Here is a 71,157-nt window from a genome sequence, read left to right on the forward strand (position 1 = left end):
AGGACTGTGCCGGGCAGGACTGTGCCTGCAGGAGGGCTGCTCCCAGCTGTGGGGCTGCCCAAATGCTTGGTGGAGATGCGACTGCCGGCACCACTGTGTCTGTTTCTGCAAGCCCCCATGGTGGCAGCGCTGCTCCCAGAAGAGCAGTGGGTTCCCCTGCCAGTGAGCAGCTTGCGGGGTGCAGGGCTGGGAACCCTCTGGGGTGCACCCCCATCTGAAATGTTCAATCTTTCCTCTATCCTGGTGCTGGGGCTCATCCATCCATCCCGCATCTGGGGCTGTGTCACCCTCAGTGCCTGAACCCAGTGGGGATGTGGGCACTGCTGGCACCCACAAAAATGGGATATGGGGGTGTCAGGTACCACAGTGGGTGTGCTAGAATTGGGGGACCAGGCTGGGCTAGAGAAAGGGGCCAGCATGAACCTCATCAGGTCCAACAAGTATCGACTCTGGCCCCTGGGGATGAACAAGCCCAGGCCCCGGCACAGGCGGGGGCCACCTTGCTGGAAAGCAGCTTGGCAAAGAAGGTCCTGCTGGGCTTCTCAATGAGCTGCCTGCTGGGCAGGGGATCTGTGCCCTTTGCCAAGGGGGGAACTGGTATGTATTGAGACCCCACGGTGAATCCATACACCACAAATAGAAAGGCATGTTATCCCCAGGTTGGCATATTCAAATGGCTAACAAACGGGGTATGGGCTTGGTGCCTTAAACATTTTTGTCCAATCTAGATAATAGAGTTGAAACATGGGAATAAATCCCCCACCCCATCAAAACACTCTTATCAGGAACTGTTTGTGAACCATTTGTTGTGAATCGTGGAATAGAACAATGGAGCATGGCATACCCCAGACTTGTGAACCCTTATTCCAAGCATGTGTCCTTGTTGGGGTTTTCAGGCACCAGGGTTTAAACCTGGAGATCCCACCTGTTATGAAAAAACTACCAGTCAAGGAAACACATTGCAATATGCAGTTTTGCTTACCCACAAAACAAAATGGAATTTTGTGTGGGAAGGAAAAAAAAAAAACCTATGACCCATCAACACGCTCCACTCTTCGATATCCAGCCCCTCAGGGTCCTTTCTGAGCATGTTCAGATGGGAAGATGTACTTTGTACTACCTACTTCCTCAAAATTATTTACATATGCATAAGGCACTTGGGTATGTCACTTTGATCCTGGGGGCCTTTCTTGGGGTCTTTAGAGATCGTTAGTGGTCAACAACTTGGTGAACTTCAGCTGAACTTTCCTGGGGCACCTGCACCCTACTTGTTGTTATAGAACTTCATTTCTTCTCTGTGCTATATGGTTTTGATGGCAACACACCGTTACCCCACTTCCCTCGTCTATTGGTATAGCCCAGCTGCCTCAGAAGGCTTGCCACCCCTTACTGAGCTTATTCAATAGGTTGAGTTAATCATTGCTTTAGTTGCAGCCTCTCCTAGTGATTCTTTATAACTTCATCCCATCAGCGAGGAGAAGCGTCCCGCTCTGCTGCTGAAGGCAGCAGCCTCGAGTCACCAGGCTGCTCCCTACAGGAAGCAATCCCGACTGCCTGGATCTCGCCGCTGAGAGGCTGTATTAAAAAATGGGAGTGTTTTCCAGGAAGGGAAACAAGGCTTGAGCACTCATACTCCGGCTGGTGACTCTCCCAGGCAGCTGCATGTTCCCAGTCCCTCAGCAGGGCAGGTGTAGCCAGGGCCCTGCCAGAGTCAGTAGCAAAACACGCTAGCCCTATTCCTGCAGGAACTACAAACGCCGGGGCGGCTGCGGGGGGCTCTGTGAGTCGGGGTGCCCGGTGCCTGTGCCCAGGGCACATGCCGGCGCCTCTCTCCCTCCTTAGCTCTCGGCTCACCCCCAGGACTGCCCCGGCCAGGCCTGACTCCAGCTGCCCCGGGGGCCCGGAACACCGGGGGGTTGGAGCCTCCCCACTGCACCCCCAGGCAGCCAGCAGGCAGGGGCCTCCCTTGCCCCACGGCCGGCCACAGGCCCCCCTCAGCTGGGACACAGCCCCAGCACAGGCTGTGCCTGCCCAGACCAACATGGCTGCCAGGAGGCTGAGGGTGGGCAAGAGCAGCTCCCAGCATGCCCTGGGAACAACCTGGCCATGGGGTGGTGCCAGGCCTACAGCTCCCAGCATGCCCCGGGAACAACCTGGCCATGGGGCTGCCCCGGGCCTACAGCTCCCAGCATGCCCTGGGAACAACATGGCTGTGGGATGGCCCTGGGCCTACAGCTCCCAGCAGGCCCCGGGGCACACCTTCTCCCAGCAGGCCCCGGGGTGCCCCTGCCCTGCCCTGCCGTCGGGCCCTGCGGGGACACCAACCCCCAGCCCTGGCCCTGCAGGCCCCACAGCCACTGCCCTGGGCTGCTTGAGCACAGGCCCAGGCCCTGGAGCCCCCGTGGGGCAGGGACGAGGGGGAGAGAGGCACCGAGCGACAGGGAGAGGTGGGTCAAGGCAGAGGGGTGGCTGGAGAGGGACAGGAGGCATCCAGAGGGGCAGGGGGTGCGGGAGGGGCTGGGCAGGGATGGAGAAAGGACAGGGACCGGCGAGGAGCAGGCAGAGGGTTGGAGCGGGACAGAGACAGAGAGGCAGGGGGGTGCCCGAGGGAATGCAGGGTCAGCAGCAGGAGAGAGGGACAGGGAGAGGAGCGGAGAGGCGGGAAGGAGGACAGAGGCACAGACCAGCACAGACAGGGTGGGGGACCAGGATGAGCAGGCTGTGACTTTGGCAGTGGGCGGCAAAGCTGCTTCTGTGGGTCTTTCCTTTCCCCCTCTGCCCTTTTCCCCTCCCCACCCTTCCCCTCGGTGAGGCTGTGTCTGTGGTGTGCCTGCTCTGGTGAAAGGAGCTCCTGCGCCAGCCTGAGGGCAAAAGAAGAGGGGCAAGGAGCAAGGTGTTGCAGTCCTTAGTTTGCAGGTTTCATATATCGTCCCTGTTCAGAAAACACAGCGTGAATGTGGGTCTGTGGTGCCGGCAGATTTTTATTCTTTATAGCAATTTCTTTAAATACCGGACTTCATGCAGAAGGTTCACATGGTGCTGTGCTTCTAGTAAACAGAATTGCTTTTATGCATGCTGCAGTCTGGAGGTGGCAAGTGCCAGGTTAGAGATGAAGATGGAAATGAAAGCAAGTGACGCACATGCAGTGGTGATCCTGCCACAAGCATGCTGTGTATTGACATGGGAGAATGCTGCAGGGACTCTCAGAAGTCAAGGTTTTCAGTGCTGTTTCTGTGTTTGATACCCAAGGGATGGTTTCCCTCTGTGTGCGTTTCTGTGCAGGCATGTGCATGGAACATGGGTGTGTCCCTGTGCCGTAAGTGGGACTGATGGCAGCTTTTCATTTCATTCCAACTCAAAAGTAAAGAAAGACTGTACCTGCAAAAGAATTCAAACAACCGTCTTTCTTTCCCAGAGTGAGCATAGAAGCGTGGGGGAGCAGTCTGCAGGTTCAGAACTTGAGCCTGCTCTGGGTGGTAAACCCTCAGGAGAGAAAAGAGAAGCCCCACTTTTTTAACTACAGCTCTGCTTCCCTTAATGTGTCTTCTTGTTAGATTGTGTCGGTGGTCAGTTTAAAAGGACATGATTAAACTGTGCTTGTTTATCAAGATATTTGAGGGTTATTTACGGCCTTAAATCCTCTTACGAGTGGGGCACTCTGTTGCCCTGTGGGCAGTACAATGTCGAGACTGGTAATTTTCGTTTTCTTCCCTAGTGTATGGGTGCATTTATGAAGGCAAGTGTTGGGTCTTATTGGTGCCGCACAAGAAACCAACGTGTGATACCCAGACATTCACTGTTAGAAACAGGAAGAAGCCCTCGCTTCAGATTGTGCAAAAGATGTACCAAGACTGAGGAAAATGGCAAAAAGGGAAGAAATGCCATAGCATAACTTCGGGATGGCAGGTGAGGTTTCCATCAGTGTTCCTCAAATGTAGCAGCCTCATTTTGTTTGCGGATGTGGTGTTGAACTCAAACTACGAGACTAGTTTCCTTTATTGTGGGTGATACTATAGCGCACATACCTTTCATGTCCCAAGTGAAGTTGCCAAGGCTCTAAAACCTCTGCAGAACCACCTCAAATTTTCCTTAGTGTGTGATTTCCTTCAACAGTCAAGTCCAGGTCTGTGGCATACAATAACCCCTCCCCCATTTGGGATCTGGATGTGGCTGATTTTTAATTTAGACTTATCTGCTGTTAAGAGATTTTCTTTTTTTGGTCCAAATAGGGAAATGCTGATTGTGTGCATTCTTTTGCTTTTTCATAGTGTTGTTCCATGTTCAGTCATTTGTTCCTTACAAAAATAATGTATGGGTGTCTATGAAGCTGGAGGTGTTTACGTTCTTGTGGCTGAATGTAGCAGTGGAGCTATCTTGCTGTATTTAAATCAAGAGGAGTGTAATGTAATTTCACTTAAAATCTGGTCTTGGTAGGCAGATCCTACCCTGATAAGCATTTAAAAAAAAAAAATAAAATTAAAAAAATCAAATCTGTGAAGAGGTATAGGTGGAGCACCTGAACTGGTGCAAGGCAGGAATTCTCTCGCTGGTATCCACACATTGCAGAACTGTTGCCATCATGACCGTGAAACAGTGAGCCATTAATGTTAACTACTAGCAGCTTGTGAACCTAACAGTCAAGGTAGAAAATAATGTCCCACTGCCACCTTTTTTAATTTTTTTTTATGTTTTAAAGTGTCTGATTTGATACTTTCTGATGTATTTGAAACCTGTGTCATTATCCTATGTAGTTTGTGACAAGTGTGTGGCAGATGGGACTTTACTGCTTGGAGAGGTGTTGAGATGGAGAGTGGAGAATGGTTTTATGGCACAAGTGTAAAAGTATAAAAAGGGATTAAGAGGCTTGTGTACCTTGCTGCCAGTTCAGTGGCATGAGAATTCCTGTAATGACAAATTCCTTCTGGCTGAGTTTCCACCCAGAGCAACACTAGCAACGGATGTCGTTCCCAAATGGTGAGGTGGTTGTAAACTTCATCAGTAGTAGAAGCTGTGGAGAAAGTCACGAATCGTCTGCTGTTCTGCAAGTCAAGTGCTTGGCTCTTTTGTCACTAGTGTTGATTTAAGGGTACATTGCTTATAAATAGCACTTGACCTTTGTAATTCTTCCTACTGCTAAGTTCTCGGTGCCATAAGAGAACCATTGTGCTGTGAAGGCCCTGTAAACATACGGCAATGTTTGTGTTTATCCATATTGCCTTCCCTTAGATGATGTTATTTTGTAATTTGAAACCTTAGTGGCAGGATTTGGGGCTTTATCCTGATCAGCCATCTAAGGGCCAGCTCTCGGCTGCAGCATAAGTATTCAGGTAGTTTGAGCACCAAATGAAACTTCCACTTGGCTGTCATTTTGGCTTTTCCCTTCCTCTTAATTTTTATATTTTAATAAAGAGTTTAAAGTATTTGGCTTCCTTACAGAAAAAAAACCCAAAAACCAACAGTGCTGTCCTTGTCCTGTCATGATACACCCCTGATCTGGAGGGCAGAAAGCTGAGACCACCAGGAAGATGTTGAGAGGAAGGGGAAGAATGTTAGAGCCATGAGTTGGGTGTTCTTCAGCTGGCCAGATCTGAGGAGATGGAAAAGGTGCCTCCCAGGTAGCTACAGGGAAGCGCAGGAGAGCAGCTGGGAGCCAGAAGTGTCGTGTGGGCATACGAAAGTGCTACGCTGTGGTGTGTCAGGCAAATTATTTTCAGGAAGTTTCACGTTTGTTGTCATTTCCCAAGCTCCTGAGGTGCAGGAATGCTGGAGGCAAGAAGCTGCCAGCATCAACTATGTGGAGAAAGAACACTTCTATCTCCATTTTACTTTCCTCACTTCTATGTTACGGTGGCAGGGCAGTAAAGACCCTGATCCTGACCCGGACCCTGACCCGGACCCTGACCCTGACCCTGACCCTGTGAGTACGCAGGCAGCTTGTGTGGCCAGTGCCGGTGCGGTTCTGGCACAGAGGATCAAGCGCTTCACGCTTCAGAGCTGTCAGGCTGACACTCTTCAGCACTCAATGAAGCTCTAAATTACAGCTAAAGGAAGACAGACAGTTTGCTTCAGAGCTTGATAATGTCATTCTGATCCATCCTTTTGCTTGTTCAGTGGCTACAGAAGGGAGCCACTGCCTTGGTAGGAGCATCCATTGAGTTCTTCCTGTGTGATATTAGAGAATCATTGTGTCTGTTTATGCATGAGATCATTACAGTAGGTGTTTTGAAGATGTTCACATGTGGTACATAAAAACTTTGCCAGTAAAATAGTAAATCCACGCAGTGGGGTCTAAAGCACACAGATCCAGTGCAATCCTCCAAAGGGCTTTGAAAGTGTCTCCCTGAGGGTACAGACCTGGCTGTTGGTGATTCTGTTGAACTGCCTTTTATAGCAGGTTGCTTGGAGAAGTTGCTATGTCAGAAGTCGTCTTCTGCGGGCTGGATGCTGCAAATGGTAGGATGTTTAAGGAAGCAAATGAATAACCTTCAGACTTGGTTTTATTCTTTTAACAGATTGTACACAAATGGGAGGCCTGAGCAGGCTGCTTTTAGCAGGGGAACATGACCTGACTGCACAGGAGGCAAGGAACTCTCTTCTTCTCACTGACCATGAGCCCTCAGTTTCAAGGCAGATCTGAAGAGGAATATTTGACCCATGGGAAATGCAACTTCAGATACGTAACTCAAGTGGGACCGCCGTGTGTGCCCTGTGATAGGAGCCATGTATCCCAAGCGTGAACGTAGAGATTGGGCCCGGTTTTTAGCTTGGTTCAATCTGACCTCTGCTGACTGGTTCTGTGATCAAGAGCAGGCAAGTCTGCCCCCTGAGAGGATGTTGTCATGGGTGGAAGGGTTGAAGTGCAGTGACTGCGTCAACAAACAGGTGGTTTGAAAAGTCTTTTGGGCAAGGGTCTGGTACGCTGGTGTAATGCCTTTTCCCTTTAAAAAAGTCCAGTAAACACAAGTGTTCCTGCATGTGTCCAGTAGCGCTGAGACCTCTGTACTTTCTTTGGACTGATTGTTGTATAAGATCTGGGGGGTTTTGGACAGCTCTGAAAATTGTTCAAAAGGTGTCTTGGTATGTTGGGTGAAATGGGTCATCGCTTCCATAAACCTCTAGCCTGTAAAGAAGAGCTGTGGAAGTAAGGAGATTTTATTTTTTTCTCTTTTTATTGTTACTGGGAGGAAAAGCAGTGATTAGCTATTGACCTGTGATACCCCAGATGCAGGCTGTGCAGTGCATTTGAGGTGGATCACTCCTGTACTGCCAAGACTGAGCCCAGACTCCTCAATGCTTTGCACACTGGCAGTGGAAGTCCTTGTGCAACTGTGGGTACTGGCTTTCTGTGCTGTAGCGTGAAAAATACAAAGCACTGGGGTTAAGGTTTGCAGAGAAGTGGGAAACAGTTGATTATTTTGTGCTAGGAAGAGAATGTCCTGTAGTTTTCAAACTTTGAATGTCTCCACTTGGAATTTAAAAACTGCTTTTAACTCTGTTGCTATGTTTCAGTGGGCGGGAAGGTGTCTTGTAGTTACAGGTGGTCCGTTCCCTTAAGAAGGATCTTTGCCTTCTGAGCTGAGCTTTCTTGGCTTTACATGAAAAGTGCCTCAAGCTGTACGATTTCAGATGGCAGTGAGGGAATTACATCTCCGTGGGGATTTAGAGACAAATCCAGAAGTATGTTGCCTTATTGTTTCAGTATATGAACTTTTCTAAACAGGATTTGCTGGGGTTTGAGCAAGAGACCCACTTCCCACGTGCCTACATAAACCCCGTTTTCTCAGACAGACACATGCATTATGGTTTGTGATGCAATATTTACTTGATTCGTAAGCCGTAGTGTGCTGTGCTCTTCTGGGCTTGTCATAGTCCTTTGAAACACAGCCCTGCGCATCAAAGGGGCAAGCTGTGTGATCTGCTTTCCCCCACAACATGGAGCAATGTAACTGTTGTAAGTACAGGCAGAACAAAACTAGTTGAGGGGTTTGTGGGCTGCTGTTCGAATCATGGTGGGCCAGGAATCAGCCCATGCTTACTAATACATTTAATTGTCATATGCCACCTGAGGGGCAGGACAGTGTCAGGGCATTTTCCCAGGGAATAAAACTGGACATGTCTGCTTCTCTCCGAGGGTCCCCTATGTAAAAAAACATCCTTCAGCACCATCTGGGTGCTTGGTGTTCTCAAAAGGACCCAAAGGGATGAAGTTCACTCCCGCTGCCTGCGTGACAGCAGGAATTATGTCTGCAGCTGTGCTTCTGCGCACTTCGAAACTGCCTCCGTTTCTTTGCTTGGCCAACCAGAAAAAAACAAAAAAAACTAAGCTGACTTGGCAACAGTGTCTTGCAGTCCTCTCTGAAGGAAGTAATTAACCATCATCTCGCAGCTTGTCAATTGTGCACCAAGTGTGAAGAAGAACATGACGTGCACTGTCCTAAGCTCTCAGCAGGTCAGGTTTACTGTCCTCTGGAAACTGTCTGGCTCTTCAGTTTTTCTCCACAAAGGACACATCGTTTGGAGTAGTGATGAGGTGGCCCCCCAGATGCCCCAGCTTTGTTTCTAAGTGCTATTAAAGTATTTTGCCTCCTGGAGAGACTGTGTTCCTCATGAGGAACGGTTACTTCTCAATAAAGCGACCCCCTTTCCGTCTAAAGGGATGGAGCTTGAGACTGTGGAGGTGGAGGTGCTTGGTGAGGGAGGCAGTCAGGCAGTGCCAGTCTGGGGGTGCCCAGCTGCGCAGGGCAGTGACGGCACCTGTGTGCCTGGCGAACGCTTCTCTCGCAGTGTTGCAGGGAGAAGGTGTGAGGGTGCTGGGAGAGAGCCGGCACCCCTGGGAATGACAGCAGCTAAAGGTGAGGGCTGGCTGCGTGGGCAGCAAAGGGTGAGCCAGCCATTCCCTTTGCAAATGCAGTGGAGAGGGAGTGAGCCCCTCCATCAGCACAGCAACGTCTGCTGGGGCAGGGCCAGAGGCACCAGCGCCCAGGGCGGGGCTGGCAGGGGGTCTGAGAGAGCCACTCCGCCACCGCCTTGCTTACTGAGCCTGTGGGGAAATCACTTTGGGGGCAGCGATTAAAAAGTACATGCAAAGTTTTTAGGTCCAATTGGAACACTGAGAAGGGGTTCGGGGCCTTTCTCAGAGCGCCACACGTTGCATAGTCATGTGTCATACACAGATTTGGTGGCTGGTTTCTCGCTTCTAATGCAAACGCGTACGCATCCTCAGTAGCACTGCTGAAGTGTTTTACGAAACACGCATGCTCCCCAAGTGGGATTTTGGCCTCTTTGGGGCAGAACTATTTCAGTTAGAGGTCACCATCTCCCACTACCACAATTATCTTTGTCCTATTTTAAACTCATTTTCTGTTGATGTCAGTGGATCCCAAGACCTGATCAGCTTGTGTTCTCTTGCAGCCAGAACTTTCCTCATTGGAAGTCTTCTTCCTGCACAATTTAGATAACGGTGCTCTTTTCACTACCTGCTCTTGGTTTCTCATTCTGCCAAGGCTGCCTCCCTTGATGAGAAGTCCCTTCATTTGGAAATACTTTCGAGAGTGGGTCAGCTTGGTGGAGGTGTCACCTCAACAGAGGGGAAGGTGGAGGGTCCGATCTCTGCATGTGGCAGGGGCTGCATTAACCCTCATCTCCCGCTGCGTGAATGACCGCAGGCAGAGGCACTGTGCAAGGAACATCAAGCCTTTAATGAATTAAGAAAGACAGATCTGGTAGAGGGCTGGGGCTGCAGTGGGCAGGTGCAGGTCACACGTCAGAGGGATCTGTGCTCCACACCTTCTCTATCAATATATCAACGGTGACTGGGGCAGTGTGGAGCACTTTGTCTCCTGCTGTTCCTCAGGGTTCTGGCTAGCTTGGTGGGCACATAGTTGCTATTGGATGCCCTCTGCTTGCTGCTGCCCCCCTGCTCCCCACTACAGCCCACCGCCATGGCATCCCTGTCCGGCTTCCCCTCCCAGAGGGTTTTGGAGCTTTTTGCCACCGGGCACACCACCATCTTCTTCCTCTTCTTGGGTAGCATGCTGCCCCGTGGGGACGTCTCTGGCATTCTGAGGGTGTCAGCCAAGGTGGGGCACTTGGCCTATTTGCCAGCAGCCTTGCCTGATCTTGTTATCGATTTGTTAATAAGTTAAGATTGATTGACTTTATTTGATTGATTAATTGATTTTATAAAATAATTTTATAAAATTGAAAAATAGAAGGATAAGAAATATTTTAATGAAACTTATAGTTCCACAGTAAAAGCTGCTATGAGATCTTCTGTACGTCTTGTACCAAGGCTAGAAGAAGGGGCTGGAACCATTGTTAAAACTTAGGTAATAACTTTAGGGTTTGAAAGGTTTCTTTGTATTTGACCAGTCTTCTGTATGTAGAGGTGTACTGAAATGTCAGAATATGAGATGAATGGGAACTGGGGAGAGTCGACTGGAACAGCTTGTAGATGCCTGCCAAGAAATCATGAACTTCAGTAAAAGGTAATTCCGGCAGGGGGAGATCGCGACCACCGACTCATACCACCTACCCAAATTGTACCCCAGACCCATTTCTAGACCTTTCTAAGCTTTACTGCGCAGAATCGGATATAGGAGGAGAGTATGTTAATGATTTACGGGAAATATCATGGTTATGCATGAATATTTAATGAATATGTATGAATAAGTTCTATATATGGTGTCTGATTTTGGGACCTGGTGTGCATTGATCGTGAGAGGACTCGCTCACGCACCCGGCCGTTAATAAAGAAGCGTCTGCTTATCTACATCACATTGGTGTTGATAAGTTCTTCATTCCAAGATTTCGGTAACAATCTGGGCACCACCCGGCAGGAGGAGATGCCCGGTGGTGGTGGCAAGTGGGTCAAAATGACCCGGGGCTGCCTCCGCAGCACCTGCTCCACCAGTTGGTCCATGCAGGGTGGATGATGCTGGGGTGCAGTCGGGGGGCTGGCCAGGGGACTCTTCAGCAGGATCTGCTGAGGACTCTCTGGGAGACCCTGGTGGGGACCCTCTGAGCATCCCTTCAAGGGGCTCTCTCTCTGAAGAGTCCTCCTGAGAGGGCTCCATGGGACTCTCTGGCAGCCGGGTGGGGAAGACCGCTGCCAGCCCACCCTGCCTGCCCGTGGTGTCCAGCAAGGGGGATGTTGCCACCCTCTGCCAGGAGGGGTTGGTGTCCTCCGGCATTGTAACCACCACTTGGTCCTTGGGACAGTTGCCCTCCATCATGCACTCTAAGAGGTCAGGGATCCTGTTGAGGGTGGTGGTCAAGACAGGGACATCAGGGACACCATGGTTGGTGTCCTTGCTGTCCCTCAGCCCTGCTGCCAGCGATTGCTCCTTGGAGCAGCCACCCTTTGCCACGTACTCTGAGAACTCCGGGACCTTGTTGAGGAGGGTGGTCGAGCAGGAGCCGCTGAGAACTTCAGAGAGCTCCAGGATGCTGTTGAGCCAGGCGAGCGGGTCACTGCTGTCCATGGTGGACGAATGCTCATCCTGAAACTGCAGATTGTCCTCTGCCAGCTCAGGAAAGGCCTTGTTGAAGGCATCTGGCCCCAGCTCGGGCAGGTCCAGGAGGTTCTCTGGGCTTGCCAGGGTGGTCACCACTTCTGAAAAAGCAAACGAAGCCAAGCCACCCCCAGGGTGATGCAAGCCTTCCTTGGTGCAGGTCACCCCCTATGGGCTCTGCCACCCTGCAGACCTCACCTTGGTGCTTGGTCCTGCTTCTGCCAGAAAGCATATCCAGGGCGGGCTGGCAGGGGTTGGCAGCAGGGATGCCATCCTCGCTGGCCACCACGTCATTGTTAAAGGCCTCCAACAGCTTCTGGGCACTGCCAGGATGGGTGCAGAGCACATGGGGGACATGCACGCAGTGCTAAGCCGCAGGGTGTTGGGGTGGCAGGGGCCCAGCATGTCCAGGGACCTTCAGCACAGTGCAGCCCGTAGGGTAGAGGGGCTGCCCCTGGCCCACGTCCCATGGGCCCAGCCCCACTGGCTGGTAGGGCACAAGTGTCCCCATCACCACTTGCTGTCCCCGGCCATAGGCAGGGGGACAAGGAGCAGGCAGAGGGGGCAGCTGCACACCGCTGGGGAGCTGCAGCAGGTGTGGCAGCTGCACAACCTGCCCCGAGTCCCCCAGGGGCCCCTGCACACCCTGCCAGGTTGCCTGGGCGGGCTGGTGGGTGATGGTGTGGAGCTGGGAAGGCCGAATGGTGATCAGCAGCCCCGGGACAGAGGGCAGCACACCAGCAGTGACCGGTGGTGGCATGGTCAGGGTGGTGAAGCTTGTGCCGGGCACCTCTGATGCCGTCGGCAGCTGGAGGGGGAACCTCTCTGTTGGCAGAAGCGAAGGGGGGTGATGGGGTGAGATGCTGGCTGGCAGAGCTGGTTGGGGGTTACCCGGAGGGCAGGAGCACCACAAGGAGCATGCTGCTCTATGCCGTGGCAGTTGGACAGCGTGGCGTTTGTTGGGGCAAACAGTGTTCTGGGGTTCCATCTCCATGGCGATCATTATGCCAGCACCTGGGTCAGCCAGCGTTGTGACAGTTTGACTTTTAATGACAGAACAACTTCCCATCTCAATGGTTTCCCATCCTGCTGATGCTTTCCTGCCCTCAGCGCTGATTTCCCACCCCCACCATAGTTTCCCATCACAACTGTTTTTTGTTTGGGGAGTTGAGTTTCATGTGAGAAGGGAGTTTTCACCTTAATTTCTGTTGATGTCAGTGGATCCCAAGACCTGGTCAGCTTGTATTCTCTTGCAGCCAGAACTTCCCTCATTTGAAGGCTTCTTTCTGCCTTCTTTCAGCCAGGGCAGGGCTGGGAGGGAGTTTGATGAGCCACTCCTCTACTGCCTTGCTTAGGGACCCTGTGGGGAAATTGCTTTGGGGTGGGGGCAATTCGAGAAAACTGGGACCTCAGAGAAGCGTAGTATCACAGGAAGCTTTTTAGGGTAAAAGACAGCTATCGCTTTCAGGATGGCTGGCATTCACCATCCTAAATGTGTGCTGCCACGGCTCCCTAAGCAACGCAGCCTGCAACCTCAGCACGTGCTGACAGGAGTAACGGAGGCTGGAGCGGAGTGGAGGCCCCGCGGCCAGGCTCTGTTATGCTCCTGCAGGAAGGGGAACTGGACGGTACCACAGAGCTCATGAGATGTCCACTGCCATGATTTTCCCTTTTATAACAAATTCTACTAGGGACGAGCGATGACAGAAAAGGCAGGAATGTGGTTACGCCAGTACTTCACAGTCCCTTGAACTTGTAGTTCCAGCATACTGGATGGATTGTGCCCAGATTCTTTCTTTTCCAGTGAGTCTGGTGGAAGAGAGGCAGCTCCTGCAACCCACCAGACTCCTTGGAATTTAACTTCTTGCGCTGGCCCTTGGCACTTTGACTCTGGGACTTCCAGTCCCAACTTGATTAGTGTTGCCCAAATGTTTTTCATTGCACCTGTAATGCTTTCTGGCCCTTCTGCCCCGCTGAGGATGCCATCGATGTATCGATACACTGTGAGGCCAGGTGGAATGGTGATCTGTGCTAAGGCTGTGGCCAGAGCATTGTGAGCGATAGTGGGGCAGTGTTTGTATCCTTGCAGAAACCTGTTTGAAGACATACTGAGTCCCACTCCAGGCAAAGGCAAACCGGGCTTTTTCTTGTGCATGGAGCAGAATCACGAGGAATGCATCTCTAACACGTAAAGCATCTAAAGCTAACCTAACATCTATGTTAACCCTAATGTCCCACAAAAATCACTGGGTAGCTAGGTTACTGGCAATGAAAGGAGAGGAAACAGCACTGTGAGAATGAAAATATCCCACTAAGTCAATTTTTTTGTCTACCTATACAGCAGAAGTGTTCTTTCGTGTTAAAGTCGGAGTATGTTCTGATTTGCACTGCCCCACTAAATGGTTTTATGCTGTAAAGGTTTACTAAGAAATAATTGTTAGTGTTCTTCCTGGTTATGCACCCACATCTTATAATGAAAAAAATTAGATGATAACGTCTTTGCTGTGCTACACTGTTCTATAACTGAGAGTTAGGTTGTGTTTTCATTTTAAGCATTCTCAAAAAAATACGGATAATTACAGCTTTTACTAACAGCACTGCGGCAAATGTGAATTCACTGGTGGGCTTTTAAGCCTCACCTCGGCATATTTGATGTAGGAACAAACATTACAAGTACTCTAGTATTTTTGCCAATGCTTTCCTGCACAAATTGTATTAAAAGCATAGATTCTTCTGGTCTTCCATGCAGAAAGTATGGTGAGAATAAATCTGATATTAAAATGACTTCTTCAGATGTCAGAGGTTTATTTAGAAATGTCCACTACCTGTATTTTTTCTTATTTACTTGCAGTGGGTCATAACAACCTGCAGAGAAGATATGCAAAGTACGTCATCTCTATTATTTCCATTCCTGGGTTATGATAGGATTTGGCACAGAATTTTAGATCAGTTGCAAAAAGTAATGCTGGGCCACGCATATTCAGATTGATCCATGATCCCAGGCAGCTGTATGGGATTTGGTAATTTTCTTTAATAAGTAAAGGAAAACTGCATGTATTATGGAAATGAGAATTTAGTGAGACAAAGCGCAGGTCCAGTTCCTTTTTGACTACTACACAGAGATATTCTAACATATCAAACGAGAAGAATTTCTAAAGAAGTAGACCTTTCTGAGCTGGAGAAGAGATAGATGAAATAGAAAAGATAGAACTAAATTCTGCAGCAAAATATTGCCTCTAAAGGAAGATGTAGTGTTTTTTTTTTCTTTCACGGAAGCAAACCAACAATTACTGTGCGATTCTCCAAACTGGATATTTGCAAAAAGCTGTGTAGCGTGGTTTTCAGTAGTATAAAAAGCAAAAGCTCTTCAGGGTTTCAAGTACATCTTTGCAACAGCTGTTAAAAATATGCAAACACGCAGATTGTTCCACTGTATGAAAACACCTTCATTTACTACTTATTTGTCATACAGGGAGTAAACTAGCAGTGACGACCATTGGAAAGTTTTAGATGAATAAATAAATCCTCCAAACCAGGAAAAATACTGTGCTATCAGGTAGCTGCAGCTTTTCTGTGTGAGCTTATTATTCATGTAGAGACTTTTTCTAAATGTGTCACTTAAGGCAGGGATGGCTTCTAATTCTAAAAAGCCATTTGCCTAGAGCAGTCGCTCATGTGCCACATACAGGATTTTTATGCTAACATTATTAAAAAATTTCCCTAGAAAATTTTCCACCTCCTTCGAGTAAATACAACCGATGTCCCTAACTGTCTCAGTTTCCTATTCCACCATAGGTTGCTGTATTTCAAAGACAAAGTTAACCAACGGCTGGTTACTAACCGAAGGCTCAAACCAATTTTTGCAGCAGTCAGGTAGAGAGTTGCCATTTAGTCTGGACCCACTGAAGTGCCAATGTAAATATAAACAAAATAAGGTATATCAAACTTTAGGTTCTCTAGCAAAACAATGGAAAGAATATGAAAACTACATCTTGTCTACTGTCTGTTTCCCATATGTGTGGTGATCGGCTCCCTGGAAAACAAGAGGCTGGGCTGGTCCTGGCTGTGCCCATGAATATGCCAGCTGAGTGCTAGGTGGTAGCAAGGAGAGCACTAAAGAAAAGCACAGACCCATTGACCCAGCACCACCGTTCTCATGTTCTTCATGCATGTGAGGCCTGTTAGCCATTGTACATGTATTTATTCTAACACGGGACATCAGTCAACAGTCACAACACCGGTGGATTACCAGCACTTCATCATATGCTTCACATATAGAGTTAAAGGAGAAATTTACACAGACGTGGGTACCACTAGGTTTGCTTTAATCGCCACTCAGAGCTGGGCCACCACCCCAGCAAGTGGCAGAGAGCAAAGGGATACAGCACAGCTTATATACGCTTATCAAATCATTATTTTGTCAATGCCCGAGGTTTTTAGAAGTTTCCTTTGGTCTTGTCCGTTCTGCAAATCCATCACCTGACCCTGTCCCTGTTGATTCATCTATTTGCTTCCAGTCTCTGCCTTGGTTCCAAGCTCCTCCTCGGATCTTTCTGCCTGCTTTAACTCACACACTCCTTCAAGCACACTTAGTCTTTGAACAAGCAATTCCTATTCACATATACTGATTTTTTTTCTCAAAACACCTGTGTTTCTGCGAGCACCTTTGTGCACAGTTGATCATCTGTTGTTTCTCTGTTCTCCCACTGATCAACTGGACTGGGTTTTAAACCAGGCTTGGAATAGGGCTACACTAGGGACAGGGCCTGGTTCTGCCATTTTAGCTGCTTTAGCACTTTAAATTTCTGAATTCAAAACACATTTTCTTTAACAAGCAATACCAGAACAATGGAGAACAATTAACAATGGTTTGGTCACTGCTGTGACAAAATAATGACAATTATTATTTCTGGTGTAGGTTGCTGTATGCCATATTTATGAAACTAGGATTTGCCGGAAGAAAAATGTTCTATTTCACACCCACAGATGAGCTCCCTGAGATAGGCATCCACGTTTTAACAAGCCTTTACATCAAAGGCTGTAAACGAGCTCAGTCTGCCCAACCAGCTGGGAATCTTGTGTTGTTCCAGGCACATCTTTTTGTCCCATTCAATACCTTGTCTGTGTGATTTGCCTTTTTGTCTGTCTTGTGCTCTCCTGCTAAAGACTTTATAGGCTTCAGTTTTCTGATACTGCTCCAGCTCCTGCATCTAATGCTCCTTATCTCTATCTGCTCCATCAAGGTATTGCTGAAACAAAGAAGTCCAAGAGTACCAGGGAGTTGCCTCCCCTTCAGGAGGAAGGGAAGAAAAACAACTTGCCCGATGAAGTGCTGATCCATTTAACCTATGCAAACAGGAAAGGAGCGAAGAAACAATGAGAATGTACATGAGATGCAAAGACACAGGATTTCTGGATAATATTACTGTATTCTGGTGTCTGTTGTGTCCATGTCTCCCCACCACCACCCCCCCGGGTTGTTTTTAAATTCAAATCACTGTTCTGTTAACTCTTTTTTTTTTTTTTTTAGATCAAGCTTTAACGTTCAGACCCGTAACTGCAGGGTTCCAATAAGCCCTTGTTTTTGTGCCCCACGGACAAAAATGCACTACCATTCTACAAGCACACACTTTTCCCATCTGAGAGGCAAACAAAACATCATGGCTATTGGAAAAGAGTAGCATAAATATAAAAGAGCCTAGGTGATATCAATTTAAGCTATCTATGTTTAGGTTAAAAGAAAACCTCAGGCTAGGAAGAAAAAAATATTTCACACGTGTATAATAGAATGAGCTTAACTGGAGAATTCTTTAGGGGGACCGATGAACTGAAAACCATTTAAGAAGTGATCACAACACTTGCTAAAGGGATCCTTTCCAGAAAAAAAAAAAAAAAAAAAGTTGTTGAGCAAGTTTTTCACCCAGTGAGTTTAAAATTCAATGGAAATAAGTATTCAAATCAGAGTGAACATTAGTCACTGGGTATGCCTTTTATTTTCATCGCGTCATCACAACAATACATGCAATAGTTATAAATTTCATGCATTTGCAAACCTGTTTTGATGCTGCTGAGGAAACAGTTAACATTCTAGATTGGGGTGCAGATTTAGTGGTGCTGGGTTTGCATTTCTTTTCGACCCTGTATTCTTCCAGAAGACATTAATTCTTCTCTTCTGTCTCCAGCAATGCGCTGCTGACAGAGTACAGTGACCAAGTCAAAAACAGCAGAAGTTTTTCCTCAGCTTGTGTCTTGGATGAATTGTTTTGATCAGTAAGAAGGAGTTCTACTGTACTACCTGTAAGTAGATGTCCTGGGTTTTCTAGCGCAGATCTATACAGTTCTTTTTTTCTTATAAAACTTAAACAAGAAGAATGATTTTTAGGGTGTTTGCTGTATGACTATAGGAATGGTCTTTTTCTAGGGGAGACTCACTATTTGGTCAGCTCAACCAGTCCTTATTTCAGTCATTTCCAGTCAGCTCAGTGGTCCTTATGCTCACCACACAAAAGAAGGAGCAGGACTACCAGGCTGGAACAGGGGAAGCGCGAGACTTTCCCTTCAATTGTTGTATCGGACAACTAGTTTGCTAGTTGCTGCAGCTCAGACAGACCAGGACCCCAGGGAACGGGACCCCCGCGGCCTGGGACCGCGACCAGGACCCCGGGGACCGGGACCCCCACGGCTCGCGACCGGGACCGCGACTGGGATGCCCAGGACCGAGACCAAGACCCCAGGGACCGGACCCCCATAGCTTGGGACTGAGATCCCCGCGGCTCGGACCCAGACTGGGATCAAGACCCCCGGGACTGGACACCCGTGGCTCAGACCAGGGCCCGGGTCAGAGACCCCCGGGGACTGGGACCCCAGCAGCTCGGGACTGGGACCCCCGCGGCTCGGGACTGGAACCAGGACTTCAGGGACTGAGACCGTCGCGGCTTGGGACCGGGACCGCCACAGCTCAGGACCGGGACCCCGGGGACCGTCGCGCCTCGGGACCGCGACCGGGACCCCGGGGACCAAGACCTCTGTGGCTCGGAACCGGGACCCCAGGGACCGGGACTCCTGCAGCTCGGGACAGGACCCTGCAGCTCAGGACTGGGACCTCCGGACCCCGGGGACCAGGACCCTCACGACTCGGGACCAGGAACCCCACAATTCGGACCAGGACCGGGACCCCTGCGGCTCGGGACCAGGACCCTCGCAGCTCGGACCGCAACCGGGACCCCGGGACTGGGACCCCAGTGGCTCGGGACCCTGGGGACCGGGACCCCAGTGGCTCGGGACCAGGACCCCCGCGGCTCGTGACCAGGACCCCGGGGACCTTGACCACCGAGGCTCGGGACCGCAACCAGGACCTTGTTGAACCGGGACCCCCGCGGTTTGGCACCGGGACCCCCGCAGCTCGAGACTGGGACCCCAGGGACCTTGACCACCGAGGCTCGGGACCGCGACCAGGACCTTGGTGAACCGGGACCCCCGCGGCTTGGGACCGGGACCCCCACAGCTTGGAACCGGGATCCCGGGGACCTTGACCACCGAGGCTTGGGACCGCGACCAGAACCTTGGTGACCGGGATCACCACGGCTCGCGACCAGGACCCCCGCGGCTCGGGACAGGGACCCCAGGGACCTTGACCCCCACGGCTCGGGACCGGCACACCCGCAGCTTGGGACCGGGACCCCCGTGACCGGGACCCCGGGGACTGGGACCCCCGCGGCTTGGGACCGGGACAGGTACCCCCCGGACCGTGACGCTCATGGCTAGGGACCGGGACCAGGACCCTCAGAACCGAGACCCCCGCAGCTCGGACCGGGACTGGGACCGAGACTCCCGGGACCAGAAATCCCACGGCTCGGACCAGGACCGGGACCGGGACTCCTGGGAACAGGACCCCTGCAGCTCAAGCTGGACCTGAAACCAGGATTGCCAGGACTGGGATGACCGGGACCATGTCCACTGCGGCTTGGGATAGGGACCGGGACACCCGCGGCTGGGGACCGGGACCCCAGCGGCTCAGGACAGGGACCCTGGGGACCTTGACCCCCGTGGCTCGGACTGGGACCGAGACTCCTGGGACCAGAAATCCCGCGGCTTGGACCAGGGACCGGGACTGGGACTCCCGGGACCGGGACCCCCGTGGCTCAGACCAGGCCCGAAACCAGGACCGGGATGACCGGGATGACCGGGACCATGTCCACTGCAGCTTGGGACAGGGACCAGGACACCCGCAGCTGGGGACCAGGACCCCCGCAGCTCGGGACCGGGACCCCGGGGACCGGGACACCTGCGACTAGGGACCGGGACAGGGACCAGGACCCCCTGGACCGTGACGCTCGTGGCTAGGGACCGGGACAGGGACCGAGACTCCCAGGACCAGAAACCCCGTGGCTCGGACCAGGGACCAGGACCGGGACTCCCGGGACCGAGACCCCCATGGCTCAGGACCAGGACAGGGACAGTTATCCCCATGGCTCGGACCGGGACTGGGGCCAAGACCCCGGGACCGGACCCCTGCGGCTCAGACCAGGGACTGGGACCTGGACCCCCAGGACTGGGACCCCCACAGCTCAGACGGGGATTCTCGCAGCTCAGGACTGGGACCTGGACCACTGGGATCCAGTGACCCCGGTGGCTCAGGACCGAACCAGGCCCCGGACCCCTGCAGCTCGGGACCGGGACCCCGGGGACCAGGACCCTAGTGGTTCGAGACCGGGACCGCCACCCCCGGGACCTTGACCCCCGTGGCTAGAGACCGGGACCGGGACCCTCAGGACGGGACCCCGGCAGCTCGGACTGGGACCAGTTCTAAGACTTCCGGGGCTGGGACACCCGCAGCTCGGGACCAGGACCAGGATCCCCAGGCCGGGACCCCCGTGGCTCGGATCACGGACCGAGACTGGGACCCCCATGACTCGAACGGGAACCAGGACTGGGACAGCCGGAACCGGGACCCCCACGGCTCGGATCAGGGACCAGGACTGGGACCCCTGGGGACCAGAACCCTCTGTGTCTCGCACCAAGACCAAGACCTGGGGACCGGGACCACTGCGGCTTGGGACAGGGACCAGGACCCCCGTGGCTCGGACCAGGACAGGGACTGGGACCACCAGGACCGGCGCCCCCACGGCTCGGGACCACGACCGGGACGAGGACCTCTGAGGTCGGGACCAGGACCAGGACCCCCGCGGATCGGGACTGGAACTGGACTGGGACGCCCATGGCTTGGGATTTGGATGACCAGGACTGGGACCCCCACGGCTCAGACCGGGACCGTGACCCCCAGGACCGGGACCCCTGTGGCTCGGGACCGAGAGCGGGACAGGGACCCCCGGGCTCGAACCAGGAACCCCGGGACAATGACCCTTGCAGCTCGGACCGGGCCGGGACCGGGAACCATGGGGCTTGGACCAGGACCGGGACTGGGACACCGGGACCGGGACCCCCGTGGCTTTGATAAATGAATTGTAAAGGCAAACCAGCTTGTTTCGTCATGACTTGTGGAAATACATCTGGATCCTGTGCTGACATGCTATTTTGTTTTGCTGCAAACCACACAAGTCTGCATCTAGAGAGGACAACGTATCAGTCATCACCAGTGTCCTTACACAGCCTCTTTACAGCCCTCACTGCCTGAAACTGCAGGCGTTCTTTTGCCTTTTCCAAGCATCCAAGTGATGAGTTTTGCCTCAATATTGCCTCCACAACATTTTATTTTTCTTCAGTATTTTCAGTTGACTCCTAATATAGTTTCACATACGAAGCACTTGTGTAGATCATTAAAAAAAAAAAACACCCACCATGAATAGTGTATCTAAGTATTTTGCCACAATGCAGGTATGTTTTTTAATTATAATTTCCAGTTCAGTACCAGGGTTACTTTAAATAATTTAATTCTTCTTCTAAATGCTTTACCAAAACACGTAACAAATTCTCCCCCTATGAATGCTCTGCCAGTGCACGCTATGAGCTTGGCAACTTGATTGCTTGCTCAAAGTGATGATATTTTGCTTCACAAAAGTATTTTGCAGAGTTGTCAATCCATGTTTCAGTCTTAATATTTTATCTTTTCTCACTTGTCCGACCAAAGAATCATATTTATCTTTATGTTGAGTTTCGTAGTGACGATGCAAATTGTATTCCTTGAACGCAGACACTGAATTCTGGCATATCAGGCAAACAGCTCTTTCTTTGTACTCCGTGAAAAAATAATCAGAAGTCCACTTTTCTTGGAACACCCCGCACTCGGAGTCAATTTTTCTTTTTTTTTGACATGATGGTGCGTGCGCTTCCCACTGGTGCTGGCTTGCTTGTCCTGCCCGGGAGCTGGAGGGAGGGAGGGAGGGAGAGACGGGGCAGCCACCCCCCTTGCTGATGCCACCACCCCCCTCCTCAGCCCGGCCGTGCAGTCCGGACAGGGTGGCCAGAAGGGACTGAAGGGACTTTGCCGCGCCGGGTCTCTGGCGATTCGCCTGAGTTGGCTGGACCTCGCAGTGCAGAGGCTGCCGACTGAGCTTGACCGGCAGAGGAGATGCCCACACCTCTCGCCCGCCGCGCATGGCAAAGGAGGAGGAGGAGGAGGAGGAGGAGGGGCGGGGGGGGAGGGGGAAAGGAAAAAGCTCCTTTCTTGAAACTGGAATGGCAGAAGGTGCCATAGTGTTTTAACGTATGTGGACAAAATTATTCTTTAGAGAGCCTCAGTTTACTTTTAATGACTCAAGAACCCAAAGCCAGAGTATGCGGTGCATTTGTAGTTTTTCAGTTGAGCTTTTACTCCCAGTTCGTTTGGAGCACAAGGCTAAAGTGCGTCTGATACCATCAGTACATACCATTTAGCCCATAACAATCATCCAGAAAGCATCAAGTAACCTCTCTGTTACTTTCTGGCCAAAGTGCTTATCCACAATGCAAAGTCAAACGGCTTAGCTTGAAACAAGAAAAAGCCGAGAGAGGGTTTCCACAGCTGTCACCTAAAGGTTCCCAGCTGAGAGGCACGTCTACAAGTGCTTTCATTTCTCAAGTCTCAACTAAACTCCTGGCTCACTCTGGCATGATCTGAAGAGCCCGAGACTGAGCGGCCATGGTGCTGGAGCAATGCCCACTGGTTTCCCGCTGCTGCCCTGACAGCCTTGCAGCATGAACAAGGCAAGGTGATGCGGAGTGTCTCTGAGGAGCTCTAACTAACATAGTCCCAAGGTCTTAAGGTGGCTGTGTAGACAGAGTAATAACGAGGAGCGGCTGGCATACAATGCCCGTCTGCCTCTGCAGTCAGCTAAAAATTTAATTGCATCCTTGGCTTTGTTTTACACAATTCACTATTGTGCCTGGAGGCTCCTGCATCTCTGCTGTACATCTCCACTGAGGACCCAGAGATGGAGACCTGAACTTCTGCTTTGCCTAACAGCTAAATTATACTTTGTATAGAAAACTGATCACGTGGTACCTTTGGTGTCATGTTGTATAGATCTGTGACCCAATGAATTCAGAGTTGCTCTCCAAAGCTCTGAAGTCTACCAGTCTTACGCTTACAGAGTCCCCTACAGGGATGCACACACTCCAGCTGGGTTCTCCACTCTCTCCTGAACTATGAGCGAGGAGGAGGAGGAACTGAGTGTAGGGCTTTTCATTTCTTCCCCTTTCATGCAGCACAAGACACTCCAGAAGCAGCCATGGCCCTCACGGAGCCTTCTGGCCAAAAGACTTCAATCTTGAGGGCAAAGGCTGAAGAGTGCATGAAAGTGAGAGAGACAGGGGCAAGCACTTGTCCCACCTTGTAACATCACTTGTCGGCAACTTCTCATCTGATCCCAGGCTGCAAAGGGTTGCAGCTCAGCTTGTAAATGACTGGGTACCATTACAGTGGTATTATCAAGCAAGGAACAATGTTAGAGTAGCAAAAAGACACGGCTCTGCCCTGGGCTGGGGAGGCACACTGGGACAGCCTCCAGTGCCAGACCATTTTTAGCAAAACAATCACAAATACAATTAACTTCTTAGCTGACTTGTCTACAAAGAGGGAAAGGCTCCATACGATAAGCAGCACTCATTATTACTCTGCTGCAGAATTTAGTTCTTCCAGAAGTAATACACTCTGTTTTGCCAGCATCTAACAGCAAACCATATAACACGAAGATGCGGAGTTAAGGTACCTGTAAATGCACTGGTTTTGTTTCCTGGCTTTTGTGCTTCCCAGGGCTGTCCTTTGTTGTGCAGCTCTGATATTTTCCAATTTTTTTATATTTGGATATAGTAATTGCTAACACAGAGCCTAAGGCTAGCAATCATAACATCTATTTACAACAGGCACACTGGCTGTGTGCAACTGTTCCACCAGCCTCCCATTTGCTTCAAACATGTCAGTCTCCCTGAGGACACGTTTAATGAGAAACCACCCCCTACCCTGCAAAGCCCTGTTTTATTTGCTGCCAAGCCTCCTGCATCCCCCTGGACAGATTATTTTTGGAAGGCTGACCAGGGAATATTTACCAGCTATTGAATCAACAGAGTTCAGCCACATGCCAACATTTCATTCTGTTACCTAAATGGTGTCAGAACTCTCAGAACTCCATCAAAACAGAAGTGGTTTGTACTTTGGTATTAAAAGTTATGTCCAGGCCTGAACACCTCGTTGGGAGCTGGGCCACACAGCACGCTCCTCTGGGCAAAGATTTCTTTTCTAAGCAGCCGTTATGCAAGTACCAATCTGTAAAAAAAATTGAAACTCAAAGAGAGAGAACCTTGATTTGACATAGTGCTCTTGCTGCATGTTCCGTAGAAGGGAGGTCACCCACATCTTTAGATCTAACGGAAAGTAGGAAAGAAGCACCAAGTGCAAGGTTCTGCATGTGGGCTGGGGCAATACCAAGCACAAGCACAGGCTGGGCAGAGAATGGATGGAGAGCAGCCCTGAGGAGAAGGACTGTGGGGTGTTGGTGGATGAGAAGCTCAACTCGGCCCAGCCCGGAAAGCCCAGGGCCGGGGCGGGTGGAAACTGGGCTGTAAATCCTGGGCCAAAGTTATTTCCTGCAGCTTAAGAAAACCGCGTGGGTCTGGTGATGTCTGGTCACGGTCTTTAAACCCCCACCCCCCCACCCCCCCCAGTCGGTATTTCTAATAACAAAGGGTTAAAAGCCAGCAGGCAGCCCCGCGGCGCACAGGCAGCAGGCAGGCAGGTGCAAGAGGAGCCCAGAGCCCCTGGCAGCATCAAGGGCAGCACCGCCGCAGGCAGCGCTGCGGGGCCGGCACGGCGGAGCGGAGCGGAGCAGAGCAGGGTGTCCACAGCAGCGCAAGCCCCGCGCACCGCCCCCCGCGGGGCGCCCCCCCCTCTCGCTGCCGCGGCCGCGGGCGCCAGGCACCGGGAGCAGGCGGGCAGCGGCGCCGGGCACATGGGCAGCGCGGCAGCGGAGCCCGGCGCCGCCGGCCCCCCGCGGGCGGGCAGCCCCCGCCGCCCCGCCCCGGCACAAGCGCGGCGAAGCCCCCCGGCCCGACCCACGACCCCCGACCCCCGGCGCGGGCAGCTGCGGCCGCTCCTCCCCCGGGCCGGCACCGCGGGCTCCCCCTCCCGGCCCGCCGCCCGCCTGCAGCCGGTCGGGGGCACCGGGGCGCGGGGGGGCAGCGCCGGGGCGCGGGGGGGCAGCGCCGGGGCGCGGGGGGGCAGCGCCGGGGCGCGGGGGGGGCAGCGCCGGGGCGCGGGGGGGCAGCGCCGCGGCCCGGGCCCGATCCCGCCGCTGCCGCGCCCGAGGCGCTGCCGCCGGGAGCTTCGGGCTCAGGCTGATTCCAGGGGCCCGGAACTCGGCGGGGGCTCCGCGCTGGCAGCGCTGCCCGGTGCGTAACGCTGCAGGTCAGACCTGTACCGCGGCGTGGGGCTGCAGCTGGGAAGCGGCGTGCGCGGAAACCCCGCAAAGCCTCCGCAGCCGCGCAGAAAGCGCGCACGGGCCGGCGCGGCGCTGGGAGCCGCCACTGCCGCGGCTCCCGGAGAAGGGCCAGGGGCCGGGGCGGCTTGTTGCCGCGCAGCCAGGCTCGCCCCTGCAGCCTCCCCGCAGGAACTGGGACATGGCACAAAGGAAGAGCGGGCCGCCAGCTTGGAAACTGCTCTGCCGGGCAGCGGCTGCTGGGTGATACACATGTCAGCAAGAACCTCTGGAACAGGAAGCAGCTGTTTCTTCCAGCTGTGACACGCTCACCCTTGGTCATCGAGAACACGGAGAGAACACCAATGCGACACCCACTGCTGTGCCAAAGCTTCATTTATTGCAACACTGCTACAAGTCTGACAAGGGAATCCAGCTGGCAGCTGCTGCACATCTGTCACCTCGAGAAAGCACCCCCGCTTCCAAGGTATGTCCACCAGCAGACAGAGATCTAGGAAGAAAAGGGAATGCTGAGTACACAGCAGTGCTCGGGTATGTTTCCCTTGGCAGCATACAGAGCAACCGCATTTCTGTCGGGCACTATAAAATGCACTTCCAACGGCAGACTAGAACCCGATCACCTGAGGCCCACCCTGCCTGGGCAGGGGTACAACAGGGCACACACGGGAAACCACATCCCGCCCTGCTCCCGGTAACAAGACTGTCAGTAAAAACGTCTTATTACAGAAGTTGCTACCTATTTAAAATACCTTATTACAAAACATCTTACTACAAAAGTTACTACTTTTTTAAAAATATCTTGTTACAAACCATCTTATTACAGAAGTTACTACTGGTTAAGAAAGATCTTATTACAGAAACTGTAAGGAAAGGTTTCGCCTCAGTTCATCTTACTGCCCGGTGCTCCCTTAGCACATCCTGGCCCCAGCTGGGAGCTACACAAGCCGAGGCGGTCCTGACAGCTTCTCTGCTCCCTTCTCGTGCGTTTGGCTCAGGGCTGGCTCGTATGAACACGCATGAAGCCATTACATTGATGGTTTAGGTGCTCTTCCACATGGATCTCCTTAACACCACAAATAGAGGATGTGCCCCCTTTATCCTTCAAACAGTATTTTAACATAAACAGAAATGTATAGCTATTAAAAACTTAAGATCTGCTGTCAACATAAGTACAATCTTCCTCTAAAAGTTTAAAAAATATTTTCAAGACATAAGTAGAACAGAGTACTAGAATAATAAATAACTTATCATTACAGATAGCATTAGCATCAAAAGAAAATTATTAAACCAGAAGAATTCCCCAGGAACGTAAAAGATCAGCAGCTGTGACATACATACACTTGCTGGTGGAACAGAGAGCTGGTTCAGGAAGGAAGAAGGTTTCCTGGTTAATCACTTAGAAAATTAGCTCATCTTTCCTTTAGCTGCTCTCCTGAAATCTCTGACCCATTCAGACCCAGAGTCTTGCGACTTTCCAATGCTTTTGTTTCATACACGATCCCCAGTAAAGGGCCACAGAATGACTGCAAGCAAAGACAAGCAAGAGCACCAAACACCATCTATGCTGAGCATAATGTAGCTCCCAACAACGTTAAATAGATAAATAAGTAAGTGAAATAGATTCCTAACAGAGCACTAAAACCCATTTGCTTCCCAGTAAGGATGTCTCAAGAAAGTTTTTAAGGTTTCCTGTAAAGTTCAGACTTTCCAAATCTAAAGAATACAAACAGCTAAGTAATTACTTCATATTAATTACTCTGACCACTAGATGCTTTATAACTTGCTTTATAACTTGACAGGTAGAAAATGTAATGAAAGAGGCCTACTAAACATTACCCTACCAAGTTAAAAAGAAAGCAAAAAATAGAGTGGTGTGGGGCTATATTTTTGTTGGTTTTACTTGTTGGTTTTTTGTTTTTTTGTTTTGGGTTTTTTTGTGTGTGGTCTTTGGTGTTTTGTTGGGGTTTTTTGGTTTGATTTTTTTTTTGATTTTTTTTTTAAACACAGCTGAAATGATCCAAGGTGGCTGTTGTGGGCAAAGCTCCACTGCTGCTGGAGTCTGACAGGGGAATCCAGCTGGCAGCTGCTGCACATTTGTCACCCACTTCTTACTCTCTTGTTTCGTCCTCCAGAAAGCACGCCCGCTTCCGAGGTACATCCACCAGCAGACGGAGATCTAGGAAGAAAAGGGAATGCTGAGTACGTATCAGTGCTTGGGTATGTTTCCCTTGGCAGCGTTCAGAGCAATTGCATTTTTATCAGGTACTATAAAATATGCTTTCAAAGGCAGACTATAACCTGATCATCTGAGGCCTACTGTTTAAAGAAATAGGAATTCTTCCAATTTTTCAAAAAATTAAATATAAAACCCCAACAAAGCAGATTATAAGAAAAGTGCTCCCATTCTTCAGTATGTATTATTTAGACGTGCCTTCGCTACCGTGGATACCAAAAGCCAAACATTAATTACTATAAACCCCTGGCAGTATCTACAGAAAGGCCTGACCTGCTTGTGCCATATCCCTTTGTTTACCCAGAAAAGGCACAATTGCCTCAAAGCACACCACAGCCAGCGCCAGGATCCCAGAGAAAAGTCGTGGTGTCACAGAGAGGACGAACAAGAGGCTCCTTTTTTGACAATTACCTCGATCCACAGCAAAACAGAGATACTTCCCACGTATGGCCAGATCTTGCAGGTCAAGAAAGCGAACAAGTACCCTTATAAAGTCACAACAGCGCTACCACTGCAAACATCACCCACAAGAAATTTAACCTCTAAACAGACACATTCACATCTTCCAGCCTCTGTTCGTTCTCTGTACTACAAAGTTCCTGCAATAGGCACCACTTTTGCACTTTCTGACATCTGCCTCCTGCCAAAGCAGACTCTGTTGGGAAACACATCTTGAAAACACATAGGGATGGAGAAATGAGAGGGCTTGTAACAATGCACCTCTAAATTATGGCAAGTTAAGACACAGGGTATAACATCCACTCATCCCAAAGAGCAGACTGCCAGGACAGGCAATTTGAAATGCCTTCAATGAATATATAATGACGTCAAGGTAATGGCAACTGAGCTGGAGCAAGCAGCTGCCGCTTGGACCCCCGAGAGCAACTTCGCTTTGGGCTTCACACAGATGTTCAAAAGTTCATGGCCAGGCCTTTCCTCACATTAACTCTTAGCACCTTTGCAGGAAGAGATCTCACTGTGACCCGCTAGGAAAACTAAATGAACATTAACAATATTTTTGGCTGGAAGGTGCAGGAAACAGATCAAGGGAACAGATGATAGCATGGGAGACCTTGCCTGAATGAAGATTTGCCCTTAGCAATTGCCCCCAGAAATCTATTTACCTTGGAGGGAATGAGAGAGAACGCACGGTGACACAACTGCAGTGGCATGGGAGTGGGTGGTAAATGTCTAGGGCACCTTGCAGCATGATAGTGATGGATTCACCTGAGACAGTAGCATCTCAGTATTATGTCTGCATTCTTGCAGGAAAAAAAAAGAAAAAAAGTCAGAGAAAATCATCAGATTATTTGAAGGACTAGACGACTCACAGAAAGTATATGGTCAGCCATCGAGAAAGAAAGTTTTTTTCCTTAATGTCTCAGCATCATCTTAAATGCTTCAATCCAGAAGTAACAAATTCCCCCTGCTCCATTCTGAGATAGCTATTTCCAGAAAGACGGGCTGAAAACAAAAATTCCTCCCATCAGAATCTGGTCCTTCTCCCGTGCTCTTTTAGAAGAGGAAGCACAAGCCACAGGTATTAGGTCCAGTACAGCTGTGTTCACTAGCTGAGTGTGCCTGTGCAGCACAATACAGAGGAGATGGGGAAGGAGACTCAAAAGTATTTACAGAGTTCCTCTCAATCCTTTGTGAAGTCCAAAAGGACTCCTGTTGCAAGTGCGTATGCTGCCAACAAAAGCGGACAGATTTATTTCAAAACTCCCATTTTAACAGACAAGTTCAGCTAGAAAGTAGTGGGAAAAGCAGATGCATCATCAGCACCTTCAAATCTATGTCCTAAGAGTGAGCTTGGGGCTAAAAAAAAGCAGTCCCTGAAAGGTGAACTATTCCTTGCACCTCTGTGTGATAAACACGGCAGGAGCTAGAGCACCATACCCATCGCCTCTCAAGAAAAAGAATGGGAAGGGAACAGATGACACAGCCTGTAATCATTTGCAATGATGTATCTTAGTGCTGAGTTAAGTTCTGCACCCTCTGCAGCAGACTCTGGCTCCCGGGAGGACTCAGAAGTAGTTGAAGAGGAAGGTTCTTCACCCACTGTGTAGTTAATCTGCATTAATGACATTAACTTACAAAAACCACAGTGGATGCTAAATGTTTGCACAGCTTCAAAAAGGGACTCTAAAAATCAATTGAAGAAAAGGTTACTGAGGCCTTTTCTGCTTAATGGTACAGAAATGCCAAAGACACTGTTGGAGACAGGACAATGAACTAGAGACACCTTTCATCTTGATTCTTCTGGGCAGAATGTTCTTAAAACTGCTAAGCTAAAATTTAGCTGAGAAGGTTGGTTAAATACATTGTTTTTCCATTTGAAGGAAGCAGATAATCTATTTCAGTGATTTATGGTGCTTCAGAGATGGGCTGGAAGCTATGGAGGGAAACCCTGGGGACAGTGTTTTAGTGAAAGGACACTCGTCTTTTCTTGCTACAGAACAGCTGTGAAATGCAAAGAAGTCCAGTCCAGCTCTTTGGAGGGAAGCAATGCCTTCTCCACAAAAGCAGGTTTGATTCTTGGTGCGGTTTTACAGATTAACACCTTGGGTTGGGCTCAGAGCTGCTCCCAGTCACTGAAATGTACCACATTATATTGGCTCTCGCTGTGTGGTATCTACAACTTGGTGTCACCACGTAACAAAGAAAAGTGAATATGTCAACAGCCTACTGAAACAGATGGAACAAAAGCCTTTTCCACAGCAGGGTATATGTATCAAAGTGCAGGCTCAGAAAACTTGCAAAGGAGTGCCCAAAGGAAAACAGGAAAACAGAGAGGACTCCATCACACTCAGAGGGTAAGTTGCCAAGAAACACCTGGTAATCATCATGATGTATTTTAGCACAGAAAGATTAAGAAAGAAGTTGTTTCCAAAGTCTCACAGAGGACAGGAGGTGCTGACAGACAAAGGTGTAGTCAGAGCAGCAGAAGTCAGCTCGCACTTGAGCCTGCCTGCTTCAGGCTTACAGCTGACATGCAGCCGACAGGCTATGCCAGCTTGGAGGCTTCTATCACGCACCCAACTGACTTTGGGCTAGCTTGAGCCTGATCACGTTGGGCTCAGGTGTGCTGTCTATCTCTACCCTTAACACGCACACCAAGCCCCAAAGGTACAACAGTGGAGATGCAGGCCTGGATGACCGTCACATTTCCCAGAGAGCAGACTATGCCAATCGTTGCTAATTAGCGTTAGCGTAACAGTGTTTCATCCCTGTGGAACAATCCCATGGGAACGCTTTCCAACATGTTCCTGTACATAACTTTACAACTGGCACGTTAAGCAAATGTTTTGCTTCAGATATGAAAGCTGAGAAGTTTGCTAGTTATCTGTGATACCAGGAAGTAATTGAACAAGAGCTCTCGATTCTGTGTTTTAAACAAAAGCTTGTCTTTTTTCAAGGTGGCATCCCACCTTTTTTCTCAGCTTCCTGACAGAAAGACTTTATTCCTTACTTAAATGTTTGAAACTGATGGGCATTATGAGCTGAACTATTAACCAGCATCATGATCTGGAATCTAGAAACCACCCTTTGAAGTGAGCAACGGCTCTTCAAACCCCACCATCGGCTCTTTGATGAACAGCTGTGAGGGAAACAGCTTCTTAGAGACTTGCAGGCTGAACCAAACTCCCCTCTAGAATGGATCCCAAGTACTTTTTGTGTCCTCTTAGGTCTCTCTAATCTGTGGACATTTCTGTTTTCCCTTCAGTTACTAGATTTGTGAAGTTTTTAGCCTCAGATACTCTGCGGCTTGTTTTTCTCATGTGCTTCAGGACACTACCAGACTGGTACAATGTGTTCAGTGATCTGAGACAAAGCGTTCAGACTTCTACACTAGCTTCATCAGTTTGGTGGGTTTTGCCCCTGGAACTTCCATAGTTACCTCATTACTCAGTGTCTCCTTCACAGCACTGTCGCCCTCCAGCGAACACGTCTATGGACTTAATCTCAGTATTGTGACATCCAGGTTTCTGGCACAACTCCCAGAACTCCAAGTTTTATTTACTTACATAATTTATACCCTTTCCCACATCAGAGTAATTAGCATAAGTGTCTCTATTGAAGTGTGTTGGTAAGTACACTAAGAGGTTGTACAGTTTAATATTTTAACTGAAGGAACAATGAGGTACTTACACGGCAGACAACAAGTAAATTCTCCTACTCTCCCCTTTCTGTAATAGTTAGTTTCAGAGTAGCTGTCACCGTAATCTCTGAGAAAACATAGAATCTTTCTTACCGAGAGAGTTGCCTGTGTCTGAACTGCGTCTTTTCCGGGAGAAAGATTTTACAGATGAATCTGTCTGTTCTACAGATTCGTTCACAGGCTCAGCTCCTGAAGTGAATTGTCTCTCTTCTGTCTCCGATGTCCTGGATTCACTTTTAACACTACTATTCTCCTTAAAAAAACACAACACAACAACAAAAGAAATAAAACCAAAGATCACTCAATGTTATCTTATAATAAAACTAATATATAACCAATAAAACAAAATAAAAGCTATTCTTCTCCACTCCAAAAGGGCATCTAACAGGTGGTGAACACTGCCTAGACAGTTGACACAGTAAGTGTTTTTAACTCAGAATTAAGGTTGCTAAATTGAAACAACCTCTTACAAAACATCATATTAAGCAAAATATGAGATCAGAAAACTAGAATACACAAAGTTAGGGTACATGTCCCCACAGTCTGAACTTTTCCCTCAGTTATTAAACTAGCTAGAAGAAATAAGCCAGAAGAAATACAGGTGCGCTCATTGTTACCAGCACCTGTAATAATGACAACAGATCTAGCTCAAACAACTTCGCAGAGCTGTGTGATGCAGAACCACACGTGAACCACACATTTCTGGTTGGGAATCTCACCCCACCCCATTAAATTATAATGTGTTGCTTGCTTTTTAGAGCCCTCTGCTGCTGCTCTGCATGTATTTTGCAGGCAGCCATTGGGCAGACTGGTACATTTCCATGATCATGTGGCAAAAATCTGTAGCTAAAAAAAAAAAAAAAAAAAACCAAAAAAACCCAACCTAGTTTTGTTTCTATTTCACTGAGGCTGTAGAGGCCCAAAGTTAAGCGCCTGGAATTTAGCTTTAGACAGAAAAAAATTCTCAATATCACCTGTTCTAGAATATTCATCTCCTCTGCAAATATCTTATCCATCAATAACCTAAAGATGAATGACTGGTCAGAGTCTGCAACGTTTCCTTCTGTTAAGGGGAAAAAAGCTTTTGAAAACCATTATGTGTGAGTTTACAGAAGACAAGAGGTCACACTTGGTAATAAGATAGTCTTTCCAAAAATCACGCTCGCCACCTTGAGTCTGTCATTACTCAATGTTGAATATATAACCTGCTATGTGTATACATATCAATAGAAACACACATACATTCCTTGACAAAGTTGTATAATAACATTTGAAAAGGCCTGTGCAAATACAGTAATGGAGTACTCCAGGGAGAACTAGTTCCCTCCAACACACCTCCTGCACTTGCTGGATACCCACTTGACTCTTTTTTTCCTCTTTGAAATGTGCTGTCTGGATGTATTGCTTCTGTACTGTTAACAAGGCCATGTGTAAAACACGTGGCTAGCAGTGCCTTTTGTCTGATGTCTGAACCACAACTCCTTCCCAGGCACTAAAACAAAGGAGGCAGGCTAGCTGTAGGTCACTACCTTCACCAGCTAGAATCCAAGTCTCACGAGTGATGATGACCTCTCTATTCCTGGTGACATTTACATAATAATAAATTTCCAGGAAAATTAGTGAGCAGCTTAATGAAGTAGTGAGAGAAGGGAAGATTTCTCAAGTAAGCATTCTAAACTGGATATTCCACCAAACAACTGCTCTAGAAACAATTCTGCAAATTTCATTATTTAAAAAGAAGAGAATAATGAAGAGCAATACCAGGTGGGGGATGTAGAAACCAAATTGCAGTGTTTGATAAAGAAAAAACAAATAACATGCATATTGGGATAACCATTATCAAGAAACTGTTACTAGCCGACGTGGTGAAAGAAGTCTAGACACTCTAACTAGCAGTTCTGCAAAGGACCTGGGGGTGCTGCAGTGCCCAGTAAGGCTAATGACACCTTGGGCTATACCAGGACGAGCGTGGCCAGCAAACTGAGGAAATTTCATTCCCCCTCACTGGTGAACCTGTACTTCCAACGCTGTGTCCAATTTTAACCCTTACAGCTGCGTGTGTGGAAACTGAAGAGCAGTCATACGGCACAGCACCCCTTTCAGATTCCTTTTTATCACTGTGTTTATAGAATCTTACACACCATCTGTTCAGTAACCTAATATAATAGGTAATAATATTTTCATCCAAACAGCATCAGCCTAGCCCACACAAGTCTGGTTCCCAAGCTATCCCTTTTTTTTATTGTTTGGTCTTTTAAGCGAACATGTTTCTGACCGTGGATTCACCACACCTGTGGACAGACCCTCCACTCAGGTCTAATACTTCTGCAACTTCAGAGTCCGAAACATTGTTTGGCAGAGAATCAAACAAAGCTACCAAAGCTGACAGACGTGAAAGTTTTGCCTTTTCACTTCAGTTACTGAAAAACGCCAAAACTGCTTCATCTCACTCACTACTTACACGACTTACGAGACACTGACTGGACTATACCCATACCCAGCTGGAACCATGATGGGAAGCTGAGGTACTAAAACTAGCAGCTCGCATGAATGGGGTTTGCTGGATTAACCTTCCCCAAAGAAAGCAAGCGTTTCAGCCTTCACATAGGTATGCTGCCAAGGAGACTGAACAAAATCGGGGGCAAATTCCTCTTGATCAATCATTACAGACATGTTCTATTTCCACTTTAAGAAGCAAATGAAACATTTCTTAGGAGTAGGAGTGGAATAAAATATGCCCATTAAAGGCCAAAGCCTGTAAAAGTCTAGGACAGAAATTCACTGAGGCTGAGAGGGCAACACTGGATCTGAACTGTTGAACGTACTAACTCTTTTCATGTAAAGAACTGCTCTTTAATTTGCTGTCTTTTAGGAAATCGGGAAAGCAGAATAAAGCAGGTTTCTACTAAACTGTTACTTCTATGAGGAAGAGAGTTCAAGGCTCAGTGCTGGTCACAAGAGTAATTAAATGCTGGGAAATACCTGAACGAAACAGAAAACAAAACAGCAAACATCTTTGTGTCACTGTAAAAATGTTCTCTTCATTTCAGAAGAGGATGTACTAGAAAAAGTTGAGAACAATTCCAACGCTAACCAGAGGTGCAGAGCAGCTGCCACGCAGAGGAAGCTACAGCAGGGCTGTACAGTCAGGAAAGGTGACTACTGAGGCGGCTGTGATAAGCGATGCAGAAAGTCACAAGTGACATGCAGTAAGCAGCCAGGGATGACAGCTGAATGTCCCTTCTGAGACAGAAATGGGGAAGCATCACATGAAACTACTAACAGCCACGCACAAAAGGAAGCTCTTCGTGCAGGAATAGCCCGTGAGCAAAGTACCAGCTTGGTCAAAAGGTCCCGTATGCTAAAACCGACAGTTTCAAGGGCTGACTTCAGTCCACAGAGCAGAAACCCAAGATGAAGTACACAGCATCATCGCAAGTCCTCGGGCTGAAAGTAGCTGGAAAGTATAAGCAGGAATGCCCTGTTCTGTTTGCGGGCCTTGTTCTTGCTCTTCCCTACACATCAGATTACAGCTGTTGTTTTGAGACTTGACACTGGGCAAGACAAACTTTTGATCTGACCCAGCAGAGCTGTTTTGATGCTCTTGTATGAACAGTGGAGGAATTTGCTCCCCCTCTGCTCCTATAGAGAGGAATAGAGCACGCCCACTATTCTGTCATAAGCTTGCTCTAAAACACATGGTACCAACAGCCACTGAAAGCCCGAGTGCTTCCGGATTCAGGGATGAGGAAGATAACTGTGTTGGAGCCTGGTGGGAGGAGTACAGGCACAGAAGCCTCCTCTGGAGAGTTCTGCACTTGCCATGACCCCAGGCTCTGGACAAGCAGGGTGTTAAGTTAACCTTCCCTCTCCGAGTTTGGGAGGAGGAGACTAGTTAAAGAGTAGTTCTAACAGAAAGAGGGAATCTGTCAAACAAAACGCTGAACAGTCCCTGAATTGCTCTTCAATTGCTCAAAAAGTGAGGCCAGTTATTTAACCAGTTACGGTCCAGGACCAACATCAGGATTCTCACAAATATACAAAACCTCCCTACCAAACAACTACGTGATTCATGCACTTAATTCCCCCAGTTCTTGACAAGGAAGTTCGGGTCACAGACTCCAAAGGCCTTCAACAAGGGACAACCTGTCATTCTAAAAATGCAGTTCAAAAATCCTCGAAACTGACAACATTTAAAGTGCGGTCAACACTTAATATAATGAGTGGGCACCAATTAAGGAGTACTGCCAACTCTATGCACTAGCACAGGGATGTGCTCTTCCCTACACGGTACTGAGCAGAACAGGCTTGAGCTATGCAGAGGCTTGATCAGAATACACATCCCTTTCTAGAAAGATACCAAAGAGGAAGATGACTAATCTTTATAACGCTGAAAGCAACAATGGGAGGTTTGCACCAGCTGATGATTTCCGATCTAGAAACTTCAGTGAAGGCGTCAAGCTACCGACAGAACAATAAAACAGTAGCTTCAATGCATACACAAAAATGAAATTTTGCGTGCCTACATGCAAGGTAGGTCTCATGCAGCAGAAACAGATGCAGTCACTCTCCTGAGCTTACTTTGTTTTCAAAACAAACCAAAAAAAGCGCAGAGCATGCATTTGCTGCCTTAACAGAGTGACATCTAGAATGCCCCTCACTCCTCATGAGACTTACAGTTTTACATACAGGGAAGACCAGGTACAGGTAGACTGAAGTACAATTACGACTTGTACACCACAAAGTATAAACCATGAAGATGCTTTATACCATTCAAATGTCAATAAACTATACTTTCCACAGAAAACAGAGCTTAACAACTATTTACCAGAAACAATCTAACCGTTCATCTAAATTTAATCAAAAATCTGCCTCCAGTGGCAATTCTCAAAATACTCTTCTTTGTTGGAGATTAAAGATGGTATGTTACAACCTAAAAAGCATCCACTTCATCACCACGAATACACCTGCACTACGCAAGTTTCCCATGCAAATGAGCACCCTAACTTGGCCAACAGGCTGACACATGCCATGCTCATTAACATGGAATACTTTTTCATTCCGTCTTCTTTTTTTATATCTTGCTTTAACAAGCAAACCCTTCACTGTCCATTAACAGCTTAATTAAAGAAGCCTTCGGTTCTTAAGCAGGCAAGAATATTGAAAAGCTATCAGTCCAGACCCTAGCATTACTATCAAATATAGTTAGCTCAAGAAAGATGTTGGTTTATCTCCCTTTACCCCTTACTTGCTCTGGACTGAACAATTCTTCCTGAAAAAACATGAGGGAGAGTTCAGCTGGGCGGTGATCTGGTTCTTTGCTCTGTTTTTCATCTGCTTCCTGTGTGGTCAGAAGTTCTTGTAGTATTTTAGCAGCAGCAGCAGTTTCTATAGACAGAGTGGTATCGGCAGCACAAAGAATGTCAGAAGGCTGTAATGGAGACAAATCCAGTGCTCCATCTGCTGCCACCAGAAATGACGTGTCTGAAGTTACAGGAGTGAGACGTTCCAGCTGGCTTTCCTCAGTTGAAGAAGGTGTGTAACTATTAACAGGCAGTGCCTGATTTCCATTAAGCTCCAGGATTGAATTCTGGCTCTCTACAGGTGCCACTCCCACCTTTTCAGCTTTGCATGATGAATGCACCTCAGCGGCAACCTGAAACATGGCTTCAAGACTGACTTCTGCCTTCTTGTTTTCTTCAGATATATTACATAGCCAGTCAGATGGCATCAGTTCAGCTTCATAAGATGACTGCATTGGAGGATTCTGGAAAAAAACAAAATACAGTGAACTTTTGTATCAAAAAATTACCATGACAGGATGTGTATTGATTCTGTTTATCCATTTATCCAAAAGCTTGAAAGACTGTCTGTTATTCTCAGTTAAAATAGCAAGTTTAACCAGGAAAAAAAAAAAAAAAAAGAAGCTACTACTTTGTCTTGGTTTTCATTAACCACCTTGCTCTTGGCACACTTGCTTTCTTCTATTCATTGTCTATCCTGGAGAGAAGGTTACTTACCAGGAGCTGGTGTATGCCTGCAGATGCATTGTCTGCACACCCTTTGCACCGCAGGTGTTAAATATACCCAAGCATTCAAATCAGAGACTTCTGGTCTTAGTAGGACCTGTGGGGGTACATTAGAACCACCCTCTTCACGTGCCACATACGTAATAGAAAATGAGAGAGAAAATCCACCCGCCTTCAGTTCCTTCTGAAACTCAAGCATTCCTGTTGTTGTAGTATAAATAAATCAGTATAAACCACAGCATTTTTAAGCAAAAGAAAAAGGTCCATATGCTGTAAATGTGCATATGGACAACACAACTTGAGGAACTCACCGCTTCTTAACCAATAATATAATTTTCCTCCTCAAGTGATTGTCCCTATATAGGCACATCTACACAAGGGGTGCCCCCCAGGGATGCCCCAGTCCCAGGAGGAGTGGGAGTTCAAATACCGATGACAGCAAATACTGTAAAACTGCCCTGCCTGTCACAGCCTCATGTCTGGACTCTCCTGTCACGACAGTGTCCCACAAAGGCACAACTCAAAGTCTGCATCAATCTGCATAAAAACCCGACAGAATTTCAGGTCAGAAACACTTGTAGAATCTACAGAGACTGCTTTTGCCATCACAGATCAGGTCTGAACACTACTAAAATTTTTCACTGTAATGACATCACAGGATGACAGGACACAATCAGCAATCCAGTGATGATTTTTTTTAGTAGAATTCATATCTATCGAATAATCTTTAAAACAGAACGAAGACAATGAAAGCGTTTTTTCAAAAGCAGCAAGTCCTGCCCAAGTGAAATGATAGATGACATTTTAACAGCCAGTGTCTGTACTGCTACTTCTTCTGGAGGTGACTCTGTCAAAAGACACTAGAAGGGTCATTTCTTCTGACAAATACAAGTCATACATGTTGAACAGAAACTCGGGTCTATTTAAAAAACAGCCTTCTTTTGGAAGAGATTCAGTACGAAGGATTAGTCCTTAGTACCTGACTATCCTTAGACCTTCTAGCTGAGGTCATGGTTAATGAAAAGCTACTTCCAGAGACGAGTAAATTAGAGAACAGGAAGCTACAGGATCACCTACTAGGAAAGCCGTATCAGATCAAATGCCAGTGAAGGACGTGGTCTCTCCCTGATGGAGATACCACAAAGAGATGAGATCCCGTCTTCTGGGTGTGTGAAGTCAAGTCCTGGTGTGGATTCGTGTAGATGTGCCAGATTGTAGATAGCCACAAACTGTGGAGGGTGGGGGGAAACGGAGGGGAAAATAAAACCTGGAATTTGAGAAATTTAGGTTAAGTTCAGCAAAATCTTTTCATTAAAGGCTAAGCCACCTTTATGTTTTTATGAGATAGGTTCAAACATTATTCCTCTCATTTGATTTTTTTTTCAGTTCTTTTTTTTTTTAAATGTTAACAAGGTGTTTAATTTCTGTTGCATTGCTTGTTTACTGTCGTAAGTAGCCAGGATTTTAAGTAAGATCTGGGTTACCAAACCATCCAGGAGTAAGATCATCCCTGCCAAAAACCAACCAACCAACCCACCCATACTGAATCTTTTTCTGCCTCTTCTTAGGGGACCTCAGCTTGAAGCTGTTACAGCACATATTGTCCTCTTGGATGCACTACAGGATCTCGTGTGTATTTCCAACAGGAGAAAGGGGCCACGCAAAGGTACAATTTAAATCCTTTTTGTTCACCTGGAGAAGATATGACAGACAAGGATTGGGGGGGAGGCAGCAATGAAACAAGGAAAACTGATAAATATTGAGAAGTCAGGGCCTGAAAGACTAATAGTTTGCTGGTCATTCGAGCTCATGAGGAAAAATGGTCTGACTTAGCAGAAGTGGTGAAAGAGAAGATGGGCATTTCACTTATAAGATTAGCATAGCGTGAGCAGGAATTAAAGCACAACCACACCTTTTCAGGGACTGCTAGCACTACACAAATCTGGCTTGAGTGCTTGGGCCATCGGAATTAGTTCAGACTTGATTTCTTTTTGAAATAATATGGCTGATTATCATTCCTTATTACAAATAATAAGGACTGCTTTTAAGGTCAAAGTTCTTCTTTTTTCTTGCACATATATTCCTTTTCCCGTTACCTCTTGCTTCAGTTCCACAAGGAAATACTGACAGCTTAATAACCATGGTAATAGCAATAAACAAACAGCAGGGCTGCTATTAAAAAAAACAAACAAACAAACAAAAAGGGGTGGGGGCAGGAAAAAAAAAATCGCTGAAATCCAATATGTAGCCTCAGTTCACATCTATGATAAAGCAGCGGGGAAGTATTGAGCTAATGGTTGTGAGCTGCCAGCACTGCTGTTGCAGAAGATAGCAGAAGGTCTCTCAAAAGACTCATTCCTACCCAAGGATACTGATTCATCACACTAATCCAAACCCCACTTAAGAGAACCCTAATGAAAAATGGGTAAGAAGTTGTACCCGAGCTCCCTGTTTTGTAACCAACTGTGATGAGAGTGTAATACAAACCTCTGAAACCCCGATTTCAGAAACCTGGTGAGATACACCATCATCAGCCACCGTGTCTGGGTATAACCACCTATGTCCCCTTGCCATTCCACGCAGTAATTCTCTGTAGCCTTTCCTGGAGAGCAAACTGCAGCCAACCAACCAGTCAGTTACCGGTCTGGTCTGCCCGTGTTCCAGGCAGGGTCACCTAACACTTTCAGCAGCTCAGGTGCGTACTGTACAAGCCCAGCAGCTGGTCTCCAAGACCCAGAAACTCCACCTGTCTTAATCTCTCCTAAACTTAAAAGCGATGCTCTCTGCAAGACCCAGTAAGGAACAGCACAAGGTTTAAGCTTTTCCTTCTGAGACCACAAAGCACCGTCTGGATCCAACAGAAACAGGGCTGGTAACCAGCTTGCTGACTGCTAGTGCGCCGATACGGTTCGCTGTCTTCGGGACTGGTCCAGCAGTTTCGTATAGGCTGTGCCACTCCTATCTAGCAGCACACAGCGGGACCAAACAGCCTAAAACGCCCCGCAAACCACGCTTCAACAGCATTGCACTGAATTCCTGCGACTGGTGGAAGGTATTGAGTGGAACGATAGGAAATACACCATGCAATAGTTCTATTTTTTGTGAAGAACAATAAAAATGCTTAGTCAGCCAGGGCTGATGAATTTTACCGCTTTTGAGGATTTGTGCAAGTGGTTACTGATGGATGATCAATACACCAGCAGGGCAGGATGCTCAATACTGCAGCTTGCCACATCCCCCAGCAGACGTTTGGGGAAGCATATGCCCCAGAACACACAAAAGGCAAACTGATTATTACCCACAGCTCAGCAAGAACCGCAGGCAAACTGCTGTCTTCTGTACCACCTGCACAGCCTGTCACCACGTTCCAGGAGAAATGACCTAGGCTATGCTAAGACTCAGAAATCTCTAGAAGTCCCGTTGATCCACGCGGTACGATAGTTGTGTTACCCTGCTCAGAGACAGCCGGTTACTGACCTGGTGGAACTGATACAGGGCACTGCTCGCCTTTGGCCTTCTCACGCAGAGGATCTCCTTCCCACAGTTTCTGCCCAGATGCTCGGCAGCTTTTTGCTGGGGGTTTCCAGGAAGCAAAGCAACCACTAGCAAGTGGCCTAAAGCTCTTCTGACTCCACACAGTGCCCATGGACTTGCTTCTCCAAACAACTGAGTTTTACTAGACCCTTTGGACACTGTATATTATCCTTCAATCTAGCCACAACACCACCTCTGACAACTCCTTTGGAATGATTTACTATCCCATTGATCTCGGCCTTCCGAGATAAGCTATTTAGTTGTGATTTCCCATCACTCAGACAAATCCTCACATCCTGGATGAAAAAAGCAGCTCACGATCAAAGTGAGAGGACAAAAATGCACTGTGCGAAAAATAAATACTACAATATCGACGGCATGACTGGCTGTTGGCTATTTATAGCCTTACATTAACATGTTATCCGGGCCATATCCTGCCCATCTTGGGTAAGCTTATTTTTTAAAAATGTCATGAATAAAAGACAAAGGTTGATATTTGCAAGACAGGAAACTGGATGATCAAGCTTGGGTAGGTCAACCCTTTTTCAACACACATAAGCATAACTTGCTTCGCTTGTCCTCTGGGAGGGGGGAAAAAAGTATATGCGTTATGCTGTAATAGAAAAGGAAGCCCTTGCATTCTTACTAAAGACCTTCTGATATCTGATAAGCCAGGCCCTCCAAATAAGGTGCAGTTTCCACTAGAATTGCATAACGCATTTACAGGAAGTACTGGAGTTATCTTTAATAAGAGATCACTGAGGTGGGGCCCATTCCAAAAAGTCACCTTAGTTTTTCTCGTTCAACAAATGAAACTCAGGACTGCAGGAAGCTGTCCGGGACAAAGAAGTGGAGCTGCTTCTCAGTATTTTCATAACATTAAAGAATCTCTTTTTGTCCAGGCAAGAACATTCTTCCAATACAAATGCAGGCTCATTAACTAAAAGTGATTCTGGTGAAGTCAAGCAAAAAAACACTCCACTGATGAGGACACCCACTATGCTGCTACCCTGAAACCTAACCTGAATTACAAAACTACCCGTTTAACATTCAGTGGTTCTTTGAAATAGGTATTTGTAAACCACATCACTTTCACTTTATCAAGCAGATCAGTTTTCAAATTTATGTCCTTAATTTCACAAATGTATAAACCTGCAGTTCATTCATACAGTCTCCTTCACTTTCATCTCCTTTCAGTAGGCTACACTCACCTGGACAAAGCTGTCGTGGGTGCACGCTGAAGCAGTAGGACCCGCACAGCCAGCCAGAGGATCTGTGTGGGCTGCTGCTGAACAACTGTGCGGTGTGGCTGCAAGAATTCAAACACAGCTATCAGACTGCCGGAACTTGTGTCTGGTGTGCAGAGTTCTATTGCTTACTTTGATTAAACATTTCAATAATCACACAGTAAATGAAATTCCAGAAATTTATTGTTACCTCCCAAGTGATTTTAAGACCAATTTCTTAATCTTAAAAATATTTAAGGTATGTATAGATATATTAAAAATATATATTGTAAAATTGGTAAAACACACATATACATGCAGAAACTTCATAATCACAGTCTTTTGTGTCTTAATATCACCTCTTTGATTTGGCTGCTTGAGTTTCTTGTCACAATACACCACAGAAAGCGTATTCACATAGCTGAGCCTAGGTGTTCATACACACATACACACTTGTGACCATGTGAATTTTAAGACTTACAAAGAAAATGAATTATCTTAACCAAGAGTGTATCATTCTGAAGAATATCATGACTACTCCTAAACTACCACTCACCAGGAAGGTTTTCATATGTAAATGAACCCTACAGGCACAGATGTATTCAAAAGGTGCAATTGGACTTGCACTGCCAGGTGGCACCAATAACTAATATGTCTCACATGGTCTCCATGACTGATTTTTCATTATTAGACACTCTCAGATAATGAAGCTTCAATGCATTTCTTTGACGCGATTCTACTACTGTCAAAGGTTTTGCAGATAGCCGAAAGTAAACAGAACTAAATCCTTAAACTAATTATGGTCTAAGGCTAGTGGGGAAAAAAAGACTTAGATGAGCATATTTTATTTTACTGACTTTTCAATAAGAATCATAATGAAAAACCAGGGAAATCTTTTTGTCACGGAAGTTAACAAACAAGTTTGAATACACATAAAAAGAAATCTTTTGAGAAAGTTCTACTTTGATTTCATTTAATGGGACTTCAAAAGTGAAATGAAAAGAGTCAAGAATAAGATTGAACATACATTCTTTAGTTCTCTCACTTATTAAATACGTATCTTAAGGTTAACTATCACTTTCCAAACAAACTAATCTTGCTGCTATGCTCTCATGATGAAGGAAACCAGACTTTTTCATGTGGACATATGAAGAAACATGATTTCAGCATTCTGTATGTTATAATATACAGAAGAAAGGATAGCGGAGAGATTAAGAGATACACAGGCACAGAAGTAAAACCACTGAGACAGTCCTAGAGTGAAAGTGAAAATTAAAAGATTTATCATACTCCAGTGAAATGTCACTTACACTCTCAGAAACGCTAATTAATTCCCTGGAGTTTTCAAACGCCTCAGATTCCCTAAGTTTCTGTATTTTAGTTTTGATTACACCTTGCAAAATTTGATATGTTTTCACTGCGTTCTCACACCCACCTCCCACCCCAGAAGATTCAACCTGAGCAACATAGCCAAGTTATCCTTTAAACTTAAAGCAACGAGCGTCATCCAGTGAGAGAGATCTCCATATTCATGTCTAAATCTACGCTGGTCTCCCTCAGCTCCCCTACAGGCAGTACTTCAAAACAGGCACTTCCAGGACACCAGGAATCTTACCCAAGACAAACTCTAAACTGAGCTACGTGAAATCGCACCTGAGACGCCCCTTTCCTTCCCTTGACTACGGGAGAGGGCTGGGGCCTTAGCTGAGACAGAGACACTACAATTCATCATGATGAGTTTCAGCCTATGCTCTGTAACCAACAGAAACGCAAAGCGGGGACCACCTCCCACCCTAATGAAGCAAGTATTCTGGATGAGGCTTGGAGCAACCTGGTCTAATAGAAGGTGTCCCTGCCCACGGTAGGGGGGTGGGAACTTGCTGATCTTTAAGGTCCCTTCCAACCCAAACCATTCTATGATTCTCAGGACACCTGCTCCCGGGAGAAGACTTAATAGTTAGCAGCTGGTAAGGCAGGCTCCACACTTTGGCCACCACAGTAATCTTTGCATAAGGAGCACAGGGCAAGGAGCATGTGGCAGAAGTTGCCTGTCTCTTAAACATTTAAGTGTGTCCACAAGAAATGCCCAGCTCCTCAGAACCCTTCCTTGACAAAAATGACGTTATGGAAACTAGTGATTATTGTCCGAAATGTTATCAGCAGAGGTCTCAGAAGAGATGCACAAAAGATGTAATGATTTCACTGTGTAGGATTTCTAAACAGGGATAGCTAGCTGTCTCTGTGAAGGTGCGGCTGCCAAAGGAAGAGCAGGCAGAAGGAAAGAATAATAACTGAGCTTTAGTTTGTTCAAGGAAAGAGTCACTGTTCTGAATTTCAGAAGTTTTAGGGAAATTAAACAAAACCACCACAAAACAACAACAAATAGACCACCACTCCCCAGAAAATAACCTATCATATGATTTTTCCAATTCAAAGTATGGGCAAGGAAAAGAACAGTAATTTGTTTCAACTCCTCTTCTGAAGAGTAAAAACACTTAAGTGAGACTGATTTATTTTGTAATCGAGTGATTGAGACTGACAATTGTGGCAGAAATAATTTAGAGAAAAGAAAGGAGCCAAGACACTTGTACTTTCTAGTCTTCAGTGCATAAAAAAATACAACATAAAGAAGCTAAGCAAGACAAAAAAAAAAGATACAAAAATAGTACGAGCATAATGAAATATTCTACACCAGGAGTTCTCAAACTATGACCCGCGGGCCAGATATGGCCCCCCAGGGTCCTCAATCCGCCTCCCCGTATTTACAGAACCCCCACACCACCACCACCCTGCTGGGGGTTGAGGGGGGAAACCAAGCAGACGCAGATGACTTCCTGCCAGCTAATCCGCATGCCGGCCCCCTGTTTAAAAAGTTTGAGGACCCCTGTTCTGCACAATACTTTTGACTGATCTTTGAGTTTAAAACCTTAACCTGGAAAAACATGAGACCAAGGCCTAGGATACTACTTTTTAAAAAGGTCTCAGTGCTTTAATATCATTGTCCAAGTTTTGCTTAATTAAAAAAAACAAAAATGAAAGTTAGCCTCACACTGACTACTTTTGGACAAGTGTTTTTCTCCTTGCCCTTTAACCTCAACAGAAAGGCTGTCCAGAAAATCACCAGGGGACACACAAAATCTGGAGGAAGGACTCAAATACTAAACAGAAACTCTTTTTGCTTTAAAGGTCCATCTTCTTTTTAGACTTGACACTTTCTAATTCTCACTTGAGATATACACATGGCAGAGTATTGTAGAAAAATATCTGAAAGTCTCACTTTAAAATCTATTTTTGAAAAGCAAATGCAGAAATTTATTTTCATACCTGTTGGATAGCAGGCTTGTGAGTACGGCACTGAAGATGCAGAGCTGCTGCAATTTGCAATGGATGCGGCAACGCTTTGAGTCCCTTGCTGAAGTGGCAGAAGAGAAGCCACAGGCTGGAGCATGTACGTGGCTCCTGTTGGAAGTGTCTGGAGTACCGGAAAGGCACCCCCTTTATCTGGAAAACTGGGGAAGCCCCTTGCCCTGGCAGCAACCCAAGTGGCCCCTGCTGGATCCAAGTGGAAGGGACTGGAGTCGGATCTAATCTTTGTGCTGGTGAAGTTCTGGGGGCTCGGCACGAGGTTGCCATGTAGGAGAAAGGAGAGAAAACACCTTGACCGTAAAGTTGATGAAACTGTCCTCCAGTCAGCAGTCCTGCAGTGGGTACAAAATAAAGTGAAACAAGTGTTAAGGAAAGGAGTTTTCACAGGCAAAGAAAGGCAATATGAGGAGCCAAGGCTCTACAACATGATTTGGGAAGGCTACCTTTGCTCCAGCATACTTAACCCAGAAAGGAGACCGTACTCTTAGACCTGAGCATGCAGGAACTGCTGTGTGGCACACAAGTGAAGCGCCAACACAGAGGTGTCTGCGTAACATTCAATCTCCTTAAACTGGCAGTAACGAGTTACCCATATCTAGAAATGTGCTATAAATCAAAATGTGTAGTAACTCACTAAACCAAACAAAAGCAATTTTGAAAGTACTGTGTCTTAAATCAGACAATACATTTTAAAAAAGGGACATCATAAAGCAAGATTTTACCAAACTCCACTACTGACAGCTCACAAACAGCTAAGGGAAGGGCAATGTCAAAATCCTCCAAAGGACTTTGCAAATACTTTGTGACAAGTCATTTATTTGGTCAAGAAAAAAAATTCAAAGCCAATTTTTTCTCAGTCAGCTCAACTAGTTCAGTGCAGACTAAAATATCCCAGACTTTGCCATTTTGTTATTTCCTAGATAGTCCTTTTACTCTTCTCTATTATTTTTACAGTTTCCTCTCTCAGACATGAAATGGTATTTGCTTTTATACCATGACAGCTCAATTTCTGTTTTGGTGATTTTGTTGAAACACTGACAGTAACACCCCGAACGCCTGTGCTCATTGATTTCTCTAAGAACTACTGCATTTGTGACTCCCCTGCAGGATTGCATTTAGCCATGAGAATTACAAGTTTCAGGATGGTTCACATTAACAGGGTTGATCTAGAAGCCAGGCTTTCTCAGACCTGTAGTTTCCAATTCTCACTCAAAAGGACTTTTTTTTAAAAAATAGCCTCACATTTATCTCTTGCACTCCTCTGATGAAAGCTAATTCAAGAAATCAGTAACATACAGTCATTATTCTGCAAGTTCACATTTAACCATTAAGAATCACTAAATAAATACCAGCTGACCCTGAAAATTTGCTAAGACTTAACGTATAGGACTGTTTATTTCCTGTTCAGTACTTTCACCATTTATAAACAGAGAAGGAACAGGGGTATGAAAATCCTTTTGTTTATATTTTACCTTTGGATAGGGACATGAAGATTATCTAGTTCTAACACATAAACAAGACACCACAGGATGCCAAGTTACCAACCTCCCGTTGCTGTACAGGAATTGCTCCTGAATGTTTAACACAACGTTACATGCTGCAAGACACTGGGAACAGACTGACGCTTTGCAAACAAAAGTATCTCTTATCTATCAAATTACCTCACATTTACAGCGAAGACGTGTCCCTAAATAGTCAGTACAGAGCACAACAGTGCATTGTCAGCCTGTCAGAACTTGACTGCACAGAAACCCCAATGTTTTCCTTGTTCTGTCTTTCTAGAAAACGAGACTCCTAGAGCAAAAACTCTGAAACTGCAGCCATCAAAAAAGAGGACAAAAAATGAACAGGTCATCTCTTTCTAATAATTTCCTTTACCAGTGGTCTGCATTACAGCAGACAAACCACATTTCATTGAAGTCTGCAATGACTCATCTTAGCATTAACAACGTTCACATCAAATCATTAATTTAAATGCTTCCTAGCCTCCCTACCGAAATAAGTTCCATCCCTTCTCCGATGCTTCATTTTGTTTTCTTGGTATTGCACGTGCAGTTCCACACACATCACGGAAAACACCACTTGAATTAGATGAAGTTCCTACCCTGACACAGTAACCAAGAGCATGGTGATACCCTACTCTGCTCTAAATGCCAGCCGGTGCTGCAGAGAGCAGTACCGTCAGCTGCTTCTCCCCTTCTCCTGGTTGCACAGTCCTGCTGCTTCTCCTACACCGCACCTTACAGCTCTGCACCCATGGGGTGCATCACCCGGGTCCAAGAGCCAGCCACAAAAAGGCTGTTAAAGTCTTCTCCGAACATTGCGCTGAACCAACACGTTGCTGTATCAGCTGCAAGGAAGATGACAGTTAACATGCCACCAAAGGAATGGGAAGCAGGAGTGCTCTTCTGGCGGCAGCCCACAGTTAGAGCAGCCCAAGAGCACTGCAAAGCGAGATATTCACATCTTCCTTACACAGAGCCAACTACAAAGCTTTTGGGCTGATACAGAATGTGTGAAATAATCCTGAGGGCTCAGACTTGTCTTGGGAAAACTCAGATCCTCTCAAAGAGGGTTAGAAAGAAAGAAAACATGTTCTAGGGCTTTTCAGCAGTATTATTTTCTAATTAGCTCTCACCTACTCATGCAATCCTTTTTAAAAACTGCGTAGCTTGTGAATTCTTTTTCAGGAGACAACTGACAAAAATCTTACTACCAGGTCTTGTCTCCTTTGCACAAAACTAACAGGATGCTCTAGTGATCACTTCACATGACTCACTGTTTCACACACATTTAATGACAGCTTATTAAGCACCCCTACTGATGGGCATCCTTACCGACGGGCAAGAAGCAGTAACGTTCATCTGGTAGAGCTGTGCCAGCTCCACAGAGATCAGGCAAGGGTGTTCTTAGTGTAGTACGCAATGGAGACTGTACTGTAGTCTACAGGCAGCCCGAAATACATGTGAACCATGCTACTCATGCTTACTGGCAGCAGATCTACCTGCATAAACAACAGCTTCCCTACACCAGGTGAACTGAGATGCCACCGGCAAGGACAGGTAACCCTTCTCCCTCAGGGGAGTGTTGATTTTCAAAACCCTTGCCACCCAGCGCTTCTCAAAAACCCACCAAGGCCCCACACGGCCCACTCCGACTCACCAGGCCTGTTGGCATTGCTGAGCGTCGAGGGCGGAAGCAGCGGTTGCCCAGCCAGTGGCATGCCAAGCAAGCGCTGGAAGCGGTTGGGTGGGCGGCTGGTCACATCCAGGCCCGCTGCCATCTTCGCCTTGTTGCCTTTCGTCAGGCGCTTCAGGTGGACGAGGAGGTCGTGGCGGTCGTGGCAAAAGTGGGGGCTGCGGAATTGATGCAGGGGCCCGGTGCAGTTGCCACCGTTGCCTTGTCCACCCTCTGGGCCCGGCCTAGGCCCGGGCCCCACCACACTGCTCCCTGGCAACATCCCCACCTTGCGGAAGCCATAGAGATTGAGCTGTCAGATGAAGCTGCTGAAGTTCTTGGTCTTGAAGAAACCGGAGGCTGCCGCTGCCCTGTCGCCACCCGGCTGCGCGGCGACGGCCGGCCCGGCGCCCAGCAGCTCGCACTCACAGCGCGGCTGGTTGATGACCAGCCCCCGGCCGGAGGCACCCCAGCGAACGGAGCGGCAGCGCGGGCTGTTGACCAGCTGCCACAGTCTGGCGGGGAAGGTGTCGGCACTGACGGGGACGGGCTGCTGCGACGCGTCCGTGTCGGTAGGTGGCACCAACGCCGCGCTCAACCGCCGCCACGCGCCGAACAGCACGTGCCCCGCTTGCGAGGTGCTGCCTGCCGCGTGCGGCCCCCGCCCTCAGCCCTGCCGCGGCGCTGGTCCACGTAGCGCCCCGGTCCCTCGGCACGGCACGGCCGCAGCCCGGCCACCCCCTAAACCCCACCATCCCCCTCAGCCCCCCCTCAGCTCCGCCACCCCCCTCAGCTCCTGGTCCCCTCAGCCCCCCCTCAGCCCCATCATCCCCCTCAGCTCCCCGGTCCCCTCAGCCTCCCCTCAGCCCCTCCATCCCCCTCAGCTCCCCGGTGCCCTCAGCCCCGCCATCCCCCTCAGCTCCCGGTCCCCTCAGCCCCGCCATCCCCCTCACTCCCCCAATCCATTCAGCTCCCCAAGTCCCCTCAGCTGGGCCATGTCCCACTGTCCCCACCATGTCCCTCAGCCAACCCCCTCCGCCCCGCCGGTCCCCTCACCTCGCCGGCCCTTCAGCTCCGCTGCCACCAGCATCTCCCGTAGCTTCTGTGAGCGACCGGGCGGCTGAGGCCCGGGGCCGAAAGTTGCCACTCGGGGCAGCCCTGCCGCCAGCCTGAAGCCGTCCCAGTGGCAGCCTGGAGGTCCTTGAAACACGGCGCAGGTGGGCGCCAGGCCATGGAAAGCGGCTGCAGACGGGGCAGAGCGGGGAACACACGTTCCGCGGCCCCGCACCCCACCATGGCTGCCCGGCGCCACGGAACCGCGTGCAGGAAAAGGGGCGGGGCCGCAGGGCCACGTGACACAACATTGCATCCCAGGGAGCGGCGGTCTTGGGAGGGGCGGGGCGGGTTCTGCTGAGCAGCCGGACCTGCCTGGGCCACCGCAGCTGCCACAGGGTGCGGGCGGCGGGGACGGAGGGGATGGAGGGGACGGAGGGGGGTGCGGATGGTGGGGATGGAGGGGACGGAAAGGATGGGGGGGACAGAGGGGGGCGCGGTCAGCGGGGGGCTGGGGAGCTGCTCCATGTGCCGGGGGTGCACCGGGCTGGTGCTTACCCCGCCGGGAGGAATGCTGCCAGCAGAGCAGTAGTTGCAAAGTGTCAGCTTAAAAACCACTGGCAGTTCACAAAAGGAAAAGCAAATTTATAAGGAGCGCAGAGGAACGCGGAACAAATAGGGAATTGTGTCAATTTGCCCTAAAACCCCCCAGACCTGTGCAGCTCTGATCCCCACGCCAGAACAGATCAGGTGGGGTTAAAATGGGGCAGTGAAAATCAGCAGCGAGGATAAGAACTAGCTTCAGCGGAAGGAAATACTGAAGAAGGAATCTTCAGAGGGGCGGTTATTGTGTAAAAACATAGGTAGTAAAGTTGTAGTTAGTGTAAAGGAGGCAAGCACGACTAATGGAGGATTTCAAATAGGAGAAATCAAATCAGGTACTTAATCACAGGGAAACCGGGGAACTAATTGCCACAGGATGTTTTGATTATCATAATGTTACTTGGCTAAGGGAGGGTGTGGGGGTGTGCGTGTGTGTGAAGAAAAAAGAGAGGAAAAAAGAAAAAGAACAAGATTAGCTATATTCACAAAGATTAGAACTCTTAAGAGGCACCTTTGTCACTGCGAGTGCTTGCACTGTGCGCTGGCACAGCTCTGAGGCGGTGCCTGAGCTGCACTGGTGCAGATCTGCCCTCTCCTCTGCCTTGTGCTGCCAGCTGTGACTGCAGGCAGACTGCAGGAACCAGCAGAACCATCCTTACCGCTGTAGAACAGGAATCTGCTATGAACCAACAGGCAAAGAAGAGCAGGGAGCCGGGGAAGGAAGAGTGCGGTGATCTCTCTCTCTGCTTGCATCTTGCCCACAGGTCACCAGCAGTGGCGGAAGAAAATGACATTCCTCTGTCTTGGCTGCCCTCAAAGCAAGACAGTAGTGAGAAGACTGAGCACCCATGTGTTTCGTGACCTCAAATACATTATCTTGGAGTTGTCGTAAGATTTCTTAGCAAGAAGGTACAAACCCAAACCTCTTCTTTAACTAAAGTCGTCCTTATTGCTTTGGTTTACAGCACAGCCCCTAACCACCAAGGCAAGTAAAAGCACAGTAAGTTCCAGAAAGGGGGCAAAATTGAATAAACTGATGGGAAACTTCCTATTTTTAAACTGAAAGTAATATCCCTCTGCTCTTCTGCATAGCTGAAGTGAGGAAAATGATGTTTGGGCGGGGCTGCTAACAGAGTTTCACACTTCAAATTAAACCAGAAGCAGAAATTTTGTCAATGTTGTCATCAAAGCTAAAATCCAGCACCACAGAAGGATGTTGCTTTACCTGAGGAATTAGTGGCCTACAATTCTAGTAAGCTCATGCTGTCGTCTTCCCAAGAGGCTTTGCATTTTTTTTCCCTTTGGTAATAATTTATTAAGAATTATGTTGCTCAGTGTAAACAGCCAAAACTTAAGTAAAGCAAATCTGAAAAATCCAGAAAAATGTCCACAAAAAAATTCTTCTCGGCATTCCTGAGGTTGTCTTTTGCATTACTTCAGTGTAATGAATTTGGGTTTCTCTCTCCCTGTGCAGCAAGAGTGCCAGAAGACCATGACTACCTGATGGTGGGACAGGTGAGGTTTTTAGTGTATCATCCGTAACTCAGGGCAGAGCCAGCAATACGTAGTCCATAACTGAAATGCAGAGCATGATTCCCTAAAACTAACACACAGAAACATCGGTCCCTTTCGTACCACTGGCCATTCTTGACTTCAGCCACAAGAGTGGATTCATTTGCCACTTCTTGGTCAGTGGGTTAAATTTGGTGCTGAGGACTTTAATCATTACTTTACTGTCAAAGATTGTTATTAGCCAAAGGTGATGGGAGCTGCAAGAATAAATAGCTTATTACTAATTTGTGTCATTGACGTATGAACTCAGTGCTTTCCTTCTTTTTCACCCATGTGAACTCAAATTGCTGTTAGCCCGCACGCCCCTGTTTGCCATGTACCATGGCAGTTACTCTCTGGTGTGTGCCTCTCTCACAGCTGTGCCTTTCTCTGCAGCTAGCTTTCTTCCTCCTTCCCTGCTGCGGGACACCAGCGATGTGTCCATTGTACAGACGAGAAGGTGGGCCTTTGCCAGAGATTCATAATCCTCTTCTGCCAGTGCTTAATCTCCATTCCAACCTTTTCTGATAACCTCCTAGTTTTCTATGTTTCCCTTGCTTATACATATATATATAGTAAAAACCCCTACCAACTGAACGATGTAAATTACACATTTTGCAGATGTGCAAATTCTGATTCTGCAGACCTGAACAAAAATGGTATTGTTAGCTTGTCTACTGTATGTCAGGGCAAGGACGGCTGCATTTCCATGCGGTGTGCTGACCCTGACTACCATCCAATGACATACCACTGTTAGTAAAGGCAGCACTTAATCCCTGGAAGGTCTTACAAGGTTAAGTGGAGGATTTTTTATCACCTGGAAAATTTAAATCGATGTGTGCTTTTGTTCAGCTACCAGTTAGTTGAGGTAGTGACCAGTTTACATTATCAAGCCTGTAATTTGCAGAAGGCCAGACACGCTACGTACAGTCACCCTTCCTGGGCTGAAAAAGTCCACCTCTAAATGCATAAGAGGAATGTACATATATACTATAAAGCTGGAAAATAACTGCTCTTACCATGATTATATGCATGTTAGATTTGTGAGTCGTAAGAAGTGTTGCTGTAATTATTTTCAGTTTTGTTAGGAAGATAACAAAGAACAGTTGAAAAACATTCCCTAGAGAATTACCATTTTGGAAGAAATGTGATTTTTCTTACTTTTTTTTTCTAGCTAAAGAAATAATCAGCTAGTACAGAAGGATGGATATTATTTTCTTATTGAATGTATAGCAGTACAAATCTTCGAGCTCCAGACCTCTTGTAACACAGCTAAGACAGTCTCATACTACTACATTTTAATTTGTTCTGAATCAACATAAGTAAACACTGAATATTTCTATCCATGTCATCTTAATTAGGAAGGAAAGAAGGACCTAGATGCTTTGCTAATAAGTCAGATAAGACTAAACTCAAAACTGTTTTCAGATTTGACAAATTTTGGCAAATAATCTCTTTTTTTAATTATGGATGGGATTAGGTCTGGAAGCAGGAGCATAGTACAAGACAACCAACTTTCCTACTCAGGGGACTCATCTGAAACTATGGAACATGACAATTTTAGAACAGAAGCCTAAGAACATATCATCAGCCCATTTTTCTCAGTTCTGTTTTAAGTGAACTTTGAAAAGCATAGTTAACTTCTGTTTCATGTGTTAATACCATATTAAATTGCCTTATTGCTTTGTGATGTAGAGAAACTTTGGTGTTGACTTCTCTGATTCATTTCAAGAATTTTTTTTCTTGTAAGCTGGAAAAAAGGTTATTCCACTGAAGCAAGTTGATTGCAAGAAGTTTCAGTAGTTGAATCCCTAGATAGTTGTCTTTATGCTGGGAGGTTTTGTCCCACTTCTAATGGATTTTTAATGCTGAAACAGTTTAATTTAAAACTGTTGCCATAAAACATGTTAGAATTTTCTATTTTTGTTGCAGGATTTTTTTTCCCCAAAAAACCTTTTTAAAAGCTGAGGTTGAAGATGATATTGTTACACTAAGAAATACTGTAAAATATATTCTGATAAATTAGAAAGATTTCTACGGGACAGGCCTGTTAAGACTATCATGCTGTCAATCTGTTGCAGTGTTCACCTGTTGGAAGAAGGGTTCGCCGGAGTCAAGAAGACGCTCAATATGAGTTATGCATCTTGCTCAACTTTATTAGTTTCTAACACTACTTATACAGAACCGATACACATGCATATTCGTAAAGCAGAAATATAATTGGTTAGTAGTCTCTAAACGCGCGCGGTTCTCACACCCCTAATTATCATGACTTAAATAAGCATTCTATCCACGTAGCTAATTGTGTTGCTGTGCTTCAGCCTTGTAGTTTGTTACTCCCTGTATTCCCATACCGGTCGCTATCTTTCTTGGCCCTGCACCTGCTTTCCCAGCAGCTGTAGCTTGTTACAGCCACGGCCTGTTGGCACAAGATAATTACTTGGTCTCAGGATTCAAGAATAGCTCAAGGCTACCTTTCTTGTTAACTTCAGCACAGCAACTTCAGTACAATTCTGATTACAGGCCTATTCTAATACCAGGCCTGGATTGTGCAGATCTTCAGAGATTCTAAGGCCATGCTTCTGCAGCCATTCTTCTACATTCACCAGTACTAAAATGACTGCATTTAAATAATATTACATGTAACTGGGGTGTTTTTTCAGTGGGAAGATGAAGAGGGTCCCCCGTGGAGAGTCGGCCAAGTCACGACAATCACACCAATATGGCTACATGCCGTGCTCAGTTTATTAAACAAACAGGTCATATTTATAACTTAAACAAACCCTTCACACAACTTTACACACAGGTGATTGGATAAAAGTTTCTGGTCACGTGGGTGTCTGTGTCACTGATCAGTGAGCATGCTGCAGGCGCCTGATCAGAGTGTGCTGATGAGAGTGTGTTGATTTCGCGGTTCCCAGGACATGCTCTGCACCTGGCTTCTTTTTCGTGCATAGCTTGTTTTTTTTCTCACTCTGCTTGTTCCCAGGACAATTTAAAGTTGCTCTGCATCTTCAACTAACAGGCCTGGGTTGTCCAACCCGCACAATGGTAACGTGTTCTCGATCCTTTAAAAATACCTCTACAGGTACCCAAGGTCACACAGAAGAAGAAGTTTTCCTGCAGAGCATGTTGGGGTGGTTGGCAGCTGGCACTGTAAAGGTGATATGAGATGTCCCTAATGAGAGCAATCCATGCTGTCCTTGGGACCGGAGACATGCAGGGCTGTGTAGGACAAGGCCTCAATGACAAGAGTACAAGTACTGATAGCCTGATGAACAGAGACTTGTTAGAACTTGTAGGGCACAAGCCCTGGGAACAAAGGAACAAGCTAACTGCAGACCCCTGAGCCGTCACAGTTGAGGAGGCAACCAGACAGAGAAACAAGTAGCCAGATAAGGGAACGGATGGCGCCAATATGTAATCAAGAAAGCTGCGTAGAAAGAAACTCCCTAACCTTGGAATAGAAATTATTGCTATGTCAAGATAAACTAGTAAGTTCCTATTGTTCTAACGGTGTGCCTTAAATATTAACCAATCAGTGTTTTTTACGCTTAAGATTTAACCAATCAGTGTGTAATATGTAGAAGGTAGAAATGTATATAATTGTAAGAAAATCACTAATAAATGGACAACTTGCTTGCATCAAGCTGCGTCCCGTCTCTTCATTCGCCGCAAATTGGTGACCCCGACGTGATGCGTTTAAGGATCTAACGTGAAGGGCTTTCAAATCGCCTAACTACACACAACCTTTGCCTTGTTGCAATTAACAAGCAAAAAAGAGGAGGATAGAGAATGTCTGAAGAGAGAGATAGGAGAGGAAGCTGGAGAATATTTGACCTAACAAGAGATGAGAGAACAGCTGGGTATTGTGAAGGAGACCAGGAAAGATAAACATGGTTATCTAGTGTTTAATAGGTGTCTGCATACTTGTAGAGATATGTAGCTATGTAACTGCATGAATGATTTCTGCCCTGAGCCTGGTGGCGCATACAGCTGCGGTTTGTGTCCCGGCTCAGAGATGTAAATAGGGGCTTCTCTGTTATGGTAAAAGTGTTTCTCTTTGCATAAAAAAGAGAGGAAATGAAGGGAATGACCCCAGAGGTATGTTCAGAGAAGGCATACTATGTTTCGAACTTTTTGACCGAACCAGTTCTTGTTTGGTGTGCCCTTCCATCTATGTATAATGTTAATCCAAAAGAAGCTGATATTCTTTACACTTTGTCGATAATTGTCTTTCTGTAGATGCTAATGTAGTAGGAGGCTATGATGGGAACGTGTCGCAGCAGTTCTTCTCTTATCCAGAGTAACAGCAGGGAAAGCATTAAAGAGTTAAATCACCTTGTTTGTTAGGCAGTTAAGAATGTGAGTCAAAATCGCCACTGCTTTTTGGTGTTGGTTCAAGGACATGGCTGTGAGGATTTTGATGGTATGTGCTGCATGGATTTTAGGCACCCCATTGCAGCAACATGTTATCAAAATCTGAGAAAATTTCAACCTTTTTTTGGCATCCATTCACTCAATTGGCAGTATTGTTTGTTTGCTGTTACCTTGGTTGCTGTCATGTTTGCAAGGGCCCTGCAGAACATGGCAAACCTGGTACTAGCTGTTCAAAAACGAAAAGGGGAAATTGTAAAATTGTACGGAACAGAGACAGTGGGTTATTTTGACATTGATAATATGTCTTAGTTGGTTTTTTATTTGTTCTATTACTTGTGCCTTGTTTTTGCTCGATTTCAGGGGTTCTTTTTGTGCAACAGGAAGGGGGAGATGTAGGACAAGGCCTCAAGGACAAGAGTCCAAGTACTGATAGCCTGATGAACAGAGACTTGTTAGAACTTGTAGGGCACAAGCCCTGGGAGCAAAGGAACAAGCTAACTGCAGACCCCTGAGCCGTCACAGTTGAGGAGGCAACCAGACGGACAGAGAAACAAGTAGCCAGATAAGGGAACAGATGGCGCCAATATGTAATCAAGAAAGCCGCGTAGAAAGAAACTCCCTAACCTTGGAATAGAAATTATTGCTATGTCAAGATAAACTAGTAAGTTCCTATTGTTCTAACGGTGTGCCTTAAAAATTAACCAATCAGTGTTTTTTACGCTTAAGATTTAACCAGTCAGTGTGTAATATGTAGAAGGTAGAAACATATATAATTGTAAGAAAATCACTAATAAATGGACAACTTGTTTGCATCAAGCTGCGTCCCGTCTCTTCATTCGCCGCAGGGCTGGACTGTGCAGAGCTGGCAGGAGAGGGCATTGCTGCCAGTGAATTCTCTGCAGCCACAGAAGACCTGTGTTGCAGGTGAAACTTATATCCAGGAAGGACAAAGTGCTTTTGAAAGCATCCTGGGCTATGGACATCTCGTGATACAGGAATACTGTGAAAATCATTGCTTTTTTCCTCAACTGTTTCACCATAGTGATGACTATCAAAAGTCCTGTCTAACTGAAGAGGTCCCAGAAGACTGAAGGTTTGTCAGAGTGGTGCCCACCTACAAGAAGTGTAAGAAGGAGGATCTGGATAACTACAGGCCTGTCATCCTGATCTTAGCGCCAATGAAGGTTGTGGAGCAGATCGTCCTGAGCACCATCACACAGGAGGCACAGGAAAACCAGGATGTCAGGACCAGCCATCATAGGTTTATTAAAGGCGGGTCCTGCTTGATGAATCTGATCTCCTGCTGTGACAAGGTGACCTGTCTAGTGGGTGAGGGAAAGGCTGTGGATGCTGTCTACCTGGATATTAGGGAAGCCTTCAACACCATCTCCCACAGCAATCCCATTCGGCATTGGATGCCCACCTTCCATGGTCCCCAGCAAGAGCCCTGAGCCCTGTGTGAGGGACAGCACCGACCTTCCCACAGGCTGCACGTCACGGCTTGGCCTTTCTGCTTCATCAAGCAAGCCAAGGCTTTGCTCAGCAGCAGAGCTGCCTGCACAGCGCCTTTGCCTTCCTGCACTCACAGCCTCCAAGGATGGGCTCTAACAAGGCCATGGGGCGGCTTTCTCAGCCATGGCCCTCAGCGGGGCCCGTTAACGCTTCCAGGGGCTGTGGGCTTTGCTCCTGGCTTGGTGTTCTTGAGAGGTTTCATCAGTCTCCTCTGAACACCTGCAATTCACAGCAGCACAGACACCCTGGGCTCATGATGAGGCAGAACGCCCTGACAAGCCCTGTCTCCTCCATCAGGGACATCTGGTCTTCAAGTTTGGCTTGTACACTTAATGAGATAAGCTTCAGCTGCACAGTGAAAGAGAAAGGCAGGTAATGAGCACTTTGGAGAAATGATAGAAGGCTTTTCCAATTGCTCTTGATGCAGAGTGTCTCCTGAGGAGGTGCGGACAGGTAGGAAAATCAGTCCCTGGAGTTAAACACTGTGTGGACAGCCTTGCTCCTCAGCTCTCCATCCTCACTATTAAAGCTGAATATAGCAAATTCTTGACAGTAATTATTGCCTGCTTTCCTTAGAGTACGGGGTGTAAACAGAACTAAAAGAGGGATTGCTAACAGGGAATCGTGGATGGTGGTGGTGGTGAGGGGACTGGGATAGAAATTAATAAACAAAAAATACATTCCTCAGCTGTATTATTGCTAGTTCGTGCAGATGCCCATGAAGTCTATTGCCACAACTGAAGAGTTACCCATAGGGAATGTTAGAGACACTACTGAAAGAGGGTCCAACTTTTCCTCTCTGAACCTTAAAGCAGAAGCTACATCGGTAGAATGGATTGGAGTGATCATAGAGGAAGAGGAGAAAGGCATCTGGAGATGAACTTCTTAACCCATAGCTGTAAATCAGGAAAGCAGGATGTCATCATATTCCAAATGTCTTGAATTCCATGGAAGGTGTGAACTTCCTGGGACTCATGACAAATATTAGGAAGTTTCCAATATTTTTATATCTGTGGAAATTCTCCCACTTTGATCTACTTATACGCAACAACTGGTGATAAGAACAGCATAGACTCTGCCTTGAGACACCAGCTTCATATCTAATGCCATTCCATTTTGCACAGCTATAGGGGCTATTTCTCACACTTCTTCCTGCAAAGCCTTCATGGCACCTGCAGGGTCGTTGGCCATCTCTTCCATTCCTGTGCATCTCTTTATCACTGCCTTCTCCAATTCAGGAGCCGCTAACCAAGGAGTAACCAAGGCCACAAGAAGGCTGATGATCTCGGCTATCATTATGACATCCATTACATCTGAGAAGCCCATAGGCCACTAGGAGGCACATGGCCATGAAGGCAAGTTTGAGGTCCCTGGAGTGTCCAGTTTCCTTGGGGGACTGGCCATCAGCAGCCCAGCTGGTTATGGCTGCAGTAAGAAAGGCACTTGGACTCTGAGACAAAGTGTCATTTCAATTGGCCTTGGTTAGAGCAAACTCTCTACACACAGAGACAATCGTGTCAGCTGTATGCCGTCCCTTCCGAGGCCGGGAACATGGAGTTTCCAGTGTTGGGAGAGTGGTGCAGCAAGTTGTGCAGATCCTGCCTGCAGAAGGGTTATCCCACACTGCTCCTGTCAGCTCTTGAAGTGTTTTCTGCCAGGGAAACCCATTCTAGTCATCACTTCTCGTGTTCTAAGACGAGGTGTTCACTTGGGAATTGGTAACTGTAGTCCCAGGCAAAGGTAAGGGCGTGCGGTTGGCCATTCACCAGCAGCTTCCTGCAGATTTCTTCTTCCATTATGGCTTATTCTGCAACCCAGGGGCACACTCAGCACAGCTCAGCCTGAAGGCCAAGAGGTACGTGGAGCACAGCACAGGCCTGCTCAGGTTTTCTATGACACTCATCACTAACTCCTCCATGTGCAAAGGTCTTCTGCTCAGATTCTCTCAACCTCCTGATGAAGGTTAGAAGGAGAACAACATCTCCATTAGATGGCTAGAGAAAGTACTATTAATTCAAGGCCTCGGTTGAAGGGAAGGTGGAAGATGATCCCTGACCAACATGGCGAAATGCTCTCCTGGACTTTTTTTTGAACAAAAAGACAAGGCAGGAGTGGTAAAGAATGTGGATGTCACCTTTCAGTAAAAAATGGGTGACATTGGTAAAGTAGAAATCAAGGGCAAGTCAGCAAGACAAATTGTAGCAGGGTTGAGTAGAGAGGAAAGACCACCTCAACCAACCCTTGGGCAGTGCTCTTCCTAATACAGCCCAGGATGCCATGGGCCTTATTTGAAAGGTGCAAAGCCAGGAGAAGAGGAGGTTTGGGGACACCTAATAACAGCCTTCCCATACTTCTTGGGCCATATCAGCAAGAAAAGGCAACCAGGTTCTTGCCTGTTGTGCATGATGGGAGTGTGGGGGCCAATGGGAATCAGCTGAAGCAAGGGAGGACAATCTTTCTCCCCATAAAGACGGTCAAGCACTGGAGTAGATGTCCCACAGAGCTTGTGCCATGTCCACCCTTGGAGCTTGTCAAGCTCCACTTGAAGGAAAGCCTGAGCTACTTGCTTCAACCCCATAACTGATCGTTCTCTGAGCAGCATGTAGGCCTGGACACCTCCTGAGGTCCCTTCCAGCATGAATGATTTTGGATCTTCATCCACCATGGATGTTGGCTTCATGATGGCAGGGAAATCGTTCAGGTTTCCAGCAGCTGTTGAAGCCTAACAGAAAGTTGGTCAGATGACATGCGACGTTCTTTTCCCACTCCAAGCTTTGCTGCTCAGATGCAGGGCTGCTTGGCTGGTTCCTATTGATTCCTGTTCTTCACCCTTTCCTACCTTTTTCCCTCCTTTCTCACGCACAACTGCTTCTCCGTGACTACCCTTGTATCCTCCCACGCAAGCAGCCCACCCCTCCTTTCCCTTTCCTCCCTGGCCATTGTCTCTCCTCCTTTGGTGATTCTTTGGAGGTTTTCACCATAGGTGGCCACTCAGAAGAGGGATTGATCATCCCCCTTGACTCAGCATCATCCCCCTTGACACAGCACTGTTGTGGCCACATCAGGATTATCTGTGCCTGGGCTTTGAGGTTTCCCATTCTGGAGGAATGGGGAAAAACTGGAGAGGCTGTGGAGGATACCTGCCTGGATGGAGTTTGGAGTCTGTGGAGAGAGACCGAAGGTGCTGGGCTTCTTGACACCGACAAAATGGATCCTCAGGCACTACAGTAGTAGCATGCACCTGCTTGAAGGGGGCTGTCAGAGATGTCAGAGATAAGGAAGTGATTCCTGATAGCGGCAGGAAGACAAAACCTCCACACAGTGCTGCTTGGAAGGGTAAGATTGGATGTGAGGAAAAAGAAATGTCCCTCGGAGGGTTGCCCTCTGATGCCAGAGTTCACCCAGAGGGAGCCTGGATCGTCCCATGGCTTTGAGTTTCAAGGAAGAAGCAGGGATGAGGGGAGAAACTTCAGAAAAGGCAGAGAAATGCGGTTGTGAGGGCTGGGTAGGAAAGCAAGGAAGAGTCCAACCCCCAGAGTGGAAAGAGGTGCCACATGGACAGTGTAGGGCAACTTGCAGTGGAGATGGCCCAGGGCTGCAGCAAGGCTGAATGGCCCCACAGGGGGCTGAGGCCTCTTTCCCCTGGGCAATGGCAGTTGCCCATGTCACCAAGGCCTGTGACAGGAAACGTGATTTGGAGGGTCTTATGTTCTGCCCTCCAAGAGCCTGGGGGTCAGGGCTGGGTCTTTCTGCTTCACAAAAAAAATCCAAATGTTTTTTGCAGCATTACAGCCGCCGACACAGTACCTTTGCCTACCTGCAGTTCTGGCCTTTAATTAGCTACTATAACGAGTCCATGGGGACGCTTTGTCAGTAATGGCCCTCAGCGGGACCCATCAATGTTTGAAGGTATTTTCAGTGTTGCTTCTGACTTGCATTCCTTCAGTGGTTGGTTCAGTCTGCTCTCAGTAGCTCAGGTTCATGGCAGGAGCCCCCAGTGCCCTAATGAGGTATTTGCCTTTTTGTCATTTTCTTTCAAGTTTCAAGACCTGTGCAGCTAATTGGAGCTGTTTCATTCATATAAACAAGGGAGAAGATTTCAAAGTGCACCTGAAAATAATCAATTTATATTTCATAGGTTATACTTTTCTACTTTTTAGGTTAGAGGGGAGGTTCTAGCAGCATTCTCTGCAGGAGCGGGCTGGAAACTAGGACCATGCATGGCGATCAGTTAGCAGAGGGGAATGTGCTCGAGCTTGTCTAGACAACAATTAACATGATGAGACATGTTTACAGAGCACAGGGGAGCGGGAGACGGATGGCGCCAAGGATGGCGCCAAGGAAAGGTAACACCTTGCTGTTAATTGGTGGAAGTTAACCACCAGTCAGGGATTGCCTAGTATGCAATGCTTAGCTTCAAGAACCAATCTGTTTCAAACGCGCAGCTTCTGAAAGTGTATAGAAACTCGTGCTTCTGTACAATAAATTGACATTTGCTTGCATCAAGCTGATTCCCATCTCTTCATTCGCTGCAAATTGGTGACCCCGACGTGATGCGTTTAAGGATCTAACGTGAAGGGCTTTCGAATCGCCTATCTGAGCGACATGCAGCGAATCCCACAGAACTTTGAATGATCTGCTGAAAGGAAGCAGGAGCCGGCCGGCCATAAATCCCTCCGGAGTTGAGAGGTGAGCTGTGGGAAATCCGTAATGGGGAATCAGGCTTCGTCCCCAGAAAAGACGTATATGGACTCATAAAGGGTCTTCTAGTCAGATCCGGGAGTCCGTGCCTCAGTCTCCTCAAATGGTGACCCCTATGGTGGTGTTCCGAAGCCTTGGAAGAATAAGGACAGTACTGGTCGATAAAAAAGACAGCTCGTGGAAGAGGGCTGCATTCCGGAGGAGACGGCTAGGCTGAACGATCATCTTGCTGTCTGGACCAGGCGGACAACCTAAACCCCGAGGATAACGCCTGTATGCATCGAGACAGGTGAGCAGCCAAGAAACCTTAGAGATTTTAAATATTTGAAGAAATTTTAAGAAGGTTTAGAAACCTGTACTCATTGAGACAGGCGAGCAGTCAAGAACCTTTAGAGACTTTGAAAGAAAATAAAGCGGTCAGCAGACAATTGTATGATGCTACTGCGGAGGGGGACTCTGCATCAGGAATGCATTTAGCACCTTGGTGGCAAATTCTGACTACTCTTTGCCAAGTGTGGACTAATTCTACTAATGGTGGTAAACCAGAGGAAGCTGTAAATTCCACCGACAGCGTGACTCTTCTCAAGACACCGTCAGCGATGGCGATTCCGTCCACACCTCCTCTGCCCCCAAAGCTTCTGTCACTGATTGCAGCGACCCTCACAACACAGGACCAAGCATGGGAACAGGACAACTCGGAAAATGATTTCATTGACACTGATAAACCTTTTGATCCAGGTCCTATAGATCTGGAAAAGGAGCTAGACCTTTCCCCCACCCCCTTGTCTCTCCTGATGCATTGATTGTATTTTTGGGGAGGGTGAAAGGGGGTCTGAGGGATTGGTGGCAGGAATGCAAGTGGGAAACACTTAAGTGATGGGTTTTGGGAGTCGCTATGGCATGTTCAGTATTTTGTCAGACAAATCAACCTGCAGAGTGGCAGCCTGTGCAATACAAGGCTGTAAAAGGGTTAAGCAAAGCAGTGCGGGAAGGGAGGATTCATAATACATTTGCTATGTCCCTTCTTGAAGTGATGGCAGAGCCTTATACACTCACACTGCATGATTGGAAGTTACTGCTTTGTATGGTACTAACTTATACAGTATATGATGTGGTTATTTGATTTTTGTGAGCTATGTGTAGTGGCCTTGATTGAAAACCTTAATCGGGGAATTGCTGTTATCTATGAGCAGTTAGCTGGAGCAATTAACCATGCCGATTCTGTGACTCAGGCAAGGTATCCCAGGGACAACTGTTTGCAAATGAATGACATGGCTATTAAGGCAGTCAGGATGCGGGAGTCTTGCCACAGTCTTGCAGGGTCCTAGAGAGTCACTAACTTTAATACTAACTTGATTGATTGGCTTCAGAATATTTTGCAACAAGTCGAACATCAGGAAGCTCAAGGGTTGCTTTTAAAACAACTAGCTGTGATAATGTCAATGAAAATTGTAAACGGGCAACTTTCACAATCGCAACCCCAACGTGTCAAATGATTGTAACGCAGAACTCACAGCAGACTGTAATTCTCAGGCTGAGTTCTGGAATGCAGCATAACAGATTTTTGCTTCTCTAATCTCTTCCAGCGGTGGGATGCCTTTGGTCTCTTCTCACAACTGGGAAACTTTGGGCCATGACTCCAAAGTATTACAGGATTTATTATAATTATCTTTAACCACCTTATTGATGTTTGCCTTATGTCTCCCATGCTTTTTTTTTCCTGTATTCAGTGTTTAGTTGATTGTAACTTAAAGCAGGTCATGGTCACCCAGCTACACACCCCCTTTGCCTCGTCGCAATTAACAAGCAAAAAAGAGGAGGATAGAGAATGTCTGAAGAGAGAGATAGGAGAGGAAACTAGAGAATTATTTGACCTAACAAGAGATGAGAGAACAGCTGGGTATTGTGAAGGAGACTAGGAAAGATAAACATGGTTATCTAGTGTTTAATAGGTGTCTGCATGCTTGTAGTGATATATAGCTATGTAACTACATGAATGATTTCTGCCCTGAGCCTGGTGGCGCATACAGCTGCGTTTGTGTCCGGGCTCAGAGATGTAAATAGGGGCTTCTCTGTTATGGTAAAAGTGTTTCTCTTTGCATAAAAAAGAGAGGGAATGAAGGGAATGACCCCGAGGTATGTTCAGAGAAGGCATACTATGTTTCGAACTTTTTGACTGAACCAGTTCTTGTTTGGTGTGCCCTTCCATCTATGTATAATGTTAATCCAAAAGAAGCTGATATTCTTTACACTTTGAATGTCAATAATTGTCTTTCTGTAGATACTAATGTAGTAGGAGGCTATGATGGGAACGTGTCGCAGCAGTTCTTCTCTTATTCAGAGTAACAGCAGGGAAAGCATTAAAGAGTTAAATCACCTTGTTTGTTAGGCAGTTAAGAATGTGAGTCAAAATCGCCACTGCTTTTTGTTGTTGGTTCAAGGACATGGCTGTGAGGATTTTGATGGTATGTGTGATATGGAGAAATAATGTGAAATGGGGATAATGGACATGGATTGTGATTGTATGTGTCTGCTTAAGGAATGTGGGTATGGTGACTAGTCATGGGTGCGGTGACAACTACAGTTTTGAGGAGACGCCTGCCCCTCTTCCTCTAACAAAGGGGAGATGCCTGCCCTTGTTCCTCTAACAAAGGGGCTATTTAAAAGAGAATAAGAAAAGATGAGAGACATTCAAATGCTATCTAGAGGGAGGGAGTGCTAAGTCTCCTTGCTGGAAAGATTGGGTGGTCACAATCACCTGAAGAAGATCTGATGGTCACAAGAACATGAATCACCTACAAACCTGCAAGACCACCACATTCCAGGAAACGGACTGATAAGCTAATTAACATACGAAGCGGGGTTTAGGTAACGAATATGTATAGGCGTTAATTGAATATTCATTTGTTCATTGTATAAATGTGAGATGGTTCGTCACTTCGGGTATGCACGCTTGTGGAGGAGCGATCCCCCGTGCATCTGCGCGCAATAAACATACCTACTTTATAACTTTCGAGTTATAGAGTCTAATTCCGCACGCCATGTGCTGCGTGGATTTTATCCACCCCATTGCAGCAACATGTTATCAAAATCTGAGAAAATTTCAACCTTTTTTTGGCATCCATTCACTCAATTGGCAGTATTGTTTGTTTGCTGTTACCTTGGTTGCTGTCATGTTTGCAAGGGCCCTGCAGCTGTTCAAAACTGGTACTCAAACAGCTGGTACTAGCTGTTCAAAAACGAAAAGGGGAAATTGTAAAATTGTACGGAACAAAGACAGTGGGTTATTTTGACATTGATAATATGTCTTAGTTGGTTTTTTATTTGTTCTATTACTTGTGCCTTGTTTTTGCTCGATTTCAGGGGTTCTTTTTGTGCAACAGGAAGGGGGAGATGTAGGACAAGGCCTCAAGGACAAGAGTCCAAGTACTGATAGCCTGATGAACAGAGACTTGTTAGAACTTGTAGGGCACAAGCCCTGGGAGCAAAGGAACAAGCTAACTGCAGACCCCTGAGCCGTCACAGTTGAGGAGGCAACCAGACGGACAGAGAAACAAGTAGCCAGATAAGGGAACGGATGGCGCCAATATGTAATCAAGAAAGCCACGTAGAAAGAAACTCCCTAACCTTGGAATAGAAATTATTGCTATGTCAAGATAAACTAGTAAGTACCTATTGTTCTAACGGTGTGCCTTAAATATTAACCAATCAGTGTTTTTTACGCTTAAGATTTAACCAATCAGTGTGTAATATGTAGAAGGTAGAAACATATATAATTGTAAGAAAATCACTAATAGATGAACAACTTGCTTGGATCAAGCTGCGTCCCATCTCTTCATTCGCTGCACCTTGCTGTGGACAAGTCCACACAGGAGGACCCACAACGTCTGCGCCTGAGCCTGCAGCTGAAATCCCTATTGCCAGAGAGCCTGTCTGCAATGCCAATAGCATCTGAGCAAGGCCAGGAGAGAGACAAAGGGACACTCGGGAACTCCTTCCCCTTCCCCAGCCCGGCACACCACCTCCCACACAGCAGCAGTGCAGGACAGTCACCCTCAGGCTGTGCTCAGCGAGAAATGGCACCGTGGCAGCAGGAGAGATGCACTTCATCCCTTCTGCTGCTCTGCTGGACCAGGAGGTGTTGAAAAACATGAAACCAACAGTCTAAAGGCTGTGCTGGGTGGGAGAGGAGAGCAGAGGTGTGTTGCTCAGGGAAGGCACCTCCTCGGCAGACCATGGCCAGGAGGTGCCCCTATCTGCCCTGCATCAGGGTTCCCCTCAGCATCTCCCCCCCTCCCTGCCCAGGGCTCTGCTGCCTGGAGCTGTCCCTGCCAGCAGCTCTTTCTCTGGCCCCAGGGCTCTTCCCTGCCAGTGCTCACAGAGCCCAGCTCAGCCCCTCTGTGCCCAGCTCTGCCCTGCAGCCGCTCTCTGTCTGCACAGCTGGAAGAACAGCTCCCCCAAAGCCTGAGGGAAAAGGAGAGCAGATGCTGGTTTCATCTGCAGCGTGCTGGGGAGGGAAGGCACTTGCTCAGCTCCCTCATCAACCTCCCTGTGATGCTTTCAGCATCTCAGCCCCTGCTCTGACCTGCACAGCTGAGTTTCCATTGCCACCAAGCGGAGCCACGGAAAAGTGGCAGCACAGATTCTGGCAAGCAGAGAACCAAGCAAGAAACCCCTGCCATGAATGTGCTCATTAAATGTCCCCTTGGAAATGACCTGGAGCTGTGAGCAACCCTGTCACATGCAGCACCTACTCACAAGCACAGGGAGTTTTTCCTGCTGGGGGTCGCTCCCTCCACCCAATCTTCTCCCCACAGCTGCACGGGAGCCCCCCGGCAGGCTGAGAGCTGCCCCTGGCAGGCGGCAGAGCCCCTGCCCCAGCACACAGCCCCCTGGGCTGCAGGGACCCTGCTGGCAAGGACAGCCCTGGGCACCCCTGCCTGCACAGCCACCTTCACAGCCCTGCAGCCGGCCCTGGCACAAGGCAGCCCACATGCCCTGGCCCTCCCACGCTGCAGCAGGGAAGCCCTGCTCTGCAGCACACTGGCCTCCTCCACAGCACAAGGCTCCCACACGGTCCCACAGGCTGGGGGGGGCCCAGCTGCTGCAGACCCGGCTAGGAACTGCAGAGGCATTGTCCTGCAGCCACACACTTACCGGCTCCAGGGCTCTGCAGATTTCTCCAGCAGGGAGCTCTCAGCAGCCCCCCACCAAGGGCTGCTTTTGAGCTCTCCCTGCCTCCCTCCTCTGCCCCTCTGGGCTCCCTCCAGCTGTCCCTGGGGCTTCAGGGGAACCTGCTGGGCAGCAGGATGAGGCAATCCCTCATGGGCCCTGCCTCACCTGGGGGGACACACTTATTTCCAGCAGTGGCATTTCTCTTAGGAGAAAAAGGTTTGTGCATGAGTATCAACTTTTGTTAACCCATTACTAGAGAGGACACCAGGAAGACTGCAGCAAAGGATCGAAGTACTCCTAAAGGAGCGTGTGTGTACGTGTGTGTCTGGTGGTTCTACAGGCAGGGGCTGGGAGGATGTCTTCAGTGCTTCAGTAAGCCCTGCAGAGCCCATTTCAGCACTTCATTGCACAGCCCGAGGGCTAGAGACTCAGCTCTCCTTTGCCCAGGCCATGTCTCTGCTCTGAAGCAAAGCCTTTGCACCCACGGGCTCGGGGACACTTGGTACCAGGTTGCCTTATGGCCAGGCAGAGCTGGGCTGGTGCCACAGCTGGGGGGCTTCAGCCCAGATGTGCAGCAGTGCCCTCAGCCAGGGGCCCACGCAGAGGCAGCTGGAGCCCGTCCTGTTGCAGACAGAGCTGTGACCCTGAGGGAACCAAGTGCCAAGGCAGCTGGCAGAGCTCAGCACAGCTGCTCGGCAAGGACAGCAGCCTCCAACAGGTCCAACACTGAAGATGGAGTTTATACTTGTGAGACAATTTCAGGGAACCCTAAGGCGTGTTCCCTCCTTCTGCACAGGCCACAGCCTGCCACTGTGTGACCTGGGGCCTGCACTCTGCTGCTCTCCTGCCTCACTGCCCCTGGGAGATGAGACTCCAACATTTCTTTGCTCCTAGAACCAAGGTGGACATGTATGATGCAGGATTTCAAATCCAAGTGAGCATCACAGCTGTTGGCTCATCTGGCGGCTGTGCTAAAATGTTGATGCAAAGAACCTGCAGACACCTAAAGGAGCATTGTCACTGTGCTGTCCTGTGACTGTCAGCAGGTGGTTACTTGACCACTGGCTTGCAGGATCCCACCAAGCCTCTGTCTCGCTGCTCCCCTCCTTCTTCACTCACCTTGATGTCTATAGGGTTGTTCTCTCACATAATTCTCACCCCTCTCCCTTTGTGTTTTGTCCTTTCTGCCATAGGGTATCACAGAGGTGCCACTAGAATTGCTTATTGGCTCAGGTTTGGGCAGGGGCTGGTCCATTTTCGAGTCAAATGAAAGTGGCTGTTATGGCCATGGAGTCAGCTCTGGATCTCTTCTCACCTTTGCCAGCCCTACAAACACCTCCAAACCACTCCCGAACCCTTGCCATGTAAACCCACAGGATCTCTAAATTCCCCAATAAGATGTCAGGTTATTGATCCTAAGGCTTCCTCACGCTGCTTAAATAAGACTTTTCCCCTTCCTCTCCCTGATTTAGGTTATTTCAGAGCAGTTACCCTGAACCACACCTGTGTCACCTGGGCCAAGCTCAGACATGTAACAACAAAAATAATAATGGGTACCAAGTGTCCAAGGTCACACGCAAGCAAAATGTTTTGCTGCAGAGCATGCTGGGGTGGTGGGCAGAGGTCACTGTGAAGGTGAAATGAGATGTCCCTAAGGAGAGCAATCCATGCTGTCCTTGGGACCAGAGACACGCAGGGCTGGACTGTGCAGTGCTGCAGGAGAAGGCATTGCTGCCAGTGATGCCTCTGCAGCCCCAGAGGACATGTGGTTCAGGTGAACCTTATACCCAGAAAGGACAAGGTACTTTTGATTGTGTCCTTGACAATGGACATCCCGTGATGCAGGGACACTTTGAAAATCATTGGTCTGTTTCTCTATTGCCTCACCACAGTGATGACTTTCAACAGTGCTGGCTAACTGGGGAGGCCCAAGAAGGCTGAATGTTAGTCACGTGCTGCCCACCTACAAGAAGGGTAGGAGGGAGGATCGGGATAACTACAGGCCTGTCAACCTGATCTTAGTGCCAGGGAAGGTTGTGGAGCTGATCGTCCTGAGCACCATCACACAGGAGGTGCAGGAAAACCAGGAGTTCAGGACCAGCCTGCATGGGTTTATGAAAGGCAGGTCCTGCCTGATGAATCTGATCTGCTGCTGGGACAAGGTGACCTGCCCAGTGGATGAAGGAAAGGCTGTGGATGCTGTCTACCTGGACCTTTAGGAAAGCCTTTTGGCTGCATCTCCCACTGCATTCTCCTGGAGAACCTGGCTGCTCATGGCTTCGGTGGGTGTTCTCCACACTGGGTTTGAGCTGGCTTGACAGCCAAGCCCCAAGAGGGGTAGTAAATGGAGTGACATCCAGGTGATGACGGCCCATAAGGAGTGGTGTTCCCCAGGGCTCAGTGTTGGGGCCAGTCCTGTTTCAGAACTTTATCAGCAATCCAGACAAGGAGATTGAGTGCACCCTCAGTGAGTTTGCATACAACATCAAGTTGGGTGGAAGTGCTGATGTCCTTGAGGGCAGGAAGGCTCTGCAGAGGGATCTGCACAGGTTGGATCATTTGAAGGAGTCCAACTGTATGAAGTTCAACCAGGATAAGTGCCAGTTCTGCACTTGGGTCACAACAACCCCCCACAATGCTACAGGCTTGGGGCAGAGTGGCTGGAAGGCGGCTTGGTGGGAAAGTACTTTGAGGGTACAGGTTGACAGATGGTTAAGCATGAGCCAGCAGTGTGCCCAGGTGGCCAAGAAGGCCAATAGCATCGTGTCTGGTATCAGAAAGAGCATGGCCAGCAGGACCAGGGCAGTGATCAACCCCCTGTACTCAGCACTGCTGAAGCCACACTTTGAACACTGTGTTTCCATTTTGGGCCACTCACTTCAAGAGTAATGTTGAGGTGTTTTAGTATGTCCATGAAGGGCAACAAAGGTGGTGAAGGGTCTGGAGTCCTGGTCTGTTGAAGAGCACCTGAGGGGACTTGGGTTGTATAGTGTGGAGTTGATGAACCACAGGGGGGATCTTTCTGCTCTCTAGAACTGCCTGAAAGGTTGTTGTAGACCTGAAAGGTTGGGTTG

General features: G+C 47.8%; 2 protein-coding genes and 1 long non-coding RNA gene across 3 annotated transcripts; 1 reads left to right on the forward strand and 2 right to left on the reverse strand.

The window, feature by feature from the left end:
- The first annotated feature begins 2,295 nt into the window (after positions 1 to 2,295).
- Positions 2,296 to 18,614, forward strand: LOC129735110 (uncharacterized). The gene is made up of 5 exons (XR_008730563.1): positions 2,296 to 2,447; positions 6,513 to 6,686; positions 16,757 to 16,897; positions 17,044 to 17,810; positions 17,935 to 18,614. It is a non-coding gene; the product is annotated as an uncharacterized LOC129735110 (long non-coding RNA).
- An 18,389-nt stretch (positions 18,615 to 37,003) lies between these two features.
- LOC129735096 (heat shock factor protein 5-like) lies at positions 37,004 to 46,047 on the reverse strand. Its single transcript, XM_055700475.1, has 3 exons — positions 45,890 to 46,047; positions 42,551 to 42,648; positions 37,004 to 37,543 (listed from the first exon to the last, which is right to left on the reverse strand). Exons 1-3 carry the CDS (start codon positions 46,011 to 46,013, stop codon positions 37,004 to 37,006), a joined length of 762 nt encoding a protein of 253 aa, XP_055556450.1. The 5' UTR covers positions 46,014 to 46,047.
- A 15-nt stretch (positions 46,048 to 46,062) lies between these two features.
- LOC129735097 (heat shock factor protein 5-like) lies at positions 46,063 to 49,465 on the reverse strand. The gene is made up of 4 exons (XM_055700476.1): positions 49,398 to 49,465; positions 49,094 to 49,287; positions 46,119 to 46,263; positions 46,063 to 46,066 (listed from the first exon to the last, which is right to left on the reverse strand). Exons 1-4 carry the CDS (start codon positions 49,409 to 49,411, stop codon positions 46,063 to 46,065), a joined length of 357 nt encoding a protein of 118 aa, XP_055556451.1. The 5' UTR covers positions 49,412 to 49,465.
- Between the last annotated feature and the right edge of the window lie 21,692 nt (positions 49,466 to 71,157).

Source organism: Falco cherrug, unplaced genomic scaffold, assembly GCF_023634085.1.
Source record: "Falco cherrug isolate bFalChe1 unplaced genomic scaffold, bFalChe1.pri scaffold_35, whole genome shotgun sequence".
Taxonomy (NCBI): Eukaryota; Metazoa; Chordata; class Aves; order Falconiformes; family Falconidae; genus Falco; species Falco cherrug.

Coding starts and splice junctions, on each gene's coding strand:
- LOC129735096 (XM_055700475.1), bottom strand. CDS start 46,013: ATGCTCCAGCCTGTGGCTTCTCTTCTGCCACTTCAGCAAGGGACTCAA. Junction 42,649..45,889: donor ACAAGCCTGCTATCCAACAG/GTATGAAAATAA, acceptor GAATTCTTGCAG/CCACACCGCACAGTTGTTCA. Junction 37,544..42,550: donor CCCACGACAGCTTTGTCCAG/GTGAGTGTAGCC, acceptor GTTTTTTTCCAG/AATCCTCCAATGCAGTCATC.
- LOC129735097 (XM_055700476.1), bottom strand. Junction 46,264..49,093: donor CAGCAATGCCAACAGGCCTG/GTGAGTCGGAGT, acceptor TACCCACTGCAG/GACTGCTGACTGGAGGACAG.